The 72,089-nt window shown below is 42.3% G+C and overlaps 1 long non-coding RNA gene across 2 annotated transcripts; it reads right to left on the reverse strand.

The window, feature by feature from the left end:
* Positions 1–8,734: 8,734 nt before the first annotated feature.
* LOC138750171 (uncharacterized) lies at positions 8,735–40,169 on the reverse strand. 2 transcript variants are annotated; one of them, XR_011349128.1, is made up of 4 exons: positions 39,846–40,169; positions 12,723–12,889; positions 11,256–11,585; positions 8,735–10,460 (listed from the first exon to the last, which is right to left on the reverse strand). It is a non-coding gene; the product is annotated as an uncharacterized lncRNA (long non-coding RNA). The 2 variants fall into 2 exon arrangements; XR_011349127.1 differs by having other exon boundaries at positions 8,735–11,585.
* Between the last annotated feature and the right edge of the window lie 31,920 nt (positions 40,170–72,089).

Raw genomic sequence — 72,089 nt, forward strand, 5'->3', positions numbered from 1 at the left:
ATACTTTCTTGGTGGGATGTCCTCCAGCTCCTTTGCACAGGCCCGAGGACAGGTCCACGTCCTCCCCCTCCATGTCCTCCCCCTCCACGTCCTCCCCCTCAAAAGATGCTCACAAACTCAAGCTAGCATGCTGGAACATCAGAACCATGCTAGACAAGGCTGAGAGCCACCGACTTGAACGTCGGTCTGCCCTCATTGCACATGAACTCCTCAGACTTGACATCGACATAGCCGCTCTCAGTGAAGTCCGCCTGGCAGATGTAGGCAGCCTCCAAGAACGCGGCGCGGGCTACACACACTACTGGTCTGGCAAGCCAGACGCCTATCTGGTGTAGGCTTCATGGTCAAGAACTTCATTGCCTCCAAACTCGGCGCGGGCTACACATTCTACTGGTCTGGCAAGCCAGACGCCTGTCTGGTGTAGGCTTCATGGTCAAGAACTTCATTGCCTCCAAACTCGAAAACCTTCCGACAGGCCACTTGGACCGAATCATGTCCATGTGACTCCCCCTTCAAAACAAGCGTTGCATCACCCTCATCAGTGTCTATGCTCCAACCCTCCAGGCGGAACCAGCAGAAAAGGACAAGTTCAACACTGACCTGCGCAACCTCAACCTCATCCAACGCACCCCTACAGCCGACAAGGTTTTCATCCTTGGCGACTTCAACGCTCGCGTCGGCAAAGACTCAGAAACCTGGCCAGGAATCCTGGGCAAGCATGGCGTCGGCAAGTGTTGGAGCTCTGCGCAGAACAGCGGCTTGTCATTACAAACACCCTTTTTCAGCAGAGGGACAGCCTTAAGACTACCTGGATGCATCCCCGATCCAAACACTGGCACCTCTTGGACTGCATCCTGGTGAGAGAAAGTGACAAACGAGATGTGCTCCACACCAGGGTCATGACCAGCACGGAATGCCACACTGACCACCGGCTGGTTAGCTGCAAGCTCAACCTTCACTTCAAGCCAAAGACAAGGAACAGTAAATCCCCCAGAAAGAGGTTCAATGTTGGAAAACTGCAGTCAGACGAAGCGAGAGGAAACTTCCAGGCAAACCTCAAAGCAAAGCTCGACGATGCAACCCACCTCACGGACCCGTCCCCTGAAATCCTCTGGGATCAGTTGAAGACTACCATACTGCAATCCACTGAAGAGGTACTGGGCTTCTCCTCCAGGAAAAACAAGGACTGGTTCGACGAAAACAGCCAGGAAATCCAGGAGCTGCTGGAAAAGAAGCGAGCTGCCCACCAGGCTCTAAAATCCGTCCAGTCCAGAGAAGAAACAAGCCTTCCGTCGCGCATGCAGCCATCTTCAGCGCAAACTCCGGGAGATCCAAAATGAGTGGTGGACTAGCCTCGCCAAACGAACCCAGCTCAGCGCAGACATTGGCGACTTCAGGGGTTTCTATGAGGCTTTAAAGGCTGTGTACGGCCCCTCACCCCAAGTCCAAAGCCCGCTGCGGAGCACAGACGGCAAAGTCCTCCTCAGCGACAAGATCTCCATCCTCAACCGATGGTCAGAACACTTCCAATCTCTTTTCAGTGCCAACCGCTCAGTCCAAGATTCCGCCCTGCTCCATCTCCCTCAATAGCCCCTAAGGCTAGAGCTGGATGAGGTCCTCACCGAGGATGAGACATATAAGGCAATCGAACAACTGAAAAGTGGCAAAGCAGCAGGTATGGATGGAATCCCCCCAGAGGTCTGGAAGGCTGGCGGCAAAACTCTGCATGCCAAACTGCATGAGTTTTCCAAGCTTTGTTGGGACCAAGGAAAACTGCCTCAGGACCTTCGTGATGCCACCATCATCACCCTGTACAAAAACAAAGGCGAGAAATCAGACTGCTCAAACTACAGGGGAATCACGCTGCTCTCCATTGCAGGCAAAATCTTCACTAGGATTCTACTAAATAGAATAATACCTAGTGTCGCCGAGAATATTCTCCCAGAATCACAGTTCGGCTTTCGTGCAAACAGAGGAACTACTGACATGGTCTTTGCCCTCAGACAGCTCCAAGAAAAGTGCAGAGAACAAAACAAAGGATTCTACATCACCTTTGTTGACCTCACCAAAGCCTTCGACACCGTGAGCAGGTGTATTTGCTTTGGCAAATACTAGAGCGCATCGGATGTCCCCCAAAGTTCTTCAACATGATTATCCAACTGCATGAAAACAAACAAGGTCGGGTCAGATACAGCAATGAGCTCTCTGAACCCTTCTCCATTAAAAATGGCGTGAAGCAAGGCTGTGTTCTTGCACCAACCCTCTTTTCAATCTTCTTCAGCATGATGCTGAACCAAGCCATGAAAGACCCAAACAATGAAGACGTTGTTTACATCCGGTACCGCATGGATGGCAGTCTCTTCAATCTGAGGCGCCTGCTAGCTCACACCAAGACACAAGAGAAACTTGTCCGTGAACTACTCTTTGCAGACAATGCAGCTTTAGTTGCCCATTCAGAGCCAGCTCTTCAGCGCTTGACGTCCTGCTTTGAGTCAGCCTGAAGAAAACTGAGGTCCTCCATCGGTCCTCCATCAGCCAGCTCCCCACCATGACTACCTGCACCCCCCCACAATTCCATCGGGCACACAAAACTCAAAATGGTCAAGCAGTTTACCTATCTCAGCTGCACCATTTCATCAGATGCAAGGATCGACAATGAGATAGACAACAGACTCGCCAAGGCAAATAGCGCCTTTGGAAGACTACACAAAAGAGTCTGGAAAAACAACCAACTGAAAAACCTCACAAAGATAAGCGTATACAGAGCCGTTGTCATACCCACACTCCTGTTCGGCTCCGAATCATGGGTCCTCTACTGGCATCACCTACGGCTCCTAGAACGCTTCCACCAGCGTTGTCTCCGCTCCATCCTCAACATCCATTGGAGCGCTTTCATCCCTAACGTCGAAGTACTCGAGATGGCAGAAGTCGACAGCATCAAGTCCATGCTGCTGAAGATCCAGCTGAGCTGGGTGGGTCACGTCTCCAGAATGGAGGACCATCGCCTTCCCAAGATCGTGTAATATGGCGAGCTCTCCACTGGCCACCGTGACAGAGGTGCACCAAAGAAAAGGTACAAGGACTGCCTAAAGAAATCTCTTAGTGCCTGCCACATTGACCACCGCCAGTGGGCTGATATCGCCTCAAACCGTGCATCTTGGCGCCTCACAGTTTGGCGGGTAGCAACCTCCTTTGAAGAAGACTACAGAGCCCACCTCACTGACAAAAAGCAAAGGAGGAAAAACCCAACACCCAACCCCATCCAACCCAATTTTCCCCTGCAGCCGCTGCAACCGTTTCTGCCTGTCCCACATCGGACTTGTCAGCCACAAACGAGCCTGCAGCTGACGTGGACTTTTACCCCCTCCATAAATCTTCGTCCGCGAAGCCAAGCCAAAGAGAAGAAAGATACTTTCTTGGTGGGATGTCCTCCAGCTCTATTGCTAATAAGAGGGGTGAGTGATTCATTAACAATCTAGCTTTATATTCCGTTTTCCTAACTCTGACTTGGATATGGGCTGACAACAGGAACAGATCAATCCTTGAGTATGTTTTATGTCTACTCGAAATATGGAGGAGCAAACACCCAAAGGAGAAGGAATACACATGTGTTTGCTCCTCCATATATCCAAAAGTTGCATTTCTTGCATTGATTTAACCATAAATTTGGCTACTTTGTTTTTTCTGCTAGTCTTTTATCCAATTTTATCCATCTTTGAATCCAAATTAATGTTAAAGTCCCCTACTATCAATATATTCCCCTGCGTATCTACAATCTTCAAAAAAAAATCTTGCATAAACTTTTAATCCTCTTTATTAAGTGTATATATATTGACCAAATTCCAGAGTTCTGAATATATCTGACATTTTAACATTACATATCTCCCTGCTGGATCTATTATTTCCTCCTCTATTTTGATTGGTACATTTTTATTGATTAATATAGCTACTCCTCTGGCTTTTGAGTTATATGATGCTGCTGTTATATACCCTTCCCAGTCTCTCCTTAATTTCTTGTGTTCCACTTCAATTAGATGCATTTCCTGCATGAATGCTACATCTATTTTTTTTTCTTTTTGATTAAATTTAATAGCCTCTTCCTTTTGATTTGGTTATGTATTCCATTAATACTTATAGTCATATAGTTCAACATGGCCATTTCATACTTTGTTTACATCTCATTTCTGCTCTCCTCTGCTTTTCCCATTTCCATTCCTCAGTTTTCTTTTTATGAACGCACTGTATGACAACATTTCTAAAACATAAAATAATTCAACCATTCCCACATCTAAAATTCCCTTAACACCAAGTGCCAACCCCCCCCCCCCCCCCCGCTCTCTGAGTCGCCCCTTGTACCTTGCTGGGCAACCACAACTCCCCTCTCCATTCGGACTGCAAACCCGTTCGCAAGTGTCAACTGATTTCGTTGAGACTGTTATTCTCTCCCACCCAACCCCTTCCACAAAAGACTTTTAACTTCACATTACAACAAAGCTCCCCCCTCTTTTCTTCTCTTTATCTTCTTCTTATTTATTTATTTATTATTCATTTTTTTTTAACCCTCCTCCTTTTTTATTTTCCCCCTCTCCCTTACTTCCCTTTTTTTCCCTCCTTTAGTTCTTACTTATACATTATTTTTACTTCTTTATATGTAGTTTGTTGTCGTTCTTTGTTCTTGTTACATCTCTTCATCTCTCTTTCTGTCTTGCAGGCATTTTTCAAATTCTCGAGCTTTCCCTGGATACAAGAACAGCCTGTTTGCTGCCCCGAGATAACTATTTTAAGCACCGCTGGATATCTTAACATAAATTTATAGCCTTTCTTCCATAGGATCGATTTTGCTGCATTAAACTCCTTCCTCTTCTTCAGGAGTTCAAAACTTATGTCTGGGTAGAAAAAACTTTTTGACCCTTGTATTCCAGTGGTTTTTTGTTGTCTCTCATTTTATTCATTGCCTTCTCCAATATATTTTCTCTTGTTGTGTATCTCAGAAATTATTCTAAAACGGATCTTAGTTTTTGTTGTGACTGTGGTTTCGGGCCTAGTGTTCTGTGTGCCCTTTCTATTTCCATTCCTTCCTGCATTTCTGGCATTCCCAGGACTTTTGGGATCCATTCTTTTATAAATCCTTTCATATCTTTGTCTTCTTTATCTTCCTTATGGCCCAATATCTTTATATTGTTTTGCCTACTATAGTTTTCCAATATATCCATCTTCTGAGCTAACAACTCCTGTGTTTCTTTAACTTTTTTGTCACTTTCTTCCAATTTTCTTTTTAAGTCATTCACTTCCATTTCTAACGCCATTATACGTTCTTCTGCATTTTCTAATCTTTTCCCTACATCTGTTGTGTCAGCTCTATTCTACTCACATTTTCTTCTGCACTTTTCGTTTTCCTTTTCATTTCACTAAATTCTAGTGTCAGCCATTCTTTTAATTCTTTCATTTGTTCTTGAAAATTTTAAAGTCTATGTAATGTCTTCATTTTACCTCCTATTCTATTCCTCTGTGCACAGCTTGGTGTTCTCCTTCTTCTTCTTCTGTGTCCACTCTTGGGTTTGTGTTTCCTTTTTCTTTTCCTTGTATCTGTGTCATTTCTGACTTTCTTGTTGAGCTGCTTGTCTCAGTTTGTTGGATTTTTTTTCTCATGATATCTTGATGATGGTCCTCTTCTTCTGGGTTGGTTATCTGTTGTGTTTCTAGTTTCCTTTTTTCTTTCTCACCCCTTCCATTCCCATTGTTTTCTTTATCTTTCAGCTGGGAGCTCTGCTGTCAGGCCTCTCACAGCTGTTCACTCCACAACTGGTCCCCCCTCCTGTCAGTGTTGTCCTTGTCGTGCGCATCACACATGTGTGACTCCTTGTACATGCGCAGTTGTGCACCCCTGTTTTGCAGTCCTGTGGTTAGTGGATCGTGACCCTGTGGGGTGTCCACTAACCTTGGGTAGTGGGCTCCACTTTCCATGGCAGTCCCTGCTTTATCATGCAGGTAAGGCCTTCACCTTTCTCTTCCAGTGTCTTTCTTTCTTCTTTTCTTCCCGTTGTTTTTGGCTTTTCTTTCTTAGGTGCCATTTTCTCTACACCTTATTTTTTATTTGTTGTGATTTGTGTGTCTGGGCTTTGCTTTTTCTTCACTTTTTTCCTTCTTTTCTGGAGAGGGCTGGTATTCTCCGACAAGATTTTAGTTATTTTAAGATTTTAGTTATAACTGAATTTTAACTCAGAGTTAAAATTCCCTTAAAGGGGGAAGGGGGTGACAGAGTATTTAAAAATGGTTTGGGATGAATTGTTAGAGCAGCTTTCACACACCCATATTAAAACACAGAATATTTGCAGGACTTTTGCAGAATGCTTTTTGCAGGAGGCCACAAAGTATTGACAGCAGCTTGCCTGGGAGAGTTTGTGATCCTTGTAGGCAGAAGAGAAGAATTTTGCTCTCAGACAGGGAGGAGTAGAACAGAAAAGAGACAGACAGAAATACATTCGAGAGGGACAAGCTGGCAAACTTTGCAAGGCTGCCTGACACAGGAGAAGACTGGAGGTATGAAAGGTGACCTGAAAGAAAGATAATAATCTGGAGAACCATGAAGGGGGCACGTTTCATCAGCAAGACTGATTGAGAAGGAATCAGTTGTGGATGTCCTGGAGAAGGAATCTCTCCTTGAAAACCAGCAAGAACCCTCCTGAGTGGTAACCATTTGCTTGTTAAGCACCAAAGACTGGTGAACTTTGATAATGCTAACTTCTGTACACAATATAAGAATTGCCTGCAACCAGTGAGCTTGGACTGTGATCCAAAGAACTTTTCTAATTTTAACATTACACAAACCTGTGCTCAGTATTAGAGGGAGGATTAAGTAGTTCGGTAGGTTAAGTAATAAGTTAAAGTTTAATTCTGTTTTCTTATTCAAATATAATTAAAAACTTTTTTTGTTTAAGTAACCCTGTGTTCTGGTGCAGATCTATTGCTACTAGTTTTTGGGGTCCTCTGGACTCCGTACCAGTGCCAGTTACCAGGACTGGGATTCAAATAGATAGCTCTCTGTAAGGAGTTTATATGTTCTTCCCGTGGGTTTCCTCCAGGGGGTCTGGTTTCCTCTCACCAAAGCATACCGGGATTAGGTTAATTGGGCACCAAGAGCTCATGGGCCAAAAAGGCCTGTGACCATGCTATATGTTCAAATTTTAATGGCTGGAGTCAAAAATCAAAGACCGTGATCCCGAGAGGTTGGAACCCTTCATCTACACTGAGAGAACAACATTTAGCAGTACAATGAGGACAGGGTGGGAGGGGTTGGACAGGGGTCACTGGAGGAGGAGGGGAAGAGAGAGTAAAAAACGACGGATAGATGGGAAAGCAGATGATTGGTGAGTGCCAGACAAAGAGTGAGTGAGACAAGAGAAAAAAAGAACTGGGGTCAGGTGGAGGAAGAGGAATCATAGAGGGGAGAAACTAGAATGAATGGAGGGGGAAAAGAGACTCACCTACCCTCAGTGGAAAAAGCCTGAATTTGTTGACATTTTCATAACAATAAATTCTGCTTCTGATTATTTTAGGATATGGTGTCCCTTGTCACCCATCCCTGACTTTCAAGGTAGCAGCGATGGTGGCAATCTAGCTCTTGCCACCTTTCACTAGCTCCTGCCCACCACACCTTTTTCCTCATCCCCCTCTCCCACCACTGTGTTTCGGCTCCATACTTGCTTTTTAATGGTTAAATCATCAGTGAATATCTGCATTGCACCATGTGTATGACAATAAACTCATTATCTCTGAGTGCACAAGGAAATAAAAGTAAGGGCAGCCCTTTATCCAACCAAGCTTCTAGTCACAACAGAATGCCATATTTCTCTCCTGCAAGATGCTGGGCATTTCCAGCAGATGCCTCGGCTCTGTCAGGCTGGTTCAACTTGCATCAGCTTGGTATTCAAGCCAGGATCTGTACAAAGTATTTATGTGGTCATGACCAGACCTGGCACAGCGCCACACATCATTCAGCGAGCTTGCTTGAGATAATTTCCTCACTGTGGATGAGCAACTGAACACTGAGAAGCAGAGAGGCAGAAGTGTTCTGACTGGCAAAATGCCCAGGGTCTGGCAGAGATAAGGTAACAACCAGTGTCAAGGCACACTTATATCTTACTATTCACCACCAGAGGGTGGAGGAGTGAGAAAGGGAAGTAAGGATCTCAGCAGCTGAAAGAACGACTGCCATGGCAATGAGAAGGGAACAGCATATATTCAATTAACCTGTTGCATGAATGCATCGTTGAGGAGCTGAAGGGTGCATTGGTGAAAAGAAGTGAAGAATGTAAATGAGCCAGGCAAGTCAACTGCCTCAGGGAGGTTAGAACAGCTGGGGTAGATCTGAACAAGCTGAGGTTCACAGAGGGTGGAAAAAGGAGAAGCCACCAAAGTCAAGCAACAGACACCTGAGGTATGCACACATCACAACAATTTTGGACAACACTATTAGACAAAACCATTCGCATTCTGGAGGCTTAAGATAATTTTCAAACACTGCTCTGTGAACATGTTGGTGATGGTTAAATCAACATTAGCACAAATCTCTCAGCAAGACTCAACATTTGAAGATGTAGGGCTGCAGTACCAAGTCATTAAGCTTAATTTATTTGAGTGTGTGTCAGTATTAGGAGAGCTATAATCTGTTTGTTGCAGCAAGAACAATAAACACAGTGCAAAGTGGCTGTCACCACAACAGTCATTACTCCATTTAATAAACAGCACAGTGAAACAGAAAGCATCATCTCTTGTCAGCACTCTGTCTCAGATTGCACTCCAAATGCCTGGGAGATGTTGCGAGGCAAACAAAACTCATTAATACTCAGATATTGTGAATTCTGCTTAATCTTGTGAACTCTGAACTGGTTAAAGTGTTCAGTGAGGAGAGAACAGCAGTTCATTAATGGCAAAGTGGCGCCAACGTTCAATGCCCTATTTCTGTCAGGCACATTTACCAATTTGTGTACAATTAGCTTCCTCAAATCATGATGAATCAAATTGAATTGTTTATTGGATACAGTGAAAAGCTGTATCCAGTCAAGGCAACTTCTATGAGGTACAATAGGTAGTACAAGGATAAATTCATAGTGCCATGCATGATAGAGATGGTCAAGAAAAAAGTGCAGGGTATAGAGTTAAAGAGAAAAATGCAGTCAACTTAAGCATAAATGTACTAATAGGAATTCCTTTCAAGTATCTGATAATAGCAGGAAAGAAACTGTCCTGAATCTGCAGGCAAATACACAGAAATGCTGGAGAAACTCAGCAATGCCCATAGGAGGTCATGATATATATCCAATGTTTCTTCATACTTTGAAGAAGGGATCAGGCCCGAAACATGATTATATATCAGGGGTGGCTAAACCGCAGCTCACGAGCCACATGTGGCTCTTTGACATACAAAGTGCGGCTCATGGAAAGTGCTAGCCACTTTCAGGTACCTAGGGGGAGCACATAGAAACAGAATATTCCTCCCAAAGGTGGGTTGAGTATGTACACCTCGGGGACGGGTTCTCCGCTTTCAGCCACATTTGGATATTTTAGGTGATTTTACATTCAGGTATTATGGCCTCCTGAATGATAGTGTTAATGGGTATGGCTTGCAATTGCTTGATTGCTCCAGCTCTCAAACATCTGAAGTTTATGGTGTAGGGTACTAGCATCAAACCACGAGGCAGAGTGCAGGTAAAACACTAGTTTCAATAGCCTGGTATACAGCTAGGCTTTGAGGCTTTAGTCTTGCCTCTGTACAATCCTAGGCCAGAATGAGGGGGAAGGGATCATCTCCCACCCCCACCACCCCCCCCCCCCATCCAGGCTTATATACACCAGATTTGCCACCTTATGACCTAGTGATGTAATTACATCATGCATAACATACCATCACATTCAAACCCCTTAAAAAGTTGTGATTGATCCTCCCACCCCCAACCCCCTCTGTCTCTTTGTACCTGTTCATGTCTAGTATTTGACACGGCTTCCTCTTCCTTTTGGACCTTTGGGGTCTGGGACAATGGAGGTGAGGGTGCCTGGGCCGGGGGCTCTTGGCCCTGGGTGAGGGTATGTTATGTGGGAGCAGGGCTTTCTGCCCGTGGGGGTGTGTTCATCTGCTGCGCTTCATGCTGGTCCATGGGGGTTTGTGACCCTCCCGCGTCGATTCTCCAGAGCCGGTGGTGTTCCTGCATCTTCTGCTGTCCTGTCCTGCCGATCTGTAGGTCTGAACTTTTTCTGTACCACCCACATCTCCTGTCGGTGCAAGGTCCCTGGTGGCCACCACGTCTTCCCATCCATCCTCAAATGCGACATAAGCTTAGTGAGGGTTTGTGTGCCTCACATCCACTGGATGAACCATCCTGTGGTGTCTGCAATCCTTGAGGAGGAGGTCCAGTCCTGGTGACATCAGCCATCTAGCCAGCATGGTGCCTGTCATGGATTTCCTCAGGAAAGAAGAGAAACGGTCATGTGGTGTCATGTTAGTTGTGGTGCACAATAAAGAGCTAATGGAGTGCAGAGCCTCCTGTAACACATCTTGCCACCTTGCTACTTGTTGTCCTTTGCTTTGAGAGTTAATAGAACCATCTTCTAGATGGTGGACTTCTCCCTTTCTACCTGCTCATTTCCCCTAGGGTTATAATTCATTGTGTGACTGGCAATTCCTCTATCCCTGAGGTACGATTGGACCTCGGACCTCATGAAGACAACACCCCTCTCTGTGTGTATATAGATAGGCTACCCACACAAACTGAACATAGATTGCAGGCATTCTGTTACTGTGGCTGAGGTGACATTGAGGCATGGGATAGCCAAGTGTAAACGTGAGTACTCGTCGATATCATTTAGGAAATAAATGTTCTTGTTGGAGGATGGGAACAGGCCTCTGAAGTCAAGGCTAAGTTGCTCAAAAGACCTGGTACCTTTTATTAAGGGGATGCTATCTGGTCGGTGGAACTGTGGTTTATACTCCACACAGATAGGGCAACCCCTGCTTACCATCCATACCTCCTCCACTGATAACGGGGGGTTTTGGGCCCTGACAGTGGAAGAGACTTGAGATTCCTGGGTGGCCTAGGTCATTGTGCATGCTCTGTAGTTGGAACAAGTGATTAAAAGCCGCAAAAGTGCCCATGGACAATGTGTCTGAGGGCTCATTTGAGCCTCCCTGGGTGGTATAGGATGTTGTAGCTGTACATTGACAATTTTATCCTCCAGCGCAAGATGTTTTCGTTCTTTACCTTCTCCCTGTATTAGTTATCGAACATGAATGCCACGGATTGTTGGTCCATGACAAGGATGAAAAGTTTATAGGCCAGAAAATGTCTCCAGTGTCGTACTGCTTCCACAATGGCCTGGGCCTCCTTCTCCACTGCTAAGTTTTTTACCTCAGACCCCTGGAGAGTCTGCAAGGAAAAGGCTACTGGCTGCCCCTCTTGATTTGGGGTGGAGGTCAAACCATGTCTGAGGCGATTATCTCTACCTGAAAAGGGATTGTCTCATCAATGGATCGCAGGGTTGCCTTTGCAATCAAATTGCTGATTTCTTTGAAGGCTTTGATAGCAGCAGGGCTGAAGGGAAAAGTAGAGACCTTTATGAGTGGGTGGTAATTGGGGACCCACTGTGCATAGTATGCAAACAGCCCTAGACATCTTTTTAATGTTTTGAGAATGAGGGATAGGGAGGTTTAGCAGTGGCCGGGTCCGGACTGATTTCCCCATTTTGCACCACGTAGCCCAGGATTGTTAACTTCCTGGTGCTAAAGACACATTTATCCTTATTGTACGTTAGATTGTGGTACTTTGCTGCCTGAAAAAATGTTGAAGGTTAGCATCATGGTCAGCTTGCGACATAACTTTGTTCAGGTACAGGAACACCGCCTTTAAGTGGAACTCATCCACTATGCGGTCTTTCTCCCACTGGAACAGGGATACCCATTGGTGATACCAAGGGGAGGCAGAGGAACTGGTACAACCTGATGTTCACTTCGAACGCTGTGTATATCCTATGGCTCTTACTAATGACAACTGGTGGTATGCTGCCTTGAAGTAGATAGTAGAGAACACTTTGTACTGAGCAATGCTGTTCACCATGTCCACGATATGTGAAAGCAGGTATGCATCCAACTGCATGAATTTGTTGATGGTCTGACTGTTGTCTAAGACCATACACCTCTTCTCCCCGGACTTCACTACCCCTACTTGTGCTCTCCAGGGGGAGAAGTCTATGGACTTCTGCACTGATAAACTCCCTGTCTTTTGGGTTGTACCTCCTGCTCTTGGTTTTCACCAGGGTACAATCAGATGTGAGATGCATGAATAAAGGGGCCGTGAGGCCATGTTCATGGCCGTGAGGTTGCAGTTACGCTTGTTTCTAAGGATTAATGGGGGAAGCAGCCCATCATGCACCATTGTGATGCTTTTCAGTTGGCACTGAAAATCCAACCCCAGCAGCACTGGAGCACAGGGGCATGGGAGCACCAGCAATTTAAACTCTTCATGCGCCGTACCCTGGAGCTCCAGAGTGACCCTGCAGAAGTGGTTGCCATTAGTCACATGGTTGTTACTGGGGTACGTTTTTAACACGAGGTGTTCTATCAACCCTTGGGCTATAAAGTTCTCTGTACTCCCATTATCCACCAAACAATTTACATTAGCCCCGTTAACCTTAATACTAATGGTTGCATCCAATAGGTAATGTGGACTTGCCTGATTCAGTTGTAATGAGGCCAGCCTGGCGCTTTCTCCATTCTGATACGAGCTTTCGTCACAACCTCAATCATAGTACTCAGTTCCGAAACTGTCACCTGGTCACTGTGTCCTCTGACCAGAGTCCCAAGATGGTCAACAGCACATGGTACTCTGCTTCGTCTTGCCTGTGGGGGAAGGAGATGATCGTTCCCGCCTCTAATTTGCATGAGAAAAGGCTCTGGCGGGAGCCTTCTGCATACTTTTGCATAATGCCCCTTCTTTCCACACCTTGAGTAATCTTTCTTAGCTGGACAGTAGGCTCTGGGGTGCTTTAGATGCCTGTATAAAATGCACGGAACAGTCTAATGAGGCAATTGCTGAGGCAAGTAGCTCTTGTTCACCCATGCATCTCTCCCTGTGGGTGGCCCATGAGTCCGGCTCAGTGTACTCCTCGAGCTCCCTCCTAGAGTCCTCCAGAGCCTCCGCAATGGTTTCAGCCTCATCTAGCCTCACTGACCCCTTTTCCAATACCCTCTGTCTTATTTCCATTGACCACACCCTGGCTACGATTTTGTCCCTCAGCAGGTAGTCTGCATATTCTTGGGCAGATACTGCCTTAAAATTGCAAACCCTCGCCAAATACTTTAGCGCAAGTATACAGTCTCTAACAGACTCCCCTGCTTGCTGCTACCTGGTCATGAGTCTGTGCATGGAATGCAGCTCACTGTGCCCCCTATTATAATGTCTTTGCAGAGTGGCCATTGCTTCCCAGTATGAATGACATGGCATCATAATTAACGAGTACGGACGATCTTCCAGCTGAGCCAGCAGTAGCATCAGCATTCCTTCCTCTGACGCTCCCTCCACCCCCTCGTAATTTAAAAAAAACACCTATACTACCGTTCGAAATGCATGCTTGAATTCTGGGATCCAACTCAAGCTTCTCTAGCCACAGTACTTGGCTGAGCCTCAGCTTGTGGTTCGATAGCTGGGGGCTAGATATGTAGTGGGCCTGATCCATCTCGCACATGGTTGCTCACCCCTGCAGAGACACGGGACCCTTCCGGAGAATTGGAGATGGTTGGGGGTGATTCCGGGGAAACAGCCTGTCCCCCCTGATCCTGCTGGTAAACTGCGATTGACAAGGCGACTTGCCATATGCCATTCACCCAAGTCTTGCATGACTCCTGGTCATATCAGGTACCCCACGTGCTGTCCTGGTGAGTTCGCGAACAGGTAGGGCATTCTGCCGCTCATCACCGGGGTGTTTCTGACACCTCCGAAATCCACCATGACTGCGGGTGGGCTCTGCCCTTGATCTTGATCCCAATATCACAACTTTCTGGCCAATCCGTTTTCAGCTGCACGTAAACAGGGACAATTTCTGTTTCTCCATCTCTGAGTCGGGTCTCGGCTGAGTCGAGGTCTAGCAGGGCATCTATTCTGGAGAGTTATAGCAGTCTATTAAATTGTAGGCTACTAACATCGAACCACACGAGGCAGAGTCCAGGTAAAACACTAGTTTTTATAAACTGGTATACAGCTAGGCTTTGAGGCCTTGGTCTTGCCTCTGTAGAAACCTAGGCTGATGTGGTTATGTTGTCGAGAATGGTTAAAAGACTTAAAGGGGAATAATGCAGGATGGTTGGTGAATAATGGTACGGTTCATGGGAGAACACTGCCAAAATGATGGGAGCTTGTTGCAAGAATAATGGGGAATGTTGGCCAGGTTAATGATGACTGTTGCAGGCTGAGGATGAAATTTTGGACAGTGTAATGGGGAAAGGCAGTATTTTGGCCAGGGCAATTGGGTAATATTTTCCAGGTTAAAGAAGGATGTTGATGGGAAAATGGGGATCATTGACCAAGGTAATGTGGAATGTTGGAATGGTGATGGGGGATTTCTACTGAATGTAATGAGGAAACATGTCAGGATTAAGATAGAATGTTGCATGGTGTTGAATTAATGTAGGCCAAGGTCATGTGGATTGTTTGCCAGGATAATGGTGCACTGTTGCAGGATTAAGTGTTAAATTTGCAATATGATGGTAATGGGAAAAGGCGGCATGTTGGCCAGCGCAATGGGGTAACATTTCCCATGTTAAAAAACAAAGGTTGATAGGTTATTGAGCACATGTTGTCAGGGAAATGGGAGAATGTTGACCAAGGTAATTGGGAATTTCTGCAGAATGACGGGATTAGTTGGCTATGGTATTTGGGGAATATTTCAGGTTGATGGGGAATGTTGCACTGTGATTAGGGAATGTTGGCCAAGGTAATGGGTGATTTTAAACAGGTAATGGGGGAAAGTTCAGTATGCAAGGAAAGCATGTTGGCCAGGGTTATGGAATAATATTTTACAGGTTAAAGAAGGGCTGTTGACAGTAGCCAGTGTAATGTAAAAATGTTCGCCTGTGTAGTGGGGCCATGTTGCAGAATGATAGGGGCATGTGGTCTATGGTAATCAGGGAATATTGAAGGATGCAGGGGAATTGATCCATATGATTGGGGATTGTGATCCAAGGTAATATGGATTTATTAGTAAGGGTTACATGGGGCTGTTCACAATTTAATGGAAAAGTATTGGCCAGAGAAAAGGTGAAAGTTGTCCAGGTTAAAGCGGGAAATTTGCAGGATGAACATGGAATTCTGTTGGTTAATGGTGTAATGTTTTTCAATGTTAATGGGAGAAAGGCAGCATTTTGACCAGTGTAATGGGGTAATATTTTCCAGGTTAAAGAAGGAATTTGGCAGGGAAATGGGAGAATGTTGGGTAGGTTTATTGTGGAATATTGCAGAAAAATGGGGCATGCTGGCTATGCTATTCGGGGAATATTGAAGGATGAAGGAGAATCTTTCCATGTGATTGGAGATTGTTGGCCAAGATAACGTGAAATTATTGGCCAGGTTATCGGAGGATTGCTCACAATTTAATGGAAAAAAGATGGCCAGGGAAAAGGGGGAATGTTATTCAGTTTAATATGAGTATGTTGATAGGGAAATGGGAGAATGTTTGACAGGGCAATGGAAGAAAGTTGTGAGGCTGATGGGGCGTATTGGACAGGGAAATGGAAAAATATTGCAGAATGATGGGCAAATATTGGCAGAAAGATGGGGCATGTTGCTCAAGGTAATGGAAGAATTGTGGCTAAGTTAATCGGGAATTTCTAGCCAGTAAATTGGGAGAATGTTCTCATTATAATGAAAAATAATGGCTAGCGAAAAGGAGGAATGTTCTCCAGGTTAATGGCAGAATGCCACAGTGATGAGGAAATGATCCATAATGTAGGGTTATATGTTGGCAAGCAGATGTGGGAGTGTTACGGAGTGATGAATTGGAATTGTTGCCAGGGTACTAAGGAATTGTTGCTCGATAAAGAGGGAATGTTGCACGATGAAGAGCTAAAGTTGACCAATATTATGGAGAATGTTAAGCAGGTGAATGGGCGAATGTTGGGCAGAGTAATTGGGAAAATTGCAGGATGATGTGGAAATGATGCCGGATGACAGGTTTTTTTGGCCATGTTAATGGGGTAAAATATGACAAGGAATTGGGGAAATGTTGAAGGATTGTGAGGGAATGTTGGCCAATTAAATGATGAAATGTGGGAGAAAGTAATGGAGGAATGAAACAAGTATGATTGGGTAATGTTGTTCAGTGTAGTGGGGTAATATTGTAAAGGGTAACGAAGTAATGTTTACAGAGTAATGTTGAAATTTAGGGATAATGTTGACATGTTGATAGGGGATGTTACTCAATACAATGTGGAATTGTTGAAAGAGGATGGGTAATTGTTTCCAAGGTAATGAGGAAATGTTTTAGGATGAATAAGGAATGATGCAGGATGATAGGGGAACATTGGCCAAGGTAATGGGAATGGAGGAATATTGGACAAGTTCATTGGAAATGTTGCAGTATGAGTATGGAAAGTTGGACAACTAAATAGTGGAATGTGGGAGAGGTTATTGGGGGAATGAAGCAAGGGCGATTGGGCACTGTTGGTCAGAATGATGGGGTAATATTTTCAAGGTTAAAGAAGGAATAATGACAGGGAAATGGGGATATGTTGATCAAGGTAATGGGTCAATGTTAGCAATGATAATGGGTGAATGTTGCAGAATAATGGGATATGTTGGCATGGTAAATGGGGAATATTGCAGGATGATGAGAATTGTTGCTGTGTGATTGGGGAATTGTGGCCAAGGTAATGGGGTTTTTAGCTAGGAAATGGGGGAATGTTCACACTGAAATATATGAATTTTAGCCTGGGAAAAGGGGACATCTTGTCGAGGTTAATGGGAAAATATTACTGAATGATTGTGAAATTATGCCGGATAATGTGGTTATATTGTCCAAGATGATGTGGTAATGATTGCATGTTGATGGGATGGGGGAAATATTACTCAATGTAATGGGGGAATGTTGCAGGATCATGGGGAATGTTGCCAGAATAACGAGGGGTGATTTCAGGATGAAGTGGTAATGTTGCACGATGATGAGCTAAAGTTAACCAAGTTCATGGGGATTGTTAACCATGTTAATGGTGGATGGTCAAAGGATGAAGGGGAAATTTTGCAAGATGATGATGAAATGTTAGCGATGATAATGGGGAAAGGCAGCATGTTGACCAGGGTAACAGGACAATATTTTCCAGGTTAAAAAATGTAATTTTATCAGGGTAATGTGGGCATGTTGAAAGTATACTGGGGGCATATTGGGCAGGAAAATGTGATAATGTTTGCCAGGGCAATGGAATAAAGTTGTGAGGGTGATGGGGACTATTGGACAGGTTAATGGGAAAATATTGCAGAATGATGGGCAAATATTGCCAGAAAGATTGGGTATATTGCTCACTGTAATGGAAAAATGTTGGCCAAGTTAATGGGGAATTTCTAGCCAGTATAATGGGGGAATGTTCACATTAAAATGAAAAATAATGGCCATCAAAAAGAAGGAAGTTGTCCAAGTTAATAGCAGAATGCCACAGAGTGATGGGAAAATTATCCAGATTAAATGGGTTATAGTATATTGTCCAAGATAATGGGTTAATGTTGGCATAGTGATGGGGGAATGTTACTCAATACAATGTGGGAATGTTGCAGGATGAATTGGAATTGTTGCCAGGGTACTAAGGAAATGTTGCATAATAAAATGTTGTAGGATGAAGGGCTAAAGTTGGCCAAGGATATGGGGAATGTTGTTCAGGGGAAAATGCGAATGTTGTGCAGAGTAATTGGGAAAGTTGCAGGATGATTTGGAAATGATGCAGTCTGATGGGGTGGTTTGGCCAGGCTAATATGTGAATATTGGACAAGTTAATGGGGAAATGTTGAAGAATTGTGTGGGAATGTTGGCCAATTATATGATGGAATGTGGGAGAGAGTAATGGAGGAATGAATCAAGGGTGTTTGGGGAATGAGGTTCAGGATAATAGGGTAATACTGTCCATTTTAAAGAAGGAATGTTTACAGAATAAAGGGGACTTGTTGTCCAAGGCAATAGGATAATGGTGACATGGTGATGGGGTATGTTACTGCATACAATGCAGAAACATTGAAGGATGATAGTAATTGTTTCCAAGATAAAGAGGAAATGTTAGGATAAATAGGGAAACCTGGACAACTAAATGCTGGAATGTGGGAGAAGTTATTGGCAGAATCAAGCAAGGCTGATTGGGAAATGTTGGTAAGAGTAATACAGTCCAGGTTAGAGAAGGAATGATGACAGGGAAATGGGGACCCGTTGACAAAGGTAATGGGACATTGTTAGTCATGATAATGGGTGAATGTTGCAGATTAATGGGTCATGTTGGCTATGGTATTAGTGGAATATTGCAGCACGATGGGAAATGTTGCTGTTTTATTGGGGATATTGGCCAAGGTAATGTTTTTTTTTTAAATCTAGGTAATGGGATAATGTTTACAATGAAAAATAAGAATGTTAGCCAGGAAAATGTGGGAATTTGCCAAGGTTAATCGGAGAATATTTATGAATGATGGGGAAATGATTCAGAATGATGTGGTTATAATATCTGAGATTATATGGGAATGATGGAATGTTGATGGGGGAATGTTACTCAATGTAATGGGGGAATATAGCAGGATGATAGGGGAATGTTGCCAGCATAATGACAGAAGGTTGCAGGATGAATGGGGAATGTCGCACGATGATGAGCAAAAGTTAACCTAGTTCAGGTGATTGTTGGCCATGTTAAAGTTAGATTGACTCAATCTTGGCGAATGTACAGGTGAAAGGCAGCATGTTGACCAGGTAAATAGGATAATATTTTCCTGGTTAAAAAAGGAATTTCTGCAGGGTCATGTGGTCATGTTGGCCAGGGAGTGGAGAGTGTTTTGACCAGCGTAATGTGGAAAATTTGAAAAAAGATGGGGAAAGATTACCACAAAGATGGGGCATGTTCTCCATAGTAATGGAAAAAATGCATGCCTGGAAACTGCAGGAATGTGGCAGAATGATAGGGGAATTTTTGCCTGGTTAGAGGGGGCTGTTGCAGGATGATGGTGTAATGTTGCAGGTTAATGGGGCTATCTTGACTAGGGTAATGGGAGAATGGTTAAAAGACTTAAAGTGGAATAATGCAGGTTGATGCATGAATATTAGTCATGCATCAGTGGGAGAACACTGCCAAAATGATGGGAGTATGTTGCAAGGGAAATGTGGAATGTTGGCTAGGTTAATGGTGAACTGTTGCAGGCTAATGGTGAAATAGTGGCCAGTGTAATTGGGATATGCAATAAGTTGGCCAGGGGAATCGGTTAATATTTTCCTGGTTAAAGAAGGATGTTTATGGGGAAATGCAGATCGTTGACCAAGGTAATGAGTAATGTTGGTATGGCGATGTGAGAAATCTACTGAATGTAATGATGAAATGTTGCATGACGAAGAGGGAATGTTGCTTGATGGTGGGTGAATGTTGGCCAAGTTCATGTGGATTGTTGCCCAGGGTAATGGTGCACTGCTGCAGGATGAAGGGTTAATTTTCCAATATGATTGTAATACAGAAAGGCAACATGTTGGTCAGGGCAATGGTGTAATAATTTCCATGATAAAGAAGGAAGGTTAACAGGGTAGTGGGAGCATGTTGGCAGGGCAATGGGAGAATATTGGCCAAGGTAATGGGTAAATGCTGCAGAATGATTGGTTCGGTGGGCTATGGTAATTGGGGATTATTTCAGGATGTTGGGGAATGTGGCATTGTGATTAGGGAATGTTGAAATTGGTAATAGGTAATTGTTTGACAGGTAATGGGAGAAAGTTCAGAATGTAATTGAAGCATGATGGGCAGGGTTATGGGATAGTATTTTCCAGGTTAAAGAAGGGCTGTTGATTGTCTAATGAGCCCATGTCAGCCAGTGCCTGGGTTGTGGGGGAATGTTGCAGAATGATGGGGGCTTGTTGGGCAATGTAATCAGGGGATATTGCAGGATGCAAGGGAATCATTCCTTATGATTGGGGATTGTTGTCCAAGGTAATGGGGATTTATTCACAAGGTTAAGGTGGGAATGTTTACAATTGAATGGAAAAATGTTGGCCAGCGAAAAAGGTTAAATTTGGGCAGGTTAACGATGGAATGTTGCAGGATGAACAGATAATTTTGCAGGTTGATGGTGTATTGTTGTCAATGTTAATGGGGAAAGGCTGCATTTTGACCAGGGCATTGGGGTAATATTTTCCTGGTTAAAGAAGGAATATTGTCAAGCTAATGAGGCCATGTTGGCCAGGGTAATGGGAAAATGTTGGGCAAGTTTATGGTGGAATGTTGCAGAATAATGTGGCATGCTGGCTATGCTAATTGAGGAATATTGAAGGATGAAGGAAAATCTTTTCATGTGATTGGGGATTGTTGGCCAATATAATATAAAATTTGTACACCAGTTTCATAGGGGAATGCTCACAATGTAATGGAAAAATTTGGCCAGGGAAAAGGGTGATTGTTGTACAGGTTAATTGGGGAATGTTGAAAGGTTACTGGATGCATGCTGGTTAGGGTGATGGGAGAATGTTTCCAAGGGCAATGGAAAAAAGTTGGTATGGAGATGGGGCTTATTAGACAGGGTAATGAGAAAATATTGCATAATGATGGGCAAATATTGTCAGAATGATGGGGCATTTTGCTCATGGTAATAGAAGTGTTTAGGCCATGTTAATGGAAAAATTCTAGCCAGTTTAATAGGTGAATATTCACATTAAATGATAAAATAATGTCCAGCGAAAAATGTTGCCCAGGATAATGGCAGAATGCTGCAGAGTGATGGGGAAATGATCCAGAATGACTGGGTTTTATGATCTTCTTCTTCTTTGGCTTGGCTTCGCGGACGACAATTTATGGAGGGGGTAAAAAGTCCACATCAGCTGCAGGCTCGTTTGTGGCTGACAAGACCGATGCAGGACAGGCAGACACGATTGCAGCGGTTGCAAGGGAAAATTGGTTGGTTGGGGTTGGGTGTTGGGTTTTTCCTCCTTTGCCTTTTGTCAGTGAGGTGGGCTCTGCGGTCTTCTTCAGAGGAGGTTGCTACCCGCCAAACTGTGAGGCGCCAAGATGCACGGTTTGAGGCGTTATCAGCCCACTGGCGGTGGTCAATGTGGCAGGCACCAAGAGATTTCTTTAGGCAGTCCTTGTACCTTTTCTTTGGTGCACCTCTGTCACGGTGGCCAGTGGAGAGCTCGCCATATAACACGATCTTGGGAAGGCGATGGTCCTCCATTCTGGAGACGTGACCCATCCAGCTCAGCTGGATCTTCAGCAGCGTGGACTCGATGTTGTCGACCTCTGCCATCTCGAGTACTTCGACGTTAGGGGTGTAAGCGCTCCAATGGATGTTGAGGATGGAGCGGAGACAACACTGGTGGAAGCGTTCTAGGAGCCGTAGGTGGTGCCGGTAGAGGACCCATGATTCGGAGCCGAACAGGAGTGTGGGTATGACAACGGCTCTGTATATGCTTATCTTTGTGAGGTTTTTCAGTTGGTTGTTTTTCCAGACTCTTTTGTGTAAACTTCCAAAGGCGCTATTTGCCTTGGCGAGTCTGTTGTCTATCTCATTGTCGATCCTTGCATCTGATGAAATGGTGCAGCCGAGATAGGTAAACTGGTTGACCGTTTTGAGTTTTGTGTGCCCGATGGAGATGTGGGGGGGGCTGGTAGTCATGGTGGGGAGCTGGCTGATGGAGGACCTCAGTTTTCTTCAGGCTGACTTCCAGGCTAAACATTTTGGCAGTTTCCGCAAAGCAGGACGTTAAGCGCTGAAGAGCTGGCTCTGAATGGGCAACTAAAGCGGCATCATCTGCAAAGAGAAGTTCACGGACAAGTTTCTCTTGTGTCTAGGTGTGAGCTTGCTGGCGCCTCAGATTGAAGAGACTGCCATCCGTGCGGTACCGGATGTAAACAGCGTCTTCATTGTTGGGGTCTTTCATGGCTTGGTTCAGCATCATGCTGAAGAAGATTGAAAAGAGGGTTGGTGCGAGAACACAGCCTTGCTTCACGCCATTGTTAATGGAGAAGGGTTCAGAGAGCTCATTGCTCTATCTGACCCGACCTTGTTGGTTTTCATGCAGTTGGATAATCATGTTGAGGAACTTTGAGGGACATCCGATGCACTCTAGTATTTGCCAAAGCCCTTTCCTGCTCACGGTGTCGAAGGCTTTGGTGAGGTCAACAAAGGTGATGTAGAGTCCTTTGTTTTGTTCTCTGCACTTTTCTTGGAGCTGTCTGAGGGCAAAGACCATGTCAGTGGTTCCTCTGTTTGCGCGAAAGCCGCACTGTGATTCTGGGAGAATATTCTCGGCGACACTAGGTATTATTCTATTTAGTAGAATCCTAGCGAAGATTTTGCCTGCAATGGAGAGCAACGTGATTCCCCTGTAGTTTGAGCAGTCTGATTTCTCGCCTTTGTTTTTGTACAGGGTGATGATGGTGGCATCACGAAGATCCTGAGGCAGTTTACCTTGGTCCCAACAAAGCTTGAAAAACTCATGCAGTTTGGCATGCAGAGTTTTGCCGCCAGCCTTCCAGATTTCTGGGGGGATTCCATCCATACCTGCTGCTTTGCCACTTTTCAGTTGTTCGATTGCCTTATATGTCTCATCCAGGGTGGGAACCTCATCCAGCTCTAGCCTTAGGGGCTGTTGAGGGAGCTGGAGCAGGGCGGAATCTTGGAATGAGCGGTTGGCACTGAAAAGAGATTGGAAGTGTTCTGACCATCGGTTGAGGATGGAGATCTTGTCGCTGAGGAGGACTTTGCCGTCTGAGCTGCGCAGCGGGCTTTGGACTTGGGGTGAGGGGCAGTACACAGCTTTAGAGCCTCGTAGAAACCCCTGAAGTCGCCAATGTCCGTGCTGAGCTGGGTTCGTTTGGCGAGGCTAGACCACCACTCATTTTGGATCTCCCGGAGTTTGCGCTGAAGATGGCTGCATGCGCGACGGAAGGCTTGTTTCTTCTCTAGACAGGACGGCTTTGTAAGGTGAGCCTGGTGGGCAGCTCGCTTCTTTGCCAGCAGCTCCTGGATTTCCTGGCTGTTTTCATCAAACCAGTCCTTGTTTTTCCTGGAGGAGAAGCCCAGTACCTCTTCAGTGGATTGCAGTATGGTAGTCTTCAACTGATCCCAGAGGGTTTCAGGGGACGGGTCCGTGAGGCGGGTTGCAACGTCGAGCTTTGCTTTGAGGTTTGCCTGGAAGTTTCCTCTCGCTTCGTCTGACTGCAGGTTTCCAACATTGAACCTCTTTCTGGGGGCTTTATTGTTCCTGGGCTTTGGCTTGAAGTGAAGGTTGAGCTTGCAGCGAACCAGCCGGTGGTCAGTGTGGCATTCCGCGCTAGGCATGACCCTGGTGTGGAGCACATCTTGTTTGTCACTTTCTCGCACCAGGATGTAGTCCAGGAGGTGCCAGTGTTTGGATCGGGGATGCATCCAGGTGGTCTTAAGGCTGTCCCTCTGCTGAAAAAGGGTGTTTGTAATGACAAGTCGCTGTTCTGCGCAGAGCTCCAACAGGAGGCGCCCATTGTCGTTGCACTTGCCGACGCCATGCTTGCCCAGGATTCCTGGCCAGGTTTCTGAGTCTTTGCCGACACGAGCGTTGAAGTCGCCCAGGATGACAACCTTGTCGGCTGTAGGGGTACGTTGGATGAGGTTGCGCAGGTCGGTGTAGAACTTGTTCTTTTCTGCTGGTTCCGCCTGGAGGGTTGGAGCATAGACACTGATGAGGGTGATGTGACGCGTGTTTTGAAGTGGGAGTCGCATGGACATGATTCGGTCCGAGAGGCCTGTCGGAAGGTTTTCGAGTTTGGAGGCAATGAAGCTCTTGACCATGAAGCCTACACCAGATAGGCGTCGTTCATCCGAAGGCTTGCCAGACCAGTAGAGTGTGTAGCCCACGCCGCGTTCTTGGAGGCTGCCTACATCTGCCAGGCGGACTTCACTGAGAGCGGCTATGTCGATGTCAAGTCTGAGAAGTTCATGTGCAATGAGGGCAGACCGACGTTCAGGTCGGTGGCTGTCAGCCTTGTCTAGACAAGGCTGACAGGGTTATATTATATTGTCCAAGATAATAGGTTAATGTTGGCATGGTGATGGGGCAATGATACACAATGCAATGTGGAATGTTTACGGATGATGGGGATTTTTAGCCTGGATATTAAGGAAATGTTGCATGATGAAGAGGGATTATTGCACGATGAATGGCCAAATTTAACCAAGTTAATGGTGAATGTTGGGCAGATGCTGTGGAAATTATGCAGGATGATGTTGTTGTTTGCACAGTTTAATGAGGGTATATTCAACAATTTAAAGGGAAAATGTTGAAGGATTGTGGAGGAATATTGGCCAAGTTAATGATGAAATGTGGGAGAGAGTAATGGAGCAATGAAGCAAGGGTGAATGGGGAATGTTGTTCAGGGTAATGGGGTAATACTGTCCAGTTTAAAGAAGGAGTATTTACAGAGTAATGGGGACATGTTATCCAAGGCAATAGGATAATGTTGACATCATGATAGGGCATATTACTCAATACAATGCGGAAATGTTGAAGGATGATGTGTAATTGTTTCCCAGGTAAAGAGGAAATGTTGTAGGATGAATAGGGAATGATGCAGTATGATAGGGGAAAGTTGGCCAATGACTTGTGAATGTGGGAATATTGGATAAATTAATGGGAAATAATGTAGGATGATTAGGGAAAGCTGGACAACTAAATGCTGTAATGTACGAGTGGTTATTGGTGAATGAAGAAAAGGCGTTTAGGAGATGTTGGTCAGAGTGATGGGGTAATACGGTTCAGGCTAAAGATGGAATGATGACAGTGTAATGGGGACATATTGGCCAAGGTAATGGGACATTGTTAGCTATGATAAAGGTTGAATGTTGCGAAATAATGGGTTATGTTGGCTATGGTAATCAGGGAATATTGCAGGATATTGGGAAATGTTGCTGTGATTGGGGAATTTTGGCCAAAGTAATGGGCTTTTTTAGCTAGGTAATGAGGGAATGATCACAATTAAATGTAAGAATGTTAGCCTGGGAAAAGCGGGAATGTTGTCTGGGTTAATGGGAGAATGTTACCGAATGATGGGGAAATGATGCAGGATGATGTGATTATATTGTTCAGGATAATATGGGATTGATGGTGTCATTTTTTTCAGATCAGCACAAGTAGCTTGTTTATTTCTTTAACTGGATTTCATTTACATGAAAAATGGGTGTAAATACCTTTTTTTAATATTTTTTTTTATTTTTTACACTATAAACCATACTGACCAAAATACATACAGACATTTTTCTCTTGAAGCTATACAGTCATTTTCTCCCCTTTTCCCCCCTCCCTTCCCTCCCTCCCTCTCCCCCTTCCCATTTATTCAAAGTTCAATCTATGAGATACATTAAATCCATTAAACAATGTTGTAATTTAATAAAATAAACAAGAAATTTTTATCTTTTACTTTTATATACTGAGTATATTCTTGATTTTTTTAAAATCCATGTACTGTCCCTTCCCTTCATCTTCCAACTCTCTGAGTAGAGTTTGATGTTCTTCCTCCTCTTCTTCTGAGTCCACTCCAGGATCTGTGTCCTTAACCTCTGTCTCTTCTGATTTTCTTGTTGGGTTGCTTATTTTATTTTGTTGGGTATTTTTGTCCTTCTTATTTTTATTAAAAGTGTCTTGGTGTTGGTCTTCTTCCTCTGGGTTGGTCATCTGTTGTTTCTCTAATTTCATTTTTTTTATACTCTTCCTTCTTGTTCCCGTTATTTTCTATGTTTTCCTGTTGGGAGTCTTGCTGTTGTGTTATTCTTGTCTGTTTCACCTGTGGAGATTTACTCCTCCGCTGGTCCCCCCTCCCGTCGGTGTTGTTTTTGTCTTTTGCATTGCGCATTTTTGTTTGGCTCCGTGAGCCATCTTTGTAGTCCTGAGTTCGGGGTTTCCACTGACCTCAGGGAGCGAGCTTCTCTCTTCATGGCAGGTCTTCTTGCACAGGTAAGGCCTTCACCTTTCTCTTCCGACATCTTTCCTTCTTTCCTTCCCGTTGATTTTGGTTTTTCTTTCTTTGCTGCCATTTTCTCCACACTTTTATTTTTAATTTGTATTAGTTTCTCTGTTTGTGGCTTTGCTTTTTCTTTACTTTCTTTTAACTTTTCTGGAGAGGGCTGGTATTTTCTTACCGGTCACTACTTCATCTCGTGATCCGATTAATGAAGGATTGTTGACGGTGTAATGAAGGGATGTTTGCCAGGGAAATTAAAGAATGTTGGCCAAGGTATGGTGAATTGCTGCAGAATGATGTATTACATTGGCGATGGATGAAGGGAAATGTTTACATGTGATTTAGAAATATTGTCCAAGGTTATAGGGAGTTTTTAGCCCTGTTAATGGGGAATGTTCACAATGTCTTTTTTTTTCCTTATTTTTTTCTCTTTGGAAATTTATCTAATAAAGTTTCCAAAACACAACTAAAATCACCACCCACTAAAACATTATCATTATTCTATAAAATATATAAAAATGCATCAGAAATAAATGTTTCATTATCTACATTTGGGGCATAAATATTTAGTAGAGTTCAAAATTCACTAAAAATCTTACAATTTAATTTAAGAATACATTCTGCTTTTTCCACTATTGATTGTAATTCAAAAAATAAATTCTTATGTATCAAAATTGCTACACCTTTAGCCCTCAAATTAAATGAAGAAGAATATACATGCCCTACCTAGTACCTCTTCAATTTCATACTTTCTTTGACATTCAAATGTGTTTCTTGTAAAAAAAGCAACATCAATTTTCATTTTCTTAATGTAGAGCAAAATGCGTTTATGGTTAATCAGACTGTTTAAACCTTGAATATTAAAAGTCGCAAACCTCAACTTTTACATATATACTGATGTTACTAAGAACTAATAACATCGTTATGTAAAAACTCAAATCAATATAAATAGGCCCTCCAATAGGAGAAAATAAAACCCAGAAATTAAAGGCTAAATAAAATGAAAATAAAAATATATATATATAAAAAAAAGATTAAAGAAATTATAAAAAAAAGAGACCCCCCCCAAAAAAATACCAAAAAGTAGTAAACCCTAAACATAACTTGGTTGTGGATCACCCACCAGTGCCTGATGACTAATAGAGCCAATCTCTCCCACCCCAGCCAAACAAAGAATAACATCAAAAGATCATAATGAAATATAAAATAAAATAAAATAAGAATAAGTAATTTCTTCTGTTCAGCCAAGAGATTCCAAACTAGGAGACCCCATTTCCAGAGAAGTTGGACTCTTTTCATTCCCATTTCTCCCATTTCTGCTATTTCTTCCATTTCCAAAACAACCATATTTTTCTTTAGGAGACAATGGTGGACTACGTCTTTGTCCTCTTGCATGCGGCAATGAATCAGCAAAAATCATTGCTTCACGATCATTGTCAAAAAACCAAGATTGAAATTCTCCATAGAACATCTTTAACACTGCCAGATAGCAAAAGTAGACTTATAACCTTTATGCAACAAAACGTCTTTAACTGGATTAAATTGACGCCGATGCTGAATAACCTCTTGACTCAAAACTGGATTTTAAAAAAAATCTACTATTCTGATCAATAATGTTGCCTGTTCTTGTCTCGCATTTTGCACTGCTAAACGAAGTATAGTTTCTCTGTCCAAATAATTCAAACATTGAATTATCACAGTTCGCGCCGATTGACCAGGTAGAGGTGTTCTTCTTAAAGGTCTATGAGCTCTTTCCAATATCAAGCCTCCAGAGAAAAATTCTTGCCCCTATACTTGTGGAATCCATTCTTTAAAGAAATGAAGAGGATCTTGTCCTTCCATACCTTCTGGCAAACCAACAATTTTCACATTTTTCCTTCTACTTTGATTCTCCATTGTCCTCTCTAACTCCTTTTCATGTTCTCGTAATTCTAGAATGGATTTTTCAACTTTCAATACTTTTTATGTATTAGACGCCACTTGCTGTTTACATTCTAAAAAAGCAGACTGCATTTTTAAAAAAATCTTTATGAGATGCTTCCACACACGTGCTTTATCTTTAGTGAATTCTGACCTCATACTAACATTCATTTGAGCCACCTCTTGCATTAAAGGCTGAATTACATTGTTTAACTGCTTATATTGTTGCTCAGAAAAGCTCACCCCTGCTTTCTCAAACGTAATGGCAGAACTAGGTAACTGCAGCTCCTGCTGCATCTCAACAACACGCAATTTAACGGTTCTACTGCGGGTCTGGACTCCCAGAGATGGCACCCCTACTTCCTCAGAGGGTCGCTGCTGTTCTCCCCCCACAGCTCACTGTTGTTTCAAAAACTCACGGATTAGATCAATCTCTTCAGGTTGGAACATTCACTTCAAACAATGGAGTCGTCTTCCTATGTGCACCCCCCTTTGAATTCGGCAGGTTGCCAGAATCAGGATCCACTTTGAGGGAACACACACCTTCCTCCTGAGAATGGGTAATTCCAGCGATGTCCTTTACTTAGTGAGTAGTAGTCATTTGTTTTGCAGCTCCCACAGGCAATCTTTGTGATTTAGGCACTAAAGAAATTAAACCTGAGGCTGTAACAAGCTGTTTAGGCCCTAAATATTCAAGACACTGAAAATGAAATTTCTTCTGCACTTGAGGTTTAGTCTTTTTACCATTAATGACCATAAGAGTTCCTTAATACTTAAGACTGAAATTTAAAAAGTTTAAACTTGAAAATAAAGGGTTAAAAATGGGTACTTAAAAGTTCGGCCAGAGAGGTCGAGATTACACATCTAGATTCTACGCCATCTTGCCACAACCCTGGAATGTTCACAATATAATGGAAAAATGTTGGCCAGGGTAAAGGGCCAATGTTTTCCAGGTTAATGGGGAAATAATGTAAAATTATTTGCAAATGATGCAAGATGATGGTGTTATATTGTCCAAGAAAATGGGAGAATTTTGGCATGGTGAGGGAATGTTACTCAATGTAATGGGGATATATTGCAGGATGATGGGATTTGATGGCAGCGTAATTCGTAATGTTGCAGGATGAAGAGGGAGTGTTACACTATTATGGGGGAAATTTGCCCATGGTCATGGGGAATGTTGGACAGGATAATGGTCAAATGTTGGCAAGAGTAATGGGGGTATGTTCCAGATTGTTGGGGTTATGTTGGCTATGGTAATCAGGGAATATTTTAGAATGATGGGGAATGTTGTGGTGTGATTTGGGAAAGTTTGCCAAGTTAATGGGTGTTTTAAACCATGTAATGGGGGTATTTTCACAATGCAGTAGAAATCTGTTGGCCAGGTTAATGTGGAAACATTAGCCATGAAAATGGGGGAAAGATGCAGGATGATGAGGGAAATGTTGGTCTGTCCAATTGGGGAATACAGAATTATGATTGGTAATGTTGAAATATGTTGGGGGAAATTGTCCAAGCAAATGTGGGTAAGTGGGACAGGGTAATAGGCGAATAAGCAAGTGTGATGGGGAAATGATAACCAGGGTAATGTGATAATATTTTTCAGGTTAAAGATGGAATGTTGCCTGGATAATTGGGTATGTTGGCCTGGGAAATGGGAGAAGCTTTGCCAGTGAAATGGGAGAATGTTGATCAGGGTAAATGGAGAAAGTTGCGAGTTTGATTGGTCCTGTTGGCCAGGGTAATGGGAGAAGGTTGGCCATGGTTAAGGGGAAAGGCAGCAAGCTGCCAAGTGCAATGAGGTAATATTTCACAGTTTAAAGAAGGTTTGTGGATGGGGTAATGTGGGCAGGCTGGCCAGGATCATGGGACATGTTGGTCAGTGTAATTTGGAATGTTGCAGAAGGTTGGTGGTATGTTATCTATGTTAATCAGGGAATATTACAGGATGATGAGGAAAGATAAGGTGTGATGGGGGAATGTTTCCCACGATGATGCGGCAATTTTACCCAGGTTATAGTGGAATGTTCTCAATGCAATTGAAGGGTGTTGGCCAAGAAAAAGTGGGAATGTTGTCCAGGAAATGGGGAATGTTTCCCAATAATGGGGGAATTGTTTGCCAGCATAATTGAGGATTATTGAAATTTGATAGAGAATGTTGCAAGGTGATTGTGGAAAGTTGGCTAATGTAATGGGGAATGTTGAAGAGATTCAGGGGGTTATGTCACAGAAAGATATGGGATTATTGCCAGTGTAATGCTGGAATGTTGGAAAAGATAATAGGAAAAATTGCAGGATGTGGAAGAATGTTGCAGAATGATGGGGAAAGTTGGAAAAGCAAATGGGAGTGAATGTGGGACAGGTTAATGGAAAAAGAAGCAAGGCAGATGGCGGAATTATGGCCAGGGTAATGGGATAATATTTCCCAGGTTAAATGAATGAATGTGCACAGGGTAATGGGGGCATCTTGTCCAAGGTGTTGCAACAAGTTTAGTCAGGGAAATGTGTGAATGCTTGCCAGGGTAATGGGAGAAATTTGTGAGGGTAAGCGGCCTGTTGGCCAGGATAATGGGAGATTGTGGGCCAGGAAATGGGGGAATGTTGCAGAATGATGGGGATATATTGCCAAGAAAATGGGGCATGTGGGTCATGGTAATGGGAGAATGTTGGCCAGGGTAATGGGGATGATGTGGTATGTTGGTTATGGTGATCTGGGAATATTTCAGGAAGATGGGATATGTGACAATGTGATTGTTGAAAGATGGCCAAGGTAATGGTGGATTTTTAGCAAGATAATAGGGAAATGTTCAATATTAAATGTAACAATGTTGGCCTGGGAAAATGTAGAATGTTAGCCAGCAAAATGGTGGAAATGTTGTCCAGGGAATTAGGAGAATATTGCACATTTTTGGACATTGTTGCAGCGTGATTGTGGAAAACTGGCCAAGGTAAAGGGGAAGGTAGCATCTGTTAATTGGGGTATGTTGGAGAAATGTGTGGGCTTGCTAGACAATAGACAATAGACAATAGGAGCTGGAGTAGGCCATTTGGCCCGTCGGGCCAGCACCGCCATTTTAGATCATGGCTGATCATTACCATCAGTACCCCTTTCAAGCCTTATCCCCATAACTCTTAACTCCGTTACCCACAAGAGTCTTATCTAACTCTCTTTTGAACATAGTCAGCGAATCCGCCTCTATCACCCTCTGTGGCAGAGCATTCCACAGATTCACACTTCTCTGGGTAAAAAAATGCTTTCTCATCTCCGTCCTAAAGGGCCTACCCTGTATTCTTAAACTATGCCCTCTAGTCCTCGTCTTCCCCATCATTGGGAACGAGTAATCAGACTTCACCTTGTCTATCCCCCTGATGATTTTGTATACCTCAATCATGTCCCCCCCTCATCCTTCTAAACTCCATCAGATACAAGTCCAGTTTTTCTAGCCTTTCAGCATATGTCAACCCCGCCATCCCTGGAACTAACCTTGTAAATCTGCGCTGCACACCCTCTATAGCTAGTATGTCCTTCCTCAAAATTGGAGACCAGAACTGGATGCAATACTCCAGGTGGGGTCTCACCAGGGCCCTGTACAACTGCAGAAGGGCGTCTCTGTTCCTATACTCCAATCCCCTCTTTATGAAAGCCAACATGCCATTTGCCTTCTTCACAGCTTTCTGAACCTGCATGCTAGTCTTCAGTGACCGGTGAACAAGTACTCCCAGATCCATTTGATCCTCCCCACTCCCTAGCTTGTCTCCATTTAAATAATACTCAACTTTCCTATTATTTCCCCCAAAATGGATAACCTCACATTTGCTTACATTGAACGTCATCTTCCATTCAGCAGCCCACTCCCCCAACCTGTCCAAGTCCCTCTGCATTTTCCTGACATCCTCCTCACACCCCACACCGCCACCCAATTTCGTGTCATCTGCAAATTTGCTCAAGTTATTAATAATCCGCTCATCCAAATCATTTACATAAATTACAAACAACTGATGACCCAATACCTGAAAAAGACCCACTTACCCCAACCCTTTGTTTCCTATTTCTTAACCAATTTCCTATCCATGTCAGCACCTTACCTCCAATACCATGCTCCCTAATCTTGCCCACTAGTCTCCCGTGCGGTACCTTATCAAAGGCCTTCTGGAAGTCCAAATACACCACATCCACTGGCTCTCCCAAGTCCACCCTCTTTGTCACATCCTCGAAAAATTCCAGAAGACTCTGTGTTGTGCTACCTTATGACCAAGTCGGCTATTCGGGGTAGGGGGTACTCATCCAACTGGGTTAAGCGGTTGATGACTATAATCAATCACCATCCAGGGTTTGCCTGCCCCTCTGACCATGAGAACTTGTGCCCTTCAGGGCCTGGAGCTAGGAGCTATAATCCCTTCCACCAAGAGTCACTGAACTTCGACCCCGATAAACGCAATATCCTCAGTGCTGCAGCACCTGGTCTTGGTGATGATCGGTTCACAGTCTGGGTGAAGTTCGCGAATAGTGACAAATAGTGGTGAGGCTGCAGGTAGATGCTGGAGCTGGGTGCTCGAATTGGGGGGGAATCCCTGTAAGCTGTGAGCTGCAAACATTGAGTGGTTGTTGGGGGCACCCGAACACCGCCTTCACATTCCTGAACTGACTCTGGAAGTCGAGACCAAAGAGGATCGGCGCACATAGCTGGGGCATGACCAACAACAAAAAGTCATTATAACATTCCCCTCCCACTGTCAGAGATGCCACACAGTACCCCTGGATACGTCCGCTGGTCTTTCGCCACCATTGACATGGGCTTGGTCATCAGCCAAATAGGGATCAAGAGCCTACGTGCCACCTCGGGGTGGATAAAACTTTCAGTACTACCACTATTGAAGAGGCAGTTCGATTTGTGTCCATTCACCTCAATCTGCATCATGGAGTTCGTGATTAGGTGAGGGCTGGCTAGGTCCAAATTGACTGATGCCAGGATGGGTGCGTCATCTTCATCATCAGAGGGAACACCCGATGCTTCCATGTTGATCACGCTGCCCACACCGTTGAAGAAGACGGAAGTGATGTCATCAGGGCAGAATGAGGTCGTAGATGAAAGTTGCAACTGTGTAGAGAATGGAGGTGGGAGCGGGTAAATTGACACTCGCCTTATCACGCACAAAGCCATACACGCCTTGCTGGACCTGCAGACTCGTTGATAGTGGCCCTTTTTCCCACAGCCCAAGCAGCTAGCTCCATTCGCAGGGAAGAGATGTTGCAGATGACTTGCATGTTCATAGAAGTTGCATCTCGACGATCCTGACATCACTGCAGCCACAGTCACATCGGCTGTTCCCGATGGCCACTCCCAGGATGGCAGTCCTTGCAGCGGCACATACTGGATAGACCTGCTTCTGCCTGCGATTGTCTCTACTTGGCACTGGGCTGAGTCTAAGGTCCTGGCCAGTTGGATAGCCCATTTCAATGGGAATTGATCATCCTTGAGGACACATTGTCGTTTATAGTCCAACCTCAACCCTGACACGCATGCATTCCAGACAAGATTCTCCATACACTGGGCCTCCGCACACAGACACTGTGGGGTTCCCCAAATAGTCATTTCCCATAGTGATTAGGGCTCAGACAAACTCTTCTACCGACTCACCAGGCAGCTGTTTTCTAGATGCCAGGAGGTAACGGGAGTAGACCTCATTGATTTTGGGCTTGTATAGTGCAACATAGATCAGCCATCGCCGCAGTTTAGGTCATGCAGCTTCTGATGGCCTGGAAAGCCCTCTGGCCGACTCTTACCTTAGAACTTTCAGCCTCTTCTCATTGAACAGCGGCCTCCTGGAAATTGTTGAAGCAATTGACCCACTGCTGGAAGAGTTCTGATGCATCTGGAACTTAGGGATCCACCTCTAGCCAATCATGACACAGTAACTTCTCCATTACCAGATATGTTAAAATTTTATGTACAATAAATTGTTGGGCACTACCAGTTGCCCCAATAATCACAAGAACAAAGACTGAGGAGAACGATAGACTTTATTGTACATTAAAACTTGAAATGGCCTGGATCCAAGCTAGCGAAATGCAGGGAAGGGAGAGGTGGTTTGACCTCTATGGCCTAGGTCACAGGGGAGGAGTCCACGGGAGAGTGACATCAGGGGGCGGGCCAACTAGAGTCTTTACAGGCCAACAAGTACATACAATCCATACCATTACAGTTCCATTATTCCAAAATCCAGAAAAAACCCTAACACTGAAAAATGTCTGCTCCCATTCATTTCAGATAAGGGGTGTTCAACTGCAGTTCAAATCTGGATGCAAGTGCAGCTGTGTGTTGGTGGGGTGGGGGTGGGTGGGAGGTCTGTAGGGATGTTCCAGAGGGACACAGATAGATTAAGAGAATGTGGCAGGTTGAATATAATTTTGAAAAAAATGGGGTCAACCGCCATGGTTAAAATTAAAAATGAAATTAAAACTTTTTTTTAAGTAGTGAGAGTTTAATGACTTTGGTTTTCAGGTGGACCTGGCTGTCTTTGTAATAAAATGCTGGAAACTCCACCATGCAATTAGAAAGACAAATGACATAGCTGGAGGATTTGTCACAAAAGTCCAGCTGTCTTGGTTATGATCTCCCAATTTGTGGATGGATGTATTTGTCAGAGAGAGAGCAAGAGGGTAAGGCAACAGGTTGATCACTGAGATAATAGACGTCCTCAGTAGGCATTAATCAGATTGCCCCAAAATCTTTTCAGTTCAGAGGAATGAGAAATGATTTTATTTAATCAAAGGCAACTCTAATGTGATTTGCCAGTGCAGTTGTAGGAAGATGTATCCCTTGGTTGAGGTTTTTTAAACCAGGGTGTTAGAGACATAATAAAAATAAGGAGTTGACCTCAATACAAATGGGTGAGGAAATATTTTTCATCATCTCCCCCATACAAATATCATGGAAGGCTGTGTCATTGGTTGGGGAGCCAGCGAATATCAGGCACTTAGACATTTTCAAGACACTGCTGAAATCTGGAAGATCGTGAAGGAATTAGTTCATATTCATTACAACTTTTCATCAATGGGGCCTTGGTGCAGCAAGAAGAATGTAAGAGATGGAGACATGGAACATTCTGGGGTTATAACAAGGAAAGTGGGCTTTACAGTATCTTTTACCAGTCTCTCACTGGTTCCCATGCTGGCACAGAGAAGAACTGGTCAAAGTTAACCAATCAAAGCTAACAGTAGGGCAGCACAGTGTGGTGTGCTGTTAGTCAGAAGCAAACACACAAAACTAAAGAGGCTGTACTACAGGCTTTAATCCACAAAGACTTCCACAGAGCAGGGCTGGCTGTGGCTGCTGTAAACTCAGTGTGAGCCCTTGAGAGTCCAGCTCAGGCTTATAACCCGGAAGGTGATTGACAGCCAACTGGGTGGGGCTTGATCCATTCAGGTCAGCTGATTGACAGCTGGCTAGGTGTGGTCCATACCCCATACTCTCCTGCAGGTACAGAGGTTGCCCCTTGCAGTAGGCCAGTGGTGTACCACAAAATGATAGTGCTTGAAAAATGGGCCAGGGTTCGAAACCAGCACCGACTGTAAGGAGTTTCTACATTCTCCTTGTGTCTGCATGGATTTCTCCAGGGGCTCCAGTTTCCTTCACCCTTCAAAATATACCAGAGGTTGTAGATCAATTGGGTGTAATCAGGCAGCACAAGCTCATGGGCTGAAGGATTTAATTTAAATTTAGTAGATAATTAAGAAAGTGGTACCTGAATATTTATTACACAGGGAGCAAGTCTGGAAAAAATGTGCCTGCACCTGTTGGATGCAAAGTTTTGGTCACTTTACAATTAACGAAGGTTCACTGGAATTATTCTTGGAAGTGAGGATGACTCTGCAAGAAGCAGTTGAGTAGCAGTAGAGTTCAGAAAGGCCAATAAGAGGGAGCTGAAAACCTGACAAATTATTTCCTCCAGGAGGGCGGTCTAGGCCTGAGGGGCAAGGTCTCAGGATGAGGGGCTCAGCTGTTTCCTATGAAGAAGGTAATTTGTCCAGGGGCCTGCCCATCACTTAAATTCTCTCCACTGTGGGCAGTGAGCCACGGAATATATTCAGCAGTGATTTTGATGGATCTTCCAGCATTTTGGGAACAGAACAGAGAAGCACTGGTGTTACTGGATTGACAGGAAGCTCAAAGCCAACTGCTCAACAATTTCATATGCTGGAAGGTTATAATTATTGCCAGGAGGGCAACAACCACCATAAAAAGCCTGCTCTATGAAAGATCAAAGTGTGATAGGAACACAATATCTAATTTGCATAAATAATCCATTTTTAAAGCCAGCCTTGGTTTACACATGAGAGAACAGTTGATGGCTGCCGACACACTGTTGAGCTGGTCATCGAGTATGGACAAGGCCAGGTTCCAGGAAGCATTGTGCAGGGTGGGGCAGAGAATGTGAACAAAACTCTATGTTTGGACTATGTGTAAGAGTAGAGGGACATGCACGCATAGAATATGTAAAGGAGAAATCACATTTATTTTCAAAATTAAATGCAACACTTTTCAATAACAATTATTTAAACAGCGGTAGGAATTATCCATGGCACACACTTCCAGCTGACCTGGATACCGATGTGTGATATCAGTTCATGTATTCCTCACCCTGAACACCTTTTTAGCACCAGGGCCACTGCAGTTTGGATGGTGGGGAGACAGGTCAGAAGTCTCATGGTGTTCTGCAGGAGCCATTGCTGTTTACAATTTTTATAAATGATTTGGATTGTGATATAAATTGTTTTGTGACCAAATTCGCGGGAAGACACCAAGATAGGTGGTGGAATTGGAAGTGTAGTAGAAAACGTAAAGTTGCAGAAGGATATAGACAGATTAAGAGACTGGGAAAAATTGTGGCGGATGAAATTTAACATAGAGGAAAGTACCAATGTATATTCTAGCAGTGGAAACAAACAGACAGAATATTATTTGGATGGGGTGAAAATTCAGACCTCGGATATACAAAGGGACCTGGGTGTCCTCATGCAAGAAAACCTAAAATTAATGACTGGGTGAAATTGGTAGTGAAGATAATGAATGCTATGTTGCCATTCATTTCAAGAGAAATAATGTACAACAGTAAAGAGTAAAAGTTGATGATGCTCTATGGAGCACTGGTGAGTCCTCATTTGGGGGAGTGTGGACAGTTTTGGGCCCCTATCTTAGAAAGGATGTGATGTTGTTAGAGATGGTACAGGGAAGGTTTACTAGGATGATTCCTAGAATTCAAGGACTAGCGTATAAGGAGCATAGGCAGCTCTTGGGTTGTATTCATTGGAGTATAGGAGAATGAGAGAAGATCTCTTAGAGACATTTAATATTTTGAAAATATTAGATAGGGTGGATGAGAGTGGGTGAATCAAGGACAAGGGTCAAAGACTGAAAATTAGTTATCCATATAAAACAGAGATTAGGAAGAATTTCTTTAGCCAGAGTCATGGATCTGTGGAACTCACTGCCACATACATCAGTAGAAGACAAATCACTGGCTATATTCTATATGAAAACACACATTAGATTAAGATATACTAAAAACTAAATTTATCATGGTTGGAATAGATATAAAAAGGAATAAGCAAAATAAATGCTTATTTTTATATCAGCCAAATTTGGTTAAAACAGATAATCGATGGAAATATTCACGTAATGTTAAACCAATGACACAATCCCAGCAAATAGATTCTCTTAGTCCCAACCATTCTAATATCCAATGCACAATTACAGGGGCTGTCTGAACTAAGCATAAAAGTCAAAGGTTTTTCACAAATAAAAACTTAATGCTGGCTGTGAATGCCCCAAAGAAATACTCCACCTCGATTACTTTCAACCATCTTGATTACAGAATCAGTAACTGAGATTCAAGCAATAACAAAGTCTTGCAGCCAAAATAAGGTGCACGGTTGTTGTCCCTACACTGCTCAGCTATGGATCTCTGCTAAAACAGGCTTAGCTCCTTGCAGCAACCCTAAACTTGCATTTCCAAAGCACCTTCCACATCCCTTTCAGGATTTCTTCACAGCCAATATAATATTTCTGATACAACAGGGAATCTGCCGGACACAAAAAGATTACCATGATATTGATAAGAGGGCTTATTTTCCAGCCACACTGACTAAAGTCTTTGTTGCTTGTAATAGTGGCTTGGGATCATTGACTTCCATGTGTGGGACAGATGGAGCTTCTCATCTGAAAAGACTATCTCAACTTTCAGTAATGAACTAGGATCTTTGGTCTCGATTCTATAATTTCTCCCAGTGTGTAACTGGAGACTTCTGGTCCAGGGTAAGAGTACCACTCACTGAGGCATGGTTAACTGATCATTGACCACTACAGTGATGTAACTCACATCAAATGGTGATAGAATAAAAGATCTTAAATTTATGTTCAGACCAATAGAGGTGACACCTTTCGAATTTGAACCCCCTTCAAATTTAGATAGATACTGTATCAGCAATATTTTACCTGATATTATCCATTCAACCAACTACACAGATTAAAATCTCAAACCATGGAAGAAAATTTTGCATCATTCTCTCACTCCACATTCCTTGTTCTGTAACTCCCAGCTACATTAAAAACACATTGATCCAACCGTGCAGAGGGAGCTTCAAACTTCAGTGCAAGCATCTTGTGTTTCTAAGCTCAATTGTTTCCTATGACAATAACATTGGAACTTGTCACAGATCAGACTCTCAGTGTGGGGTTGAAAATTTCTCTCGTCACTTCAGGAAATCCTCAGTGAGACGGGACCTGTACTCTTGAGTACAAGCAAGACAAATTGGAGGTCAATCCACAGGATCATAAGAGTGGCAATGAGGATTTCTAGAGGCTCACGCCACACCACACCCATTGACATGATTTACTGGGAACATTGTGTGAAGAGGGCACTCAAGATCATTGAGGACCCCTTCTACTCTGCACACAGCTGCTCCCATCAGGAAAGAGATGCAGGAGTATCAGAGTCACCACCAATAAGCTGTATGTATGTGTGTGATATCTGCTTATGTGTCTGCATGTTTTGCACCAAGGACCAGAAAATGCTGTTGCGTTGTACTTTTACAATCAGATGATAAACTTGTTGTGACTTTATTGTTACATACAAAAGTATAATGTACTGATATCCCAAAATTAATCCCTGCTGAAGCCATACAGACATGAAAGATATAACAGCAACAAATGTAAAAATTAAATTATCACAATATGCCATGAGACTGAAAAATACATGATAAATATAAAGGGATAGATAAATAACTGTTCACATTTGCAATATATGCAAACAAAGTGTTATTTCAGAAGAACAGATATTCTGGTGGTTCCAGCATAGTTTATGGTCAAGGTTTGGATAGCAAATTAAGTCTGAGCCTGATAGCTATTGGAAAAAAATAATAAACCTAGAGTTAAAAGTAAAACAGGATAGACTGCAGATACCGTATTTGAAGTCAAAACACAAAGCTGGAAAAACTCAGCAGGTCAAACAATGTATTTTATGTTTCAGGTTTGATCCCTTCATACTTTGATGAGGGGCTCAAGCCCAAAATGTCCATTATGCATCTTTATCCTTGCTACATAAAATACACTGTTTGACCTGCTGAGTTTTTCCAGCTTTGTGTATTGACTTGAACCTAGATTTCAGGATTTTGTCAGTAGCAGTGAGAAGAGATTGTGATGGGGCTGATCGGATCCTTTACCATGTTGCCTACCTTCTTGAGGCAGCATCTCACAGAGAGGTCTTCAATGGACAGGAGATAGGTGCCAGTGCTAGTTAAGTTAGGTTTGCCTTTTCTTTACAGCCTTCTGAGTTCCTGCGAACATGTTTCCAAACCAGGCTGTAATACAACCAATCAGTGCACATTCCACAAAGCACCTGTAGGAGTTCGAAAGAGCATTCAATGACATGCCATTTCTCATTGGAAAGTAGATCCAATGGCATGTCAATGTGGCCTCAATGTGTTGGCTTCAGGAGAGATCTGAGGTGGTGCACATCCTCATGGTGAACCAGCCCCACTTGTATCACCATGTGGCGGGGCAGCCATGGGGAAATGGCATTGTCAGAGGTTTCTCTCTTACTCCAGCATCACTTCCATTGCGCACCCTGGGCAGTGATTATGACGTCACAATGTACCAGGTGACTGAGCTCCTGCTGCCCTTAAAGAGGCATCCTGAATACGAATAAAAACAGTTGTTAATGACCCTCAACAAGGTGGCTGTGTTTCTCCCACTGCTCACACCATCACAGTGGTGACCCTGACGAGCTCAGATATTTTTCTGGACTCAAAACACCATGGATTCAGCAGAGGTTAATACTGTCTCCATCAAGCTTTCCCCCCTCTTTGGTCCCACCGACTGAGAACACGGTTCAGGCAAGCAGAAGCACAATTTCAACTCTGCCACATTTCCTCAGATGCCATGATGTTCTTTCATGTCATGAGTATTCTGGACCAAGATATGGCAGTGAGGATGGATGATATCATTCACCATACCCCGACTACGGGCAAGTACACTGCCCTCAAAAACCTGCTGCTTGGAACTTACAGGCTAACAGCCCAGCAACGGGCTTCCAGGCTCCTTCAGACTATAGTTTGTCGGAGCTGATGGATGAAATGCTGGTCCTGGCAGAAGACCACAAGGCTTATTTTCTCTTCCTCACAGGTGAATACTTCTCAAACCCGAGAAGAGAAACAGCCCCTGTGGATGCCCTCTGAGGCACAAAGAGGGAGAACGAAGCAGCCTTCAACCAGGTGGGACCACCAGGAATCAGCCAACCGCAAACTGCTCCCAAGACCAAGCCAAATGAGGGGCAGTTGATCTGGTATTTCTACAACCAGTGCTGGGGTGTGCAAGTCAATAGGTGCTGCCAGCCCTGCCGGTTTCTGGGAAAAACCACCCAGCCTCCATCATGTGATGGACTGATCCAGTGGCCACAGATTCCTGGTGTCCACAGGGGCTGAGCTTAGCATCCTTCCCCCCCATAGCATTAGAGACTTGCACCCAATCTCAAGGTTCAACACCATGGGTGGCCAAAAGCTCCACCATTAGGACCTTCGGCACTCAGCTGGCACAGATACAGATCAGGATGGAAAAGATCCAATGGTGGTTCATCCTAGCCTCCAGGGGCACCATGCAGTTAGGAGCTGAGTTCCTCAGACCTAAAGGGCAAAAGGCTGGTCAAAGCCCAAACATTCCACTCCACTCAACTGGACACAGCAGAAGCCCACAGGCCCAAAACCACCACTGTAGCCACCGCCAGGGATGGGTTCGATGAGTTACCCACCATCTTAGAGCTATGATTTAATGCCACCCTGCCCCAACATGGGATCTTCCACCACATGACCAAACAGGGTCGCCCACTGCCCACCAGACAGCTGCTGCCCGAGAAGCTCAAGGAGTTCTCCAGGTTCTAGGAACTGGGAATCGTCCGGTGCTCAGAAAACGCTGGGGATTGCCACTCCATATGGTCCCAAAATCATCCAGGGCTGGAGACCATGCAGGGACAACCATCAGTTGAATGATGCAACCATTCCCAATAGGTAATCGATGCCCCACATACAGGACTTCTCTGCCAACCTCCTCGGCACACGAGTCTTCTCAAAAGTGGACTTCGTGTGGGGATACCATCAGATTCTGGTGCCCCCAGGTGGTGTGGGTAAGATGGACATTATCATACCTGTCGGCCGCTTCAAGTTCTTGCGTATGCCCTTTGGTCTAAAGAACATGGCCCAAATATTTCAGTACCTCATGGACACGGTTGGAAAAGACATGAACTTTGTGTTCATTTACCTGGATGATATTCTCATTGCCACTCACAACCGCAATGAACACAAAGCCCACCTCCACACACTCTTTGCCCGGCTGGCAGACTTTGGACTCACGGTTAATACAGCCAAATGCCAGTTCGGCAAGGAGTCCCTCCAGTTCCTGGGGCACACCATTTCAGTGGCTGGGGCCGTGCTGGCCCTGGAGATGGGAGCAACAGTTCAACAATTCCCCAAACCCTCCACCCTAAAAGGCCTCCAAGAGTTCACAGAATGGTGAACCTTTACGATCGTTACATCCCCAGAGCCGCACATACCATGCGCCCATTGTTCGTGTTCATGGTCACCAAAGAAAAGACTTTATCATAGTCAGGGGAGGCAGACAGGGCTTTCTTCGTAACAAAGGAGGCTCTAGCTTGCATCACTCTGCTGGTAGACCCATGACTGGAGTCACACACTGGAGTCAGTGGACGCCTCAGCTACGGCAGTGGGGGTGGTTCTGGAACAGTGGCTTGATGGACAATAGCGCCCGTTGGGCTTTTTTAGCCAACAACTGCATCTGCCAGAGCTCAAGTACAATGCTTTCAACTGGGAGCTGCTCGCTACTTTCTTGAGGGCAGGCCATTCACAGCCTTCACAGATCACAAGCCCCTCACTCAAGCACTGGCGAAGGTCAAGGATCCGTGGTCCGCCAGACAGCAGTGCCATCTCTCGTACGTTTCTGAGTTCATGATCAACATCTGACACAGGGCCAGCAAGGACAATGTAGTGGCAGATGTGGTCTCCCAACAAACCATCAACTCTCTCGAGCCCGGCCTGTATTATGAGCAAATGATTCAGGCACAGAGGATCAATGAGGAGATGCAAACCTTGCAGTCCACCATCTAAGAACACAAACTCAAGGTTGTCTAGGTGCCCAACATCCTGGACACATTACTCTGCGATGTCTCAACAGAAACGCCACATCCGGTGGACCCACCACACTGGAGGGCAAAGGTCTTCAGTCTGATCCATGACCTCGCTGACCTAGCAGTAGACAACTGTGCGGGTGGTTGCTGAGCAGTTTGTGTGGCACAGGCTGAAGAAGGAGGTGGAGAACTGGGCAGGAACTGTACCAGGTGTCAGACCTCCAAGGTCCAGCGACACACGCAAGTCCCCATTCAGAACTTCAACCTGGCAGTTTGCAGATTCCAACATATCCATGTTGATGTTGTCTGGCTCCTTCTGGTGTCCAAGGAGGCTTGTTACCCCCCTCATGGAGGTGGCCATCTTGATTAAGGAGGCCTCCATGGAGACATGCACCAAGACTCTGGTCAGCCAATGGATTGCCCGTTTCAGAATACCAACGCACATCACTAGTGATAGGGGGGCATAGTTCACTTCTGCCCTGTGGACTCAGATGGCAAAGCTCCTGAAGGTCGAGCTCCACCAAACCATAGCATACCACTCGCAATCCAACCGATTGGTGGAGAGATTCCACAGGCACCTTAAGGCATCGCTTATGGCCAGGCTCTCTGGACCAAACTGGGTGGACGAACTACCCTGGGTCCTCCTCAGGATTAGTACAGCACCCAAGGAGCAGCTGCAGGCTTCATGCCATGGTCTATGGCATACCACTTTCCGCTTTCTCTGGTTCTTCAGCCCAGAACCTGACACCATGGCTACTGACAAAGCACCCACCCACAGCATGCCATAGCACCCAGCCATTTCATCTCCGCAAAGAGTGCGACTTAGCCCAGTTCATTTTTGTGTGGAGGGGACCACAACGTGCACCGCTACGGTGACTGTATGAGGGGCCATATCATCTAGCAATGGTGCGGTGGAACCTGCACCCTGGATGTTGGTGGGGGAGAGAGAAACTTTTTATGATGGACCGCCTGAAGGCGGCCCATCTGGACTTATCACAGCCAGTGCAGACAATCACGCCCAAGCACTGGAGCCAGCCGCCAAAGCGACAGGACTTGTAGCTGGTCCTGGGGGGGGGGGGGGTGTTGCTGTTGTGTGGCAGCACACTTTCCTCATGGCAAACCGGCCCCACTTGTATCGCCACGTGGTGGGGCAGCCATGGGGAAATGGCGTCGTCAGATGTTTCTCTCTTACTCCTGCAACCCCTCCAGCGTGCACCCTGGGCAACGATTATAATGTCACAATGCACCAGGTGACTGACCATATGCTGTCCTTAAAGGGGCGCACTAATTTGTATCAAAACAATCCTTAATGACCCTCAATGTAGTGTCTGTGTTTCTTCCACTGCTCATACCGCCACAATACCTTTTTTTTTGTTCATCTTTCATGTTCCTGCAGCCATGAAAAAATGTGGATCATTTCTATCCCAGAATGCCCATTCTACAATTGTTTGATTGTAATACAGGCAGGTGTCTGCAGATGCTAGGGATTGTTTTAGGGGTCAAGCCAGTCTATCCTGCATGAGATGATGTAATCTCTTGCTAGTGTTGAGAAGATTTTGTATTCACGCTAGACCCTTTTTAGGCAATTGGCCATTAATTCCTGCATGAGAAAGGGGCTTATGCTCTCAGAATCTGATAGATGTCTAATAAATTGCCTCTCATCCTTTGCAAAAAAAAAGTTTGAGCTCAGATGACAATGCTTCAAGGCATATTCTAATCCAGGCCACATCCTGATAAATCTCCTCTGTACCCTCTCCATAGCTGCAACATCCTCCTGTAATGAAGCAAACAGAACTGAAAACAATACTCTAAGAGTTGTCTCTTCAGAGCTGTCCCAGTAAATTTTTTTAAAGTTCCAAAAAAAATATTACCTTACTTCCAAAAGTAGAGATGATGTCCTAGTGTTGATTGCTGGAGGAGCATCATAGGAATTATCTAAAGTCATGTTCATGAATACAATGTATAGATGTAATCTTTGCTTTAGCTTCCCAATTATATGAAATGCGCAATGTACAAGAAAACAATAATATTAAATTAAGACAAAAAAGTATCAAGACTTTATATTTGGACTTGCTGCAAAAATTGTGCTGAGTCATTCATTCAGAAGATCTATGGTGGTTTTGAAGTCAGGGTAGGATGGGAAGGTTCAAGAGTCTTGATAACTGATGTAAACAGTATATATGACTATGTTCTGGAACCTGGAGGTGCTAGACCTCAGGCTTCTGCATCTTCCACCAGAAGGTAGCAGTGATGCCTGCTGGAGAAACTCAGCAGGTCATACAGTGTTCCTTATATAGCAAAGATAATAGTACATTATCAACATTTTGGGCTTGAGCCCTTCATTAAAGTATGAACAAAATGTCACAGTGTCTGAACAAGAAGGTAAAAAGGGAGGAGTGGGGAGAGGGGGTGAGGAGTAAGGTCCCAAAGGCAGGACGTAATAGGGAGAAGAGAGGTAGTGCACAGCAGCCTGGGGGAGGAGGGATGGCTGGATGAAGAGGGTGGAAATCTGAAAGAAAGAAGACAGGAAAGGGAAGGGAAGGTCAAAGGGGAGCAGGTTAGCAGAAAAAAAGAAGTAAATGTTAATGCCATCTGGCTGGAGAGGACCCAGATGGAAAATCAGGTGTTGCTCCTCCAATTTAAGGGTGGTCTTGGTGAGACAGCCCACAAGGCCATGAACATACATGTGAGCATTGTTGGAATCTAGGGGTTAAAACATCATGGAATATATGACTATTTAACAATCTTATATTTACTTCATGGTTAAGGGAAAAGAGTAATGTAAAGACTTAGCATGGAGCAAAGTTTGCTGAGTCCAGTAGGGGTAAAATTGTCTGCTCCCAAAATACAAGGGAGAGGAAATGGATGAAACGATTTAGTAGGAATGCTCAAACTGAAGGAGGTGTTGAGTAGCACAGGAGACACAGTCAGACCAGAACAAAGAGTATCCTGTAAGAAACAAAGGGAATGGAAAGCCAGTCTAGGAAGAAGATTAAGGCATGAGGAGGTGTTAAGGAGAACAAAAGAAATTGGCCAGACAGGAACAGAATGATTGGAAATATCTGGGGTAGGAATTGATTTCTGTTCAAATTGTTTTTTTTCTTCCTTTCTTTCTTCCTTTTTTTGTTTGTTTTGTGTTTGTTTTATTGAATGTAAGAAATGTCTAAATTGAAGTTTGCTTCTCTTAATGTTCAAGGTTTAAATAATCCTATTAAGCGTAAGAAGGTACTTGCTTATTTTAAAAAATTAAAAGTTGATGTTGCTTTTTTACAGGAAATTCATTTAACAGATAAGGAACGTTTGAAACTCAAACGTGAATGGGTTGGGCAAGTTTTTTATTCTTCGTTTATTTCTAAGACAAATGGCAAAAGGTGTGGCAATTTTGGTACTTAAGAATCTACCATTCCAGTTACAGAACGAAGAGAAAAATGGTGGAAGATTATTAAAATTAAATTGTACAATCTTTAATGAGGCATGGACGTGTTTATGCTCCTAATGTTGAAGATACAGGTTTTGTTGTGGATATGTCTTTATTACTTGGACAATCGAACTCTAATGTGATGATTGGGGGAGATTTGAAAGTGGTATTGGAGCCTTTATTGGATAAGTACCCAAGAGTAATTAAGAAGTCTAAGATGGCAATTCAAGTGACTAATATGATGGCAGATTTGAATTTAATTGATATTTGGCAAAGAGTTAATCCTATAGAGAAAGATTTTTCTTTTTATTCCTCACGACATAATTCTTTTTCTAGAATTGATTATTTTTTAATATCAGCACATTTGCAGGATAGGGTACATCTGTGGAGTATAAGGCTAGATTGGTTTCGGATCATTCATTACTATTATTAGAATATTTGAGTTCACAAGATGTTCAGAAAGCCTCAAGATGGAGATTTAATACTATGCTATTGCAAAAACCAGAATTTATTAGTTTTTAAAACAGCAAATTTAAATTTTTATTGGTACTAACTGTAATTCTGTTTCTAGTCATTTTGTTTTATGGATGCAATGAAAGCTTTTTTGCGAGGCCAAATTATCAGATATGCCTCTAAAGTAAAGAAGGAGAGAATTAAAGAGATTGAAGACTTAGAGAAAAAGATAACTGCTACTGAAAAAGAATTTCAAAAACATGCTACCGAAATGCAAAAGAATCAGTTAACTAATTTGAATGTTTAATTAATTGAACTAAGCATAAGTTTTATGAATGGGGTGAGAAAGCTCATAAAGTTTTGTCATGGCAATTAAAAAAGGAACAATTATCTAGGATTATACCAGCGATTAGAAAGAAATCAGGTATTATTTTTAATCAAAAGGAGATTAATGAGGAATTTTGTAATTTCTATAAACAATTGTATACTTCAGAATGTAAAGATGTAACTGGAGACGCAATAGATTGTTTCTTAAAAAATATTAACTTGCCACAATTGAATCAAGAAGATAGACAAGAGTTAGATAAACCTTTTACAGATGATGAAATAGAAATGGCAATAAGAGATATGCCGAATGGAAAGGCACCTGGTGAAGATGGGTTTTCTATAGAGTTTTATAAAGTTTTTTATGCTGATGTATCTTCTATTTATAAGGATGTATTACAACAAACTTATAACACTTTTCAATTACCTGAGTCTTGTTCTAACGCAATAATTATGGTTATACCAAAAAAAGATAAAGATCCTTTACAGGTTTCATCTTATAGACCAATATCGTTGTTAAATGTAGAGTATAAAATTGTAGCAAAAATTATGGCTACTAGATTAGCTCATTATCTGCCTAAAATTATACATGGTGATAAAACCAGATTTATAAAAAATAGATATGCGTCAGATAATATTTTACAGTTAATAACCTTCATAAATAAATCTAAATTTCAGTTGAATTATCCAATAGTGGTTTCATTGGATGCAGAAAAGGCTTTTGATAGAGTGGAATGGAAGTTTCTGTTCAAAGTACTTGAGAAATTTAGTTTTGGTTCTTCATTTATTGGATTGATAAAGGCTTTATATAATAGCCCAAAGGCTAGAATTGCTGTTAATGGCCAAATTTCAGAATCTTTTAGTTTGACAAGATCTACTAGACAAGGATATCCGTTGTCACCTGCTTTATTTGCTATAGTTATTGAACCTTTAGCAAAATTAATACGTCAAAATGAAAATGTTAAAGGTATGAGAGTTCTGAATGAGGAATACAAGATTAATTTATTTGCTGATGATGTTTTATTATATTTGATGGATCCGGATAGTTCTTTACCTGCAATTCAAGAATGTTTAGAAATTTATGGCCAATTATCTGGTTATAAAGTAAATTGGGCTAAAAGTGAAATTTTGCCAATTTGTAAAGATGATTATTCAGTGTATAAAAATATTACAAATTTGAAGTGGACTACACAAATTAAATATTTAGGAATTAATGTTAATACAAAATTTCAAGAATTATACTCAATTAATTATCTTCCTTTAATAAAAAGGATTAAATTAGATTTGATTAGGTGGAAGGATCTACCTTTGGGTTTACTAGGGAGGATTAATACCATAAAAATGAATATTTTTCCTAGAATACAATATCTGTTTCAATCAATTCCTTTTTTTTAAAGTTTTTTTAAGGACTTATATAAAGCGATTAGAGAATTCTTATGAAAGGGAAAATTTCCAAGAGTGGCAATGAGAAAATTGATGTGGGATTTTCAATTTGGAGGATTAAGATTACTGAATTTTCAGCATTATTACGAAGCAGCTCAAATTAAATTTCTTGGTGCGTTAATGAATATGGATGACCCACCTAGTTGGGTAAAGATAGAAATGGCGGTTATTTTAGAAAAATTTCCTCATGAGTTTTTGTTTCGATGGAATAAAAATATACTATGAACTTTCGATGTGCCAATATTGAAACATTTATTGAATTTATGGACAAGTAAACTTAAAAAATTAGGACTTAAAAATATATATTCTGGAAGATTGCCATTATATAATAATCAACTTTTTCCTTTTACGGTCTCCAATGCCTCTTTGAAGCAATGGAAAAAGAAGGGAATAAAAATTTATCTGATTGTTTTTCTGAGGGTTGTTTTTGTTCCTTTGATGAATTACAAAGGAAATATGGTATTAGTGGAAATTCTATATTTGTATATTATCAATTAAGATCTTTTGTAAAACAGTTATGTGGTCGACATATGATTTTATTACCTGAATCTTGTTTTGAAAAATATGTATTTTCAATACCAAAAAAGGGATATATATCTGATTTGTATTGTATTTTACAAGAAACTGATAGTAAAAAAGACTGGGATAAAGATAAGTTGAAATGGGAAAAAGATTTAGGACATAAAATAGCTGAAGAAGCTTGGATGGAAATTTGTCAGAATAGTATTCGGAAATTAATTAACGCTAGACTAGCGATGATTAATTATAATTTTATTCATCAGCTATATTTAACGCCGGAGAAATTTTAAAAATTTGGTCTTAGTAAGTTGGATTCTTGTTTTCGATGTGATCAGGCAGCCAATACTTTTTTGCATACTGTTTGGCTTTCTGATCGATTGCAACAGTTTTGGAAAGGTATTCAATCTATTTTTAACAGTTTATATAATATCCATCTTGTATTAGATCCCGATATATTTTTATTAGGGAATGTGCAATCATTAATTGATTTAGGTTTAGAGGATTATCAGATTTCCTTTATCTATTTAGCTTTAGTAGTGGCTTAGAAATGTATAGCACTTACTTGGAAAGATTAAAATATATTAGATAAGTGATATTTGGAAATGAAATTTTGTTTGACTATGGAAAGGATATCTTTTTCAATTCAGGATAAGATGTCTTTTTATAGGGTTGAAGTGGACTCCGTTTGCTAAATATATGCATTTAAGTTTGATTTAAATATATGTTTAAGCATGATATTTTAGTATTGATAAAAATTGTTTTTTGTTGTTAGAATTTTTTTTAGGTTAAGTTTTATCTCTTTTTTTGTAAGTGGGTATTTTTTTCCATATATAATATTGTTAATTTTATTAACTCTTCACTCTTTATTTGAGGGGGGAGGGCTGGACTAATTTTAAGTTAGATTACTAATCTTTGGCTTGGCTTCGCGGACGAAGATTTATGGCGGGGGTAAAAAGTCCACGTCAGCTGCAGACTCGTTTGTGGCTGACAAGTCCGATGCGGGACAGGCAGACACGATTGCAGCGGTTGCAGGGGAAAATTGGTTGGTTGGGGATGGGTGTTGGGTTTTTCCTCCTTTGCCTTTTGTCAGTGAGGTAGGCTCTGCGGTCTTCTTCAAAGGAGGTTGCTGCCCGCCAAACTGTGAGGCGCCAAGATGCACGGTTTGAGGCGATATCAGCCCACTGGGCAGTCCTTGTACCTTTTCTTTGGTGCACCTCTGTCACGGTGGCCAGTGGAGAGCTCGCCATATAACACGATCTTGGGAAGGCGATGGTCCTCCATTCTGGAGACGTGACCCATCCAGCGCAGCTGGATCTTCAGCAGCGTGGATTCGATGCTGTCGACCTCTGCCATCTCGAGTACTTCGACGTTAGGGATGTAAGCGCTCCAATGGATGTTGAGGATGGAGCGGAAACAACACTGGTGGAAGCGTTCTAGGAGCCGTAGGTGGTGCCGGTAGAGGACCCATGATTCGGAGCCGAACAGGAGTGTGGGTATGACAATGGCTCTGTATACGCAAGGCTGTGTTCTGGCACCAACCCTCTTTTCAATCTTCTTCAGCATGATGCTGAACCAAGCCATGAAAGACCCCAACAATGAAGACGCTGTTTACATCCGGTACCGCACGGATGGCAGTCTCTTCAATCTGAGGCGCCTGCAAGCTCACACCAAGACACAAGAGAAACTTGTCCGTGAACTACTCTTTGCAGACGATGCCGCTTTAGTTGCCCATTCAGAGCCAGCTCTTCAGCGCTTGACATCCTGCTTTGCGGAAACTGCCAAAATGTTTGGCCTGGAAGTCAACCTGAAGAAAACTGAGGTCCTCCATCAGCCAGCTCCCCACCATGACTACCAGCCCCCCCACATCTCCATCGGGCACACAAAACTCAAAACGGTCAACCAGTTTACCTATCTCGGCTGCACCATTTCATCAGATGCAAGGATCAACAATGAGATAGACAACAGACTCGCCAAGGCAAATAGCGCCTTTGGAAGACTACACAAAAGAATCTGGAAAAACAACCAACTGAAAAACCTCACAAAGATAAGCGTATACAGAGCCTTTGTCATACCCACACTCCTGTTCGGCTCCGAATCATGGGTCCTCTACCGGCACCACCTACGGCTCCTAGAACGCTTCCACCAGCGTTGTCTCCGCTCCATCCTCAACATCCATTGGAGCGCTTACACCCCTAACGTCGAGGTACTCGAGATGGCAGAGGTCGACAGCATCGAGTCCACGCTGCTGAAGATCCAGCTGCGCTGGATGAGTCACGTCTCCAGAATGGAGGACCATCGCCTTCCCAAGATCGTATTATATGGCGAGCTCTCCACTGGCCACCGTGACAGAGGTGCACCAAAGAAAAGGTACAAGGACTGCCTAAAGAAATCTCTTGGTGCCTGCCACATTGACCACCGCCAGTGGGCTGATAACGCCTCAAACCGTGCATCTTGGCGCCTCACAGTTTGGCGGGCAGCAGCCTCCTTTGAAGAAGACCGCAGAGCCCACCTCACTGACAAAAGGCAAAGGAGGAAAAACCCAACACCCAACCCCAACCAACCAATTTTCCCTTGCAACCGCTGCAATCGTGTCTGCCTGTCCCGCATCGGACTGGTCAGCCACAAACGAGCCTGCAGCTGACGTAGACTTTTTACCCCCTCCATAAATCTTCGTCCGCGAAGCCAAGCCAAAGAATATAAATAATATATATATCATATATATATAATATGATATAAATAAAAGTTGGGTGAGCCCCAGTGTATGTGTGTATTCCCAGGGTAAGGGGAAGCACCCAACATTGCATTGTTGTATAATAAATGTCCTTTGTTCTCAATTTTTGTCTCGAGCACATTCTGTTAATGTACTTCTGTTTCTAACAGACCCCATAGGGAAAATGGGAGCACCAGCCTAAAACCATACATGCCAGGGTTTTCTTAACAATGGCCATATGAATCAGCAGAGAGCGAAGACTCAGGGCTCCCCCATGGGGTCCAACCACCATCGGCTCTGTACAGGTTTTAAACAGCCTGTAAAAGGACCTGGTGGTGGATTATTTAAAAAACCTATGTAAGGTAAAACATCATGAGATGGGAATGTGTAAGGAGTTACCTTGTACAGGGCTGTAACAAGATGTGAATGCATCCTTGTACTTACAAGATAAGAGAGACATTGATGGATTGAGAGGCAGGAAGCTAGCAGGGAAAGGATAGCAACAGTTTTAGTCATTGGACAAGTAATGATATGATGATGTTCTAAGCACATATCCAAGGGTATAAAAAATCACCATTTTGCTGATAACGGCAGAATGCATTCTCCGACTAACATGGTTAGTTGCAAGTGTTACAATCCGGTAATAAAGAACAAAGAACCCTGATTTCGACTCAGCCTGGTGTTTGTCTCACTCATTCATGAACAAAGCAGACCTAACACCTGCATTCACAGAGTCTGGTCCAAGATGGTGGAACCTATGAATGGCAGCAACCATGATGAGGTTACAGACTCTGGGGAAGTGAGGAGTGGCTCAGGACACCATAAAAATGGGAGACCGCATCCTGTGTGAGAAGGAGAAACAGAAGAGACCCAGGGGACAGTGACCATGGCAGCAGGCTTGTGAATCGCTTTGAAGCTGAAGAATGCACAGGAGGTGGGCTTTTGGTGATTCAGGGTGAGGTAGGCATATTGAATGCGGATTGCTGGCAACTATGGCACTTTCCCTCTCCCCACATTCCTATCACATACCTTCACACTCACCCACACACCAGTGCAATTTACAGCAGCTAATTTTCCTATCTCAAGAATGTGGGAAAATTGGAGCAGCCAGGAAAAATCCTGAGAGAACAGGCACTTTCTAGGCAACTCCAAAGGTCATTGGAACTACAAGGCACAGCAATACCACTTGTGCTATAGCTTGCATGCTAGAGTTAACCTGATCAATTTCTCACAGGAGAATCCTTCTACTGTACCAGGTATAATGTGACAAATGAATTTAACTTGAACATTAGAGACTTGACCACTATGGATCAGATTCAAAACCTGTCTGATGCTCTGCTGCAACTGTGCACTGAGGGGATACAATGGTGTTCTTGGTGCTATTGCCTCAGAACTGTCCAGTTCAATTGCGACCTCCTGTGCTTTCTCCAAGAAGTTTGCATTGTCTCCTAGTGAGCATGTGGTGTTCGGTAATGGGTGACTGGGTCCAATGGAGAGTTGCTTGACAAGAGTGAAAATAAGGTGAAAATTTTTAAAAAAGGAACATGAGATTGTTCTGGCAGCAGCCAACATAATGCTGATCGGCTTATTGGCCTCCCCCTGTGTCACTGTAAGGATATAAATACAGCACATTGTTAGCTCAGGTACATGGGAAAGAAAAATATCCCTTTAGGTTTGAATTGAATCAGGCAGCCTTATATCTAAAATGTCAAGAGCTGGAATTAAGTATACGCACTTTAATATAAAATTGAGTCCAGACGTTATTTATAGATATGATAAAATCCTCTGCAGAAAAGAGCCTTGTCCAAATTTTTTTGATACAGGTTGATTTGCAAAAAAAAAATCACTTCCTTCATTTGAAAATATGCTAATTTTATTAAGTAATTTACTAATAGCAGATGTTTAATTCCTGAGGCACAAGCAATAGGTTTGAAGCAATTACAGTGGGAAAGACAAGGGGTACTCTATATTAAAATGTGATGACACCAATCTCCAGGGAATCAAACAGATTGACATATGAAAGTGGCAGACACAAAGCATGTGTATTAAAACTATTAAATTTTACTCTAATCTAAAATCAGCACTAAACTGAACACTTGGTATTTCACAGATTAAGCACATGCATCAACATCGCTACATTTTCTTAAGGCCTACTCGGAAATTAAAATAGAATTTACCAAGTTGTACCAATGTTCTTGTATGGAGAAGATGCTGGCTGTATCGGGGTGAAAGGTGCTGCCAAGCTGGGAGAAGAGCCTGGTCTTGCTTTGAGCAAACAATTCCAACTTTCTGCCCAGTCGCTGACACTTTGCCAATTTGTGATGTTTGAGAGGAAAGAAGCGTGGAAAAAACCAAAACCCGCGTGCTTCACAGGGAAAGGAGCCCATAAACTTTCTGAAGAGTCTTAGTGGGGCCATAGCTGGGAGTAAAAAAAGATTGTGGATTGCTAGTTCAGAGAAGGCAGGTTGGGATCTTTGAGAGAGAAATTCAGTTCATTACTTTGAACAAGTATTCAGGTAAATCCACTCTAAACATGAAAAACAATCAGCTCATCATCCTCACTGGCTCCAAATAGGACAACCCTATCAGACCCAGAGCTGCAGGTGCCTGTACAATTGCATTTTGAAAGCACTGACTGAAGAACAGGAGAGAGCCAATGTTTCTTCAACTCAAATTAAAGAGCATCTCTTGGCCTTTGAATTACCAGGGACAGCTTCCCTCTATCAAACCATCTTAAAATCTAGCATGTCAACCTCCCAACTTTTCCTTCTCCAAGGAGAATGATCCATCTTCTCCAGGTCAAATTCAGAGATGAAATCTCCCAATTCAGACAGTTTAGACAATTCTTCCTGACAAGTTCTGCTACTGCCACTGAGACACTGTTTCACATCTGCTGTGCAAGGTATTTACACTTCCCCAACCCCCACATTTGTTTGTTCAACTTGCATTTATCAATCTCAAGTCTCTATTAACCAGCTCATAATCCTCACAAGAGAACAGTTCCAACCTCTCTCAATTCTTCACACTCTATTCTCATTTCTGGGACAATCTTCTCTGCAACCTCTTCACATCTCCAAGGCCACTGGATGTAGCACAATATTCCATCTAGAATTCATCAAGTGAAGAAAACTGGCCACTATACTTTATATAGTAAAGATAAAGATCCATAACCAATGTTTTGGATTTGAGTCCTTCCTCAAAGTATGAAGAAAAGCATGCATCCACAGAATGGTGGGGGGAGGGACAGGAGCTCAATCCCAAAGGTAGGAGGTAATAAGTCTGTGAATAGAAAGGGAAGGGGGTGGAGAGCTGAAGGAAGAAAGTCAAAGGGAAAGGAAATAGAGGGAGAATGGAGAGTGGGCTAGCAGAAACTGAGAAGTCAATCTTAATGCCATCCAGTTGGAGAATGCCCAGATGGAAAATTGTGTTGTTTCTCCACTTTATGGATGATCTTGGTGGGATAGTACATGAGAACGTGTGCATGGGAGTGGGGCACAGAATTGAAATAGTTGGCCACTGGGAAGCCCCTATCACTGATGTGGCCAGAACAAAGGTGCTCAGAAAAGTGATCTTCCTGCAACGTAGAGAAGGCCACATGGGAGCACAGGATGCAGTAGACAACCCTTGTCGGCACACAAGTGGTTTTGGGCATCGAATAGTGGTGAGGGAGAAGGTATGGGCATGTGTGGCATTTCCTGTGGCCACAGGGGAAGGTGCCGGGGAGGGGGAGGCATTACTGGTGGGGAGGGATGAGTAAATGAGGGAGTCGTGGAGGCAGCTGTCCCTACAGAAGGTGGAGTGGGGAAGGAAGGGGAAGACGTGACCAGTGGTGGTATCATATTTTGTATTTTTACTTCAACTATGGTGTCCGCACAACTTTCTTGTTTTATTTGTTACAGATCAGCAAATGAGCAAAGAACTTGGCTACACTCATTCCCATACATCCACTCCTCAGTAGGAGTCTGTCTCCAGTCCATCCTGACTACTCCACCCCAGGTCTAGTCTGACTACTGCAGTCTCACAGCAATGTATCTGCAGCTTAGAGCTACTCAACATCTTACTAGAAGGCACATTGGCAGAATGACAGATAAACATAGCCCCAAGAACAATGTGCATTTTCCAAAAACACCTTTAAAAATAATTAAAACATCCCAAAATGCCTTGAATGGAAAAGCAACATCGGAACTATGAGAGACAGTGATCAAAGAGGTTGGGGTTAACTAGCGATCTACCAGGAGAGGAAGGCTTGGTGAATCCCAGAGCAAAGGATTCTTCAACCCAAATACTTAAAGTGTGTCTCTTAGCCCTCAAATCATTAGGAACAGCTTCCCTCTATCAAACCTTAAAATTCTAGCCTGTCAACCTTGAAACATTACCTGGTCCAAAAGGAGTTCAGGAGCTGGACAGATAACTGATTAGTCCCCAGAGCAACAATAAAAAGTAGAGATACATCAGAGGCCAGAATTATCGGCAATGTAGGAGTGTGGGGAGACAGAAGGTCTGGGTGAAAGGAAAGAGCAAGTCTTGGTCTGATTTGCAAACCGAGATGAGATTTTAAAATTATCAGACAGGAGTAGATATTGATTAAAGACAAAGAGAACAAGAAAGCAACTTGTGACCTGTACAGCAATGCCTGGAGTTCTAAAATCAGTGGGCACCTCTCCAAACACACAGAATGTTCCACTCAAAGGCTCACCACCCCAATTGTTTCCAGATCACACAACTCAGTTGAGGCTGGAAGGAACAACAGAACCATAGCAAGTAAATTTTCTTAGCTTAAAGGCATCAGCTCCCATAACCTCCTTAACTTTTGAGTTATATTTAGCTCCTTCTGTCAAATCAAGCCTCTGCAAATTGCCAGCATTACCCTCAGTTGTAGCCTATTCTGGTAGCTTGCAAGATAGGAAATTTAGCATTTCCACTCAGTTGTAGAGATATTCCCACTCATTTCATTGCCAGTGTTACTGATTGATTCCTTTGATGAGAATTGTCTGAAGAAGAAAGAGTGAGTAGATTGGGCTTTACTCCTTGGTAGTTAGAAGAATCTAGCCAAACCCTTCAAAACATACAAAATTCTTATAGATTGACACATGGAGGACACTAATCCTGGAATGAGCATCGCAAAATAAGGGGTCAGTCAGGAATGAGATGAAAAGAAATTTGTTCATCTAGAGCAGGGGTATCCAAAGTGGTCAATATTGACCCCTGGGGGCTGATTTGACTAACCAAGGTGTCGATTGAACTTTTGTTGTCGAAAGCAGGGGTGGCCAAAAGCAGGCCTTGGTGGCTGCCATTCTGTATTTGGTTTTGACATTTGAATGGGAGGATGAGGGAAGGTGGACAGAGTGGAGAAGAAATAAATGTATGTTCTTTGTATGTCATGGTGGTGTACTGGCCGGGGTGAGGAAGGAATTTGTCGAGAGATCAAGGATTCCATGAATGGGTCAATGGCCTATAATGTTTGAGGGCCCTTAACCTAATGGATAAGACATAGACATAGGAGCAGAAATAGGCCATTCAGCCCATTGAGTCTTCTCTGCCATTTAATCAAGAGCTGATCCATTTTCCCACACAGCACAACTGCCTGACCTTCTCCTCATAACCTTTGATGCCCTGACTAATCAACAATCTATTAATATCTGCCTTAAATACAACAAATAACATGTCTTCCACAACCTCTGGCTAAAGAAATCCCTCCACATCTCTTTTCTAAGCAGGTGCTTCAATCCAGAAGTTGTGCTCTCTTGTCCTAGAGTCTCCCATCATGAGAAACAAGTTTTATTGGAATTTTTGGAAGTTTGTTCCATAGAGGGCTGTGGAGGCTGGTTGTTACGGAATATATTTAACATCAAGATCAAAAAAACTTTAAGATATTAAAGAATTCGAAATCGAAAGATATGGGGTCAAGTGTTGGAAAGAGGGCTGAGGTAAAAGATCCAACTGAATCGTTCATTCCCACTCCTATTACATTTAAGCTGATTATCCTTGGTTAAGTTCAACATCGGCTAAAGATCACTAGTGTGAATAGTGCTCCTTCTGTCAGTCACAGGTACCACTGAGGTGAACCCTCTATTCCATACACATATCAAGCTAGCATGGGGTAGATGAGGTGTTCAAATTAACAGCCACCCACCTCCTAATTCCCCAGAATGGGAGACAAAAAAGAGAAGAGGAATAAACATAAAATTTTGCATGTCCTTATAATTCCAGAAATTTGGTTGAGTAAAACCTTTCAAAGATAGTAGAGAAAGATCCCATAGGCATCCATAAGGCAACATCCTCAGATGAGAAATGTATCATGAATAAATTGCCTAAACCTGATCTTCATAAATTAAGAATGAAATTGGAAGCGGATTTAGATAGAAAGATTGATGAAAATGTTTAGAGAGATATGTGTAAAGATAGTATGATGAAGGTAATAAATGTACATTATATATTAGTGCAGTACAATTTCTTACATCAATTCTATTTGACTCCATTGAAATTGAAAAATTTTCAGCTTAATTCTTCAGATGTATGTTTCAGATGTGGTCAAGAGTTAGGTACTTGCTTTTCATTCAACATGGATTTGTCCTAAGGTTAAAAATTTTTGGTTGCAAATTAAATTATTTTTAGAGCAGATATTAAAAATAAATTTACATTTTGATATGATGTTGTTTTTACTAGGTGATATTATATCAATAGCTTTAAGATTGAAATTAAATATGTATCAAATTGAATTTTTCCTTATCACTGGCGGTTTCTAAAAAGCGCTTAGCAATTACATGGAAATCTAGTTTAATTTAAGGATGAAAAAATGACACAATGAAATGAAAGCTTGCATTCCTTTAGAAAAGATTACATATAAATTGAGAGATAAATATTTTTTTATTAAAGTTTGGAGCCCTTACTTAAAAACTATTGATATTAAAATGTGAAGTCTCGGTCCACTCCAAGGATGTCTCTGCTCCTGCAGCCAAGAAGCTTTTAAATTATAAAATTCTAATATTAAATAATAATCTTTTTCTTTCCTTGTAGTTAAGGAAAGGAGGAGGAATGGGTTATATAAATAAAAATGATTAATCACGTTACATATGTATTTAATTGTAGTAACTATTGATATGTTTATGGTTTAATTTTAAATAAAATATTTAAAAAAAGAAATTTATCATGGCCAAGATGTTGGAAAAACTCCCTTGATTATAGTACTCAATGGCATTATTTATGTCCACCTCATTAGGTCACATGCCCAGGCTTAACAACATGCAAAAGACCAATCTCTGACAGGGAAGCACGTTCTCCCTGTTGCCACGAGAGCACCAGATCGCATTGTGTGGCTATACCCCAGGAGCTGGTGTCAAACCCACAACCTTATGAATCCAATCGTTGTAGGGCCACAGTCTGAAGGTGCTAATGGGATAACTGGCAAGAGAGTGGGAGGAAAAGCAAAAGGAGAAGAGAGAGATAGATCAGCATCATGTAATAATGGATTGGTGATCTGTGTGGACAAAATTAACAGATTAAAAAAGTAATCAGCCACAAGTTATTTTTTTCCTCAAAAACATTTAAATTATACTCCCTGCTTCCAAGTTTTCACATTCCCTTGGATTGGAAAAAAAACTATATCCTCATAAAAGGCCAATTAAGGACAGAACATCAAGGTGATGCCTTCTCTTCTCAACTATTCCCCAGACAACCACCTTATAACACACATTTTGCTGTTGATGACCAGATTGCTCCAGATAAAACACAGCAGTTTTTAAGATCTTGAAACTTAATATTCAGAGGGTTAAATACTTTCCACATTTGAATAATTGATCTATTTAATAGCATTATTATTAGAGGTGTTCACAAGGCAAACAAGAGTTGTGCTGAGCAGGCGAGTTTATCCAGTAGCAGTTTAACACGGAGACTCAGCGGACCTGTGCTAAACTCACTGGGAGGATATCCAATGTTTTATTACTGAAGTATCTCAGCTGAAAACACATCTCAATGAATGACTGCACCAGATAATGCATCATTTTAATTTGGCAAATACTACCATTCTTTAATTCTTTGGCTTGGCTTCGCGGACGAAGATTTATGGAAGGGGTAAAAAGTCCACGTCAGCTGCAGGCTCGTTTGTGGCTGACAAGTCCGATGCGGGACAGGCAGACACGATTGCAGCGGTTGCAAGGGAAAATTGGTTGGTTGGGGTTGGGTGTTGGGTTTTTCCTCCTTTGCCTTTTGTCAGTGAGGTGGGCTCTGCGGTCTTCTTCAAAGGAGGTTGCTGCCCGCCAAACTGTGAGGCGCCAAGATCCTGAAATTAAAACACATATTCTTTTTTAAATTTCTTATAATTTTTATTTTTCTCATTATGAACCATATCAACCAAAATATGTACAAATGTTTCTCATTAAATTTACACATTGGTCTTTTCTCCCATATTTTTTCTCTTTTCCCTCCCTCCCCTCTACCCACCCATAAATCCATAAATATTCAACATATACAATACAAAAAAAGCATAAAACAATATCTTCACACAAAGGAATATAAACAAGAAAAATGTGTCATCTATTTATTACTCACTGAATCTAGTCATTTTGTCTTCTTATCATTTTCATTTTCATTTTAGGGGATGGAGGTCATAGGCAAGCTCTCTCTGATAGGTTCCATGTCGGGTTCCCAAATTTGTTCAAACATTGTGACTTTATTTTTTTAATTATTTGTTATTTTTTTCCAATGGAACACATTTATTTATTTCCATGTACCATTGCTGTATACTCATGCTCTTCCATTTTCCAAGTTGACATTATACATTTTTTTGCTATCGCTTAAGGCTATCATAATGAATTTTCTTTGCACTTTATCCAATTTGAGGCCAAATTATCTACTTCTTATGATACTTAAAATAAATATCTCTGTTTTTTTGGTATGTTATTTTTTGTAATTTTATTTAGTATCTGATTTAATTTTTCCCAAAGCGTATTTATTTTCGTACATGCCCAGGTTGCATGTAATGTTGTTCCCATTTCCTTCTTACAGTGAAATCATCTATCCAATAATATTGAATCCCATTTTTTTTAATTTTTGAGGAGTGATATATACTCTGTGTAACCAATTATACTGTGTCATGCGTAACCTTGCGTTTATTGTATTCTTGATAGTTCCAGAACATAACTTTTCCCATACTTCATATTTATTGCTAAAAATAGGGGTGAATGATCTGATAGTAGTCTAGCTTTATACTCAGTTTTCCTAACTCTCCCTTGTATATGGGCTGACAACATATCAATCCTTGAGTAAGTTTTGTGCCTACTCAAATAATATAAAAATTTCCTTCTCTCTTGGGTGCTGTCTCCTCCATATATCCATGTTTTATTTCCTGCATTGATTTAACCATATATTTGGCTACTTTACTCTTTTTACTTGTCCTTTGTTCAGTTTTATCCAACATTGAGTCCAAATTACATTTAAAATCCCCTCCTATCAATATATTTCCTTGTCTGCCTGCAATCTTCAAAAGAAATCCTGCATAAACTTTTGATCCTCCTCATTAGGCACATATATATTGAGCAAATTCCAAAATTCTGAATATATCTGACACTTTATCATTGCATACCTCCCTGCCAGATCTATTATTTCCTCCTTTATTTTGATTGGTACATTTTTGTTAACTAGTATTACTACATCTCTAGCTATTGAATTATAGGATGCTGCCATTATGTGTCCTGTCCAGTCTCCCTTTAGTTTGTTATGTTCTGCTTCAGTTAGATGCGTTTCCTGCACAAATGCTATATCTATTTTTTTTCTTCTTCAAAAAATTTAGTAGCCTCTTCCTTTTAATTTGGTTATGTATTATGTTTATAGTCATATAGTTCAACATGACCATCTTATATCTTGCATACCCCTCTTTTCCTCATCTTCACCACCTCCATCCCCCTTTTCCCCATTTTCATCTCTTAGTTTTCTCTTATTACACTTAATGTATGACAACACATTTAAAACATAAAATACCCCCGCAGTTCCCACATCTACTAAAACTTAACCCCAAAATTTCCCCCCATCTCTGAGTTGCCCCATATCCCTTGCTGGGCAACCACAATGCCCCTTTTAATTTGGATTGCTATCTTGTTCGCAGCGTCAACTGATGTTACAGTGATGGTTATTCCCCCTCTACCCAGCCCTCTCCAGAAAACACTTATTTTAGTTTCTAATAACAAAGCTCTATCTCTTCTTTTTTATCCCCCTTACTCCCTTCCTTCCTTTTGCTTTTCCGTCTTTAGTTCTTTACATATACATTGTTTTTACATCTTTATATATACTTTATCGCCGTTCTTCATTCTTGTAACATCTCTTCATCTGTCCTGCAAACGTTCTGTAAATTCTTGCGCTTTCTCTGGATCTAAGAACAGTCTGTTTTGCTCCATGGGTATAAATATTTTAAGCACGGCTGGATGTTTTAGCATGAATTTGTAACCTTTTTTCCATAAAATCGATTTTGCTGTATTAAACTCCTTCCTCCTCTTTAAGAGTTCAAAACTTAAGTCTGGGTTAAAAAAAAAAAAAAAAAATTTGACCCTTGTATTCCAATGGTTTATTATCTTCTCTAACTTTATTCCTTGCCCATTCCAGTATATTTTCTCTTGTCATGTCTCAAAAATTTTACTAAAATGGATCTTGGTTTTTGATGTGCCTGGGATTTTGGAGCTAATGCTCTGTGAGCCCTTTCTATTTCCATTTCTTCCTGCATTTATGTCGTTCCCAGGAACTTTGGGATCCATTCTTTTATAAATTTCTTCATGTCTGTGCCTTATTCACCATCCTTCAGGCTTCTATTTTTATGTTGTTTCACCTACTATAATTTTCCAACATATCAATTTTCTGAGCTAACAACTCTGACATTTTCTTCCAATTTTTCTCTTGTCATTTATTTCCATCTCTACAGCCGTTTCCTGCTATTCCACATTCTCTACACTTTTCTCTATTTATGTCATTACCAGTTCTAACCTTTGCATTTTATCTTCTATTCTTTTCATTTTCTCTTTAATTGCATTAAACTCTAATGACGACCATTCTTTTAGTGATCTCATTTGTTCTTCAAAAAAGACCATCTATATTCTGTTCATCAGTTTTACCTTCTATTTCTTTGTGAAGGTTTTCTTCTTCTTCTTCTTCTTCTTCTGTGTCTGTACTTGTGTTTGTGTCTTCTTCTCCTCTTTGTGTCTGTGTGTCTCTTCTGTTTTTCCTGATGAGCTGCTTGTACCTCTTTGTCAGGCCTCTTGTTGCTGGTCCTCCCCTCCTAGGCTGCTTGACTGTTGTGCTTTTTGTCGGTCATCCCTCCGTCTATCTCCCACGTCTGCTTCATTGCTCCCTCTTCCGCTGCCTTCCTCATCCTCCAGCTGAGCGCTCTGATGTCAGGCATTCCTCAGCTGTTCGCTTTGTGACAGCCAGCTCCTCTGCTGAGCTCCCCTTCCGCCAGTGTCTTCTTTCTCCTTTGATTGCACACTGCGCATGCGTGACTTGTCATACATGCGCAGTTGTGCACTTTTGTTTGGCTCTGAGTGCCATTTTTGTAGTGCACCAGCTGGTGGGTCGCAGCTCCACAGAGCAGGCACTGACCTTGAGGGTCGTGTGCTCCTCGCCACCACAGCGTCCTCTTCCTTCGTGCAGGTAAGGCCTTCCTTTTTCTTCTCCAGTGACTTTTCTATTTTTTTCCATTTGTTTTTACTTTCTCCTTCTTGGAAGCCATCTTCTTTCTCTTTTCTGTATCTTTATCTTCTATTTCTTATATTTTATTTTTGTTATGCTTTGCTTTTCCTAATTTCCTGGAGAGGGCTGGTTATCCCAACCGGCCACTACTCCATCACGTGACTCCCAAATTATAACACATATTCCTTACAACATAATTTGCAGGGATCCAGACAAGTATTTCAGAACAACATTTTGATGATCAGGTCAGACATCATTTGCCCCCTTTCTTTAAGTGACCTGCTTAATGTAAGACCAACTTATCTGCTATAGGATATGAAAGAAATTGGTGGAGGCAAATCCACAGCCAGATCACCCATGATCGTGTTGAATGGCGGAGGGGGCCCTGACAGGTCATATTCCTGCTCCTAGTTCTGACACTCTTCCGTTTAAAATTCAAATGTTTGTTACTTAATTAAAAACTGTCAATGAAACTTGTTGAGGCAAGGTTGAATGTCTAGGATTACACAATCTATTTGATGACAGTCAGTTCATAAGATGGTGCTAATCATTACTTCCTTTGCTCATTGCAAAATCAGAGAAAGATTTATTTTGCTTGCAGAATCTCAAGGCTAAACATCTTCTGAAACATCCATTGCTGAAAGCAATAGGCATCACTGGAACAGCAAGCATCCAGAAACAAATCATCAGAGAGGGAACTGGTTGAAGAATTGTCTTGTTCTCCCCTGTAGAAGCCCATCCCAGTGGCAGACAGGACCTTGCTTTGATGTTTCATTCAAAGAAAGAACCTTCAACTCTGCAGCACTCCCTCAGTACAAAACTAGTGGGCCAGCCTTTACTTGTTGGTACGTCTTTGAAGTGGATGATCAGAACCTCCTAATGCAGGTTCACAATTGAGACCAATTAGCAAAGCAGGTTACAGAGTTTCAAAACCATTAAAGAAAGGTGCCAATGAAGAAATCAATAAATTAGGAGGGGGTTAATTTTAACTTATTGCTTATGGAAATATTTCATTATTATCATTAATTTTGAATATGCTATAGATTCCAGCAGATCACTGACACAGGGTAGAACTTACTTTTGACTATCAACAACTAAAGAAGGGTGAAATTATTCTAAAACTCTCAGTAGTGGAAGAATGCCTCTGTCCTGTTACTATATGATCCCCAATGTAGTTTCTGGCAAGAACCTCACGAAATGGAGAAGGAGATTTTTTTAATGTACAAATCTAGAAAACTTGACATTTAAAAAATGTCAGTGCAATTTCAGAAGGGTTATCAGAATCAGAATTTATTGACATGAACATGTCTCATATTCATTGTTTTGCATTACAGGTGCAGAATTGCTATAAATTACATTGTTTTAAAGAATAAATAGATTAAAGCAAAAGAACTGCAAGTGAGGAAGTCTCGGTGGTCCATTGGCCATTCAGAAAGCTGATGGAAGAGGAGAAGAAGCTGTTGGGTATTCATCTTCAGGCTCCTGATAGTAGCACATTATCCACCCATTCACACTCAGCTTACAATAATACCATGCTTTTTCTTCTCCCTACATTTTCATCAGATCCCGCAGATTTGACCATTCCTCAACCATCTAGGGGCAATTTATATCAGTTAATTAACCCACCAACCTGCATGTCTTTGGGATGCAGGAGAAAACCCACAGTCACAGGGAGAACATAAAAATCCCACACAGACAGCTCCTGATGCTTAGATTGAACCGTGCCTCTACCAAGCTCTGGCACCCTGCCACCTATAAAAGTCTGGTCAAACATCTTTTTCTCTGTAAGAATGACACACCGCAAGTAAAATGCAGCATCTTAAAGATAGTTGTGCTTTGTACATCACAAAGCAAGCAGCCCAAAGTTGAAACAAACTATCGACTTTAGAACACAAGCTGCAACTTGGCTGCACTGTGGAAGCCATGCTCACAACTGTTTACTGACTGGTGGATGAAGAACTCATGCAGTCTCTCTGCACCTACACAGTTCTCTCAACCTGTTCTATTTCCGCCTTAGAACTATATGAAGTTGAAAGCAAAGTGGAGAGCTTATGTGATGCAGAATTTTGGGAAATTGTAATTACTCTTCCAAGTGTCAAGATTTTTAGATTATATACATCTTAACAAAAAAAAATCCATATTCATCACTTCTGTCCTCTACTTCCATAAAATTCTTGACAAACCATGCAGGAGGAGAACAAAGGATCACTCAGTTTGTCCCATCACCAAATGAGCTAGAATGGACAAGATGGGCCAAAAGGCTAATTTCTGACAACGGTTACACTAGAACACTGCTTCAGGCACCAGTAATTGAATGCAGCTCTCTGGCTGGGCTCTAGAATTCCAATTTTTCCTTTGTGTAACTCACTCAAAACAACAAAACCACAGTCACAGTTTTCTCTTGCATCTCAAGATCCTGAATAGTTATTAATTCTATTGAGATGTCAGTGGGGGCAGAGAGCACAGCCATGAACAGTCCAAGATAGCCTTTTGCAATGCCATAGACCATGTTAACTCTCAGCTAGATGACCAACTCCAATTTCATCCACCTGCGAAGCTGAGCAAAGATCAAAATTTTTAAAATTGCCGATGCTTGAAATTTGAAATAAGAAAAGAAGGCAGCATCTGTGGGAATGGAAAATTGAGTTAGTAGTTCAGTTTAAATAAACTTCAGTAGGACTGAGAAAGTCAGATAGCTTGGAGTAGGAGTGGAGAAGGAGAAAGCAGAAGAAATGGAATAGACATCCTGGTCACACAATATCCACATATTTACTTTGTCCTATCGATTCCTGCTGCCTGCTTCTTCGCAATTTCAAATTGTTTCTTTTGTAATTTCTTTCCTGAATGCAAAAGGGTTGTGTGCAGTGTTTTAAAGAATGAAGAAAACTTGGTCTGCTTTTAGTGTCATGGCCAGTTATTGTTCCTAAAGCCAACAACACAGCTGGTCCATTATACACTGCCATTTGTGAAAGCACACTGCACATATGTTGGCTGCCACCATTTCTATGTCATAACAGTGAAATTTGCTTCAAAATTATTTCATTGTGTGCAACTCTTCAGAACCCATCCTTATTAGTCAAAGACTTTTCCAAATTAGAACATCATCTGTGTCCATCATTTATGTTCAGCCTTGGTCTTGTAAAATCTGGCTGAGCTTCCTCAACTTGAGCCAGGAGGCCAGTTGATGCTCTAATACAATGGTTTTCATCCTTTTTCTTTCCACTCACATTCCACCGTAAAGAATCCCTATCCCATAGGGGCTTCCCATAGAGATTCCTTAAGGTGGTAAGTGAGTGGAAAGAAAATGGTTGAAAACCACTGCTTTAATACATTGAGACCCTACTGAAAAAGTTACCACCACACAACACCATTACGCAGAGGAATTTTAACTTTGAGTAGAGTTTGAACTGCACTCATGCACATCCTGCTCACATCTCATTTTTTGGGAACAAACACTTGTATCCATCTTGGAGCTTTAAGAGAGCAATATGACACATGTGGGGGTGGGGGCTGGGGCAGTAAAAACACTCATACCAGCAGTTGCAACTTAGTCGAAAAATGAAGGACCTGCAAAGAAATTTTTGAAAAGAAGAGGAGGTAGCAATGTTTAAAGATGTAATTCCACACGTTATATTCTAAGGAATGTTACAAATAGTAAACATATTCACATCATGGATGCACAAGCTATCAGATGTAGAGGATTGTGCAGATCTAAGTTTTTCGATGAAGCACAGATTATGGAGTGGGAGTGACTGTAAAACGAGGCCAAGGAACCAACTTTTATTTTTAAGCAGATAGGTGCTTACATAGTGATGAGGAACCTGACACTAGGTTAACGCTCTCCTAGTTATAACTGCTACTCGCCCCCTGCCAGATACACTCCTCAGTCTGCACAGAACTCTGCATGTAACAGGTATTGATCTACAATAGAGAATGAGGTTAAGAGGGGCTTAAGTTTGGAGAGCTTCCAAAGCCAAACCCCCAAATTCAGTGAATTGTTTGAACTCATCCTAACTGTCATTTTTTTTAACAGAGAGAGGCCATTCAACCCATCAAGTAACTATTCCTGTGATCTTTTCTCCCTATGTTCTAATCAAATCTCACTGCCCTCTACATGCTGCCAACTGTTTTCCCACATTTGACAGTCTGAATCCTTGCCATTAACCCAACAATTCAGGTCAACTGAAGTGATGACAGTTTATGGTCTTTTGTATCAGGCATTGCCCAAAAGATGGAGTTGCCTTGTAGGAATGAATGGCCTCCTCCCATTCCTATCCAGTCTCAGTTATTCCAGTGCAAGTTAATCTAAGATTACAAAAAAAGTGTAGGTTATTCTTCAGGTGAGGGCTATCATTGTTTCTAATGCAGCAAAAAGAAATATCAAGATGACTTAAAGCAGCCATTCTCAACAGGGGCCATAGTGCATTTCCATAAAAGCCTTGTTTTCCTCTCACCTTACGTAACAAATATTTTATCTAGTCAATAGAAATATGGAAGAAACTAGTTGGGCAGAAGAACTCACTAGGTAGTGATAGTGGTTCAATAGTAGGCCACTTCCAGCGTGTCCCACTGCCAGGTTTATGTGGCTGTAGTCTAATGAATTCCTCTTTTGTTTTTTTACTCTCTCCCCATCCAAAGGTATCAAGTATTGCCCATTTGACTGTGCAGGGCATCATGACCAAGTAAATAGCCAAGAGGTAAATAATGCATCCAATCTGTGACACAATTTATTTGAGAGGAACAGTAACAAGGCCGAAGACCTGCTCAGCAATCTATTGGCTCACACACTGCATGACATGCACGGCTAAGGTAGGCATAGCCTCCAGACAAGTTGAAAGGAATGGCCTTTTAAAGCTTGCATTGAGAGTGTTAGAAATAGATGTACCTTCACAGAAATTGCTCGAGATAAAAATTGAGAACAAAGAACATTTATTAAACAACAATGCAAAGTTGGGTGCTTCCCCTTACCATGGGAATACATACATACACTGGGGCTCACCCAACTTTTATACAGTGAATTTCAGTATAGGGATACCCTCCCCCTTACATTCTTCTGCCTCCTGGAGAGGTTTGGCATTAGGTAATCCTGCCTGCCTATGTGCTGTTTCTGTGCACTTGGAGGACCAGGGGGTATCCTGTCAGTGTCTTCTCATGTCATTATCCTCATTGTCCTTATTTACAACCTTGCCCTTGTCCCCATTCACACCTTTTCGACTCTCAGAGCTACAGTCTCTTCATATGCAGAGTTCGCTAATCCTGTTTATTTACTAATTTAATATGCATAACTTGATAAATCTGTGTAAGGCTTACTAATTATATATGTAGAACTTGGTACTTCTGTCTAGGGCTAGGAGACCCTTATCTCATCCAGACTACCTCAACTTCCTACATTCTATTATTCCTTACCTCTCCTTATCTTATTCATACGGTGGGCTCACTGATCCTGTCGAAAAGACTAGAAGATTCTTATCTTACATAGGCTGACTCTGCTTCCTGCATTCTAATTTTCATGCTCATCCTGTTTGTACTGGCTTCATTCATTTACTCATGTATCAATTTTTGTATCTTCATGTTCATATTTGTATATCAGTTTTTATCATCTCTCACAAGAGTATGTATACAATCAAATTAACCATTCAAGGTAATTCAATAAGGTAGAGAGAAAGAAAGTATTTCTTTTGGCTGGGGAATTCTAGAACAATGGGAACAGAGGTTGAAACTTGAACATTGAATGGTTGTGAGAAAAATTCTTCTTCCAATCCTTCATCTCAGAAAGCTGGAATACCCTCTCCCAAAATCTATGCAGCATGGATAGGGGTGAGGATAATTTAAAATGAGAAGGCCCAGAGTGCTGGATTTTCATTAGATAAGGGACTAATCGTGACCAGAACAGAATAGCTTGGCAAGCCACAAATGCCAGAACTGGCTTGAAGGGCTGATAGGCTTCTTTTGGTCTGCTTTCGTTTCAATAGGACGACAAAGATTTACATTTCACAGCTAAAACACTTGTGTCTTTAGGCAAATGCACCAGTCTGTGCACTGTTGAAACTCACAAATGGAAAGTATCAGACTGGATCTGTGGTTGATGTTGACTCAATGGATTTGAGCTGGGACCTTACAACCTGTTTCACCATGGAAGGGCATATTCTGCAGCGGGATAAGAATAGATAGTGTCATAGTAGAAAGAATGTGGCTGAGAAGACAAGGCACCAATGTGATGCCCACCATAGTCAAATAAACACACACAGATAGCGGTCATTGGAGGAGTGATATGTGGGGTCAAGCTATAGACCAGAGTTTCTGAGGTGACAGGAAACAATGATTAGAAACCATCAGCTGTAGTTCAGTGGATGGTGATGCTATCAGTGGGATGAAAGATAGTGAGTTTAAGTCAAATTTCAAAAAAACTTCAATATGACATCCTGATTAGATCATAGCTGCTCTGCTCAAGATTGGGAGAGGCCATAGGTGGTGAATGCAGGTCAGAACATCACGCAAACTGTCCAAGAAAGGCAGCCAAATTATTGTAGGGCACATCACACCCCGGACACACTCTCTTCTCCCTCTTCCCATTAAGGCAGAAAGCATGCTACAACAGGTTCAAGGACAGTTTCTTCCCTGCAGACATCAGGCTCCTGAATGAACCCCATAACTGCATTTTCATGCTGCTCTTGTTTGGGGTGAAAGCATGCTACAACAGGCTCAAGGGCAGTTTCCTCCCTGCAGACATCAGGCTCCTGAATGAACCCCATAACTGCATTTTCATGCTGTTCTTGTTTGGTGTCAATTGATCTTCCTTTTCATTGTAATTCTATACTCTGTAGATTATGCTGAATACACAGTTGTATGAATGTTAGAAATAATCTGTTAGTCTGTCCTCATGATATTAGGTAGTTTGTGCCAAAACTTTAAAGCAGTACAGAACTGAGGGAGGATGCATGGTCTTTTGGAGGAGGGGATTAAGCCAAACCTCCAATTGGCCTCCCAAGTGAATGTAGACAACCCTACAGGCTCTAATTGAAACACCAGTGAGGTCAGAACTAATCCTTGAAGAGTTGAATCGGCATGGTTGGAGTAGCGGTTAGCACAATGCCTTTAGAATGCCAGGAATTGGGACCAGTATTTGAAACCTGTGCTGTCTGTAAGAAGTTTGTACATTCGCCCTGTGTCTGCATGGGTTTTTCCCAGGGGTCTCCAATTTCCTCCCACTGTTCAAAACATACCTGGGGTGTAGGTTAGCTGGGATCATTTGGACGTCATGGACTCATGAACTGAAATGACCTGTTACGATACCAGATGTTTACATTTAAATTTAAATCACGGAAACAGGTAATACAATCATTAAACATTGCTGTTCATGGCAGCTTGCATTGCACAAGTTGGCTGTAGTTTTACCTGCATTACGTTCATCATTACCACTCAAACCTCAATTGTTGTAAAATGGTTTGCAACATCCTGAAGTTGTAAAAGGGTCACTTAAATGCAAGAGTTTCTTTTTTAAACAAATATATAACTAAATTTCATGCTTAATAAAGCCACTCACAAAGAAAGCACAGATGTCTTGTCAGCAGTGAGTCCTTGTGGCAAGACAAGCCATCCCAGCCAAGAAGCTCTGTTACATTAAGGTGATTTCCTTTGAGGCTATGGCTGTTATTGTATCAAAGATTGTGTCGCACATGCACTCAGAGCGGACACTATCACAGCCTGAGAAGCATTAGAAGCCAAAAGCATCCCTTTCCTCCAGCAATGTCATCGTCTACATCAGTTGCAGGAAACAGAATGACATTATTACTCAATTCAAGGGCTGTGAACTAACATTGACAGTGCAATTAAGGCAAAAGTGGCCTGAATTGGCCTGTGTGCAGATGGCATAGGCATGTTGAGATGATGGTGGTCTATCAGCTTACCAGTTAAGTGACCCCTTAGGTAGGTTTGTTTCTGCTTTGAACAGCATGGTTTAAAAAAAATCCTTTGAACCTTGAGAATGATTAGTTGAATTACAGACACAGCAAATAAGCTGACTTGCTCACAGAATCCTTAGATAATGGAACTCAATCAGTGATGGGTCACATGGTGCAAAGCCACATTTCATAGGAGCAATTGCAATGAAAAATCCAAGGGGTGTCAGTTCACTTTCTCACTGACAATGCTTCGGTCTCACTTTGTGCATTCCCAGTCAATTATGCAACAGCCCTGGAGATGCAGTGCTGATGGGTTCAGTGCTTGCATTCTGATCGCCTCTGTTCTCTGGAACAGGCCTGCTGTCAGAGTGATTGTCTTTGGGGAGGCTGTTTCCTTCCCTCCCCCACTGCTGCTGAAACTTCACTGGAATCCCTCTTCCTCTGCCTCTCTCCCTACTCACAGACCATGCACGATAAGAATCAGCGAAAAAATGATGAAAATAGGCTCATAGGAGAGGGGAAAGAAGAAGAAAGAATCTGTGACTAAAGTTGGAAAAGGAGAACGCATGAGAGAGAAAGACTCTCAGTGAAGAGATAAAAATTAGAGAATAAACCTAATTTTCATTCCACCACCACTGGTTAGAGAAACAGAAAAAAGGTTTTTTCAACTTTACTCTTTCTTTAAGATCTTCCTGGAATACTCTTTGATGGAGCTTTAGGTAGTTTGTTGGATCACCTTGTTTTCTTCAGTGTTTGAGAAACCTGTGGATGTTTTATAACCTCAAAGACGCTGTACAAATATGTGCACTTGTTGTTGTTATTGATGGGTCCATCCACATGAAGTAC

This window comes from Narcine bancroftii (genome assembly GCF_036971445.1).
Source record: "Narcine bancroftii isolate sNarBan1 chromosome 12 unlocalized genomic scaffold, sNarBan1.hap1 SUPER_12_unloc_2, whole genome shotgun sequence".
Classification (NCBI taxonomy): Eukaryota; Metazoa; Chordata; class Chondrichthyes; order Torpediniformes; family Narcinidae; genus Narcine; species Narcine bancroftii.